This window comes from Schistocerca piceifrons, chromosome 8 (assembly GCF_021461385.2).
Source record: "Schistocerca piceifrons isolate TAMUIC-IGC-003096 chromosome 8, iqSchPice1.1, whole genome shotgun sequence".
NCBI classification, from domain to species: domain Eukaryota; kingdom Metazoa; phylum Arthropoda; class Insecta; order Orthoptera; family Acrididae; genus Schistocerca; species Schistocerca piceifrons.
Window position 1 is genome coordinate 387,151,392 of NC_060145.1, and position 72,089 is coordinate 387,223,480.

General features: G+C 41.0%; 2 non-coding genes across 2 annotated transcripts; one reads left to right on the forward strand and one right to left on the reverse strand.

Annotated features, from left to right (window-relative positions):
• Positions 1 to 8,311: 8,311 nt before the first annotated feature.
• Positions 8,312 to 8,384, reverse strand: Trnav-cac. The gene has a single exon. It is a non-coding gene; the product is annotated as a tRNA-Val (tRNA).
• Positions 8,385 to 29,491: 21,107 nt separating this feature from the next.
• On the forward strand, positions 29,492 to 29,564 carry Trnak-cuu. The gene has a single exon. It is a non-coding gene; the product is annotated as a tRNA-Lys (tRNA).
• Positions 29,565 to 72,089: the final 42,525 nt, after the last annotated feature.

Genomic DNA, 72,089 nt, shown 5'->3' on the forward strand with positions numbered 1-72,089 from the left:
TGTAACACTTTCAACTCTTAGTTATACTTTCTAGCTAATCCTTCATACTTTTCAAATCGCTATTTCATTAAAATGTTGTCTGTTCAGTGAGCTATTTTATTAATGTGGGTGAATATGTACCATTCTGTTCCAATAAAGTGCACTCACTGACATATGTTTCTCTTCGGCAGTAGTAATCTGTCTGAAAATTAGATTTCGTTTCTGTAATCTACTTGAAACAGGGAACACTACATAATTAGATGTCTCTGTACTTATTCTGACGTAATGCTAAAATGTATCTCTCTTTTTCTCACGTCACTGCGGTCATAATGGAATTCTCTTACAGTCATTCCTCTACTTCTGACTTTATTCAAATTCACGACTGGCTTGAGTTCTGAAAGCTCGTTTTCTACTAAGCACGAATTTACTGGGTCAAGAAAAAACTACAGCGTTTCAAGACTGCTCAACAACTACCATTCCCGGTTATCCAGATCGCACTGTATCGAGTGCAGTATAACACTCGATCACACTACATCTCTTTGCGAAATATGCTTCGCACCGTGGCGTTGTAAATTCTGGCTAAGAACCCAAAAACTGGTTTGTGGCATCAAGAGAAATGTTGTCATTTCCAGCTATGATTTGCTCGCTGTGTAGTAAGTATTTGTGCTCTTCTACATTGTGATGGACGGTGTCAGTAATAATTTTAAATCGGATGATTGTTATACTTCCTTTATAATCTATGAGAACCGTTTACGCTGTCTTTCTTTGCCTAGAATACAGAAATACGGGTGTTGAAATGTGTGTGCAAAAAATCGATACTCAGAAAGGTCCAGAAAAATCCCGAACTTGTCTGGCTGCCTGTTTATGGACCGCTGTCAGAAATATCATTGTTCTATAAAGAAATATCGCGTATCATACTGGACAAACAAAACAAAAATCATGCCACGAAAGCTAATCTTTATTACCTGGTGTGCACAGAAAGAGTATCTTCAACGGGTACGTTTCGTTCTGTGAGTCTATGGCCGAATTCCGTCGTCATCCGTCCCCTAGCTGAGCATTAAATGAAGACTATTCCATATAAATAGGAAACAGATTGTTGAACTTTATAATAAATCCATCAGCTGTTGCAGAACCACCAGTTGAATTGAAAGTTTAAGGGAAGGTTTTATTACTCAGTGAACTGTTAATAGATTCCCCTTGGTCGTATCGAAATGCCGACACCTTCAGCCAATTACGAGAGAAACAGTCAAAATAATCTGAATTCCGAATTTCTATATTCGTGAGGGACGTTCCGGAAATAAGTTCGTCATTATTGATATAAAAGGAGATGGTGGACTATAGCTCGCGTCACGTAAGACGGCGCTTCGGCGCAAAGAGGCGGAGCAGTGAAGGGATGCTGGGCAGCAGAGAGCGGGCAAACGAAGTGCACGTTGTCGAACTGCGTTGCAGCAGACAACAGTCACGCTCATTTGCCTACGGTACATCGTATTATACGTTCAAATCTGTGAGGGGAACAGTAAGTATTAAAAACAATTTCGATCGGTTGCCATGAGAGAAATGTTTATTCACGTCTTGTGTCCACTGCCCCACAGAAGTAACTCTGCATAAAGTCGGAAGGCGAGAACAGCTGACAGCTTTGTAGAGACTTGAAATACAATTTTTCTCAAAATGACAATTGCCTTACGACAAGATCACTGAAACTGCTTGCAATAATTATCGTTTATTGCAATTTGAGCTGAATTATAAGTAAAAATTTAATACACAACAAAATTAACTTCAAGCACAAACCGTAATCATTATATTTGCTTGACAACTGCTTCTACTCAATAGGATTTTTAAAATGTGTATAAGGTGTGTGGGTTGATGTGTTTGACTAGTTAAGTGTAATCACTCTGCATAAAAAAGAATTAGCGGTAGAAAAGACTAATGAAAAGACGATCGTAAAAATGGTCAGTAAGTTGTCATATTTTTCGCTGTTAATAGGCATTGTGAGTGTAAACTCTCTCTTTCAACAGTACAGTGAGAGACCATATTAATAATCCATTGAACAGGTAAACAATTAACTATCATCTGCGAACAACTCCAGGGAATGATTACCGATAACATCGAAAACCACCTATATCTCGACAAGTAACAGTTACATGTGGAAATATCGGACTTGACGAATTTATCCAGCTGCATCCTTGCGTGTTATTAGAACATACAACATGGTGGGAGAAGCTTAACTTCTCCTTGGGCAATATGTTGAACATTACAGTATGCATAATTAAAAGCATACAAAGTCCTAATCAAAAAGCCTAGGAAGTTCTCATTATTGTGTACGCAACTGATATGTTGACTAACACATTTTTTAAACCACAAGTCTTTAAAAATATGCAATATTATTACTTTGTTCCAAAGTCTACTTCGCAATACCACCGTCACTTCTATCTGAATGTGTTTCCGAACAATCTGATTGTAAATTTACGATGATAGGTTCAAGGCTTATATCCATCATCACGTCCCTGTCAAATTATTCTTTTGGTTTGGTTTGGTTTGGTTGTTTGGGGAAGGAGACCAGACAGCATGGTCAAGGGTCTCATCGGATTAGGGAAGGATGGCGAAGGAAGTCGGCCGTGCCCTTTCAGAGGAACCATCCCGGCATTTGCCTGGAGTGATTTAGAGAAATCACGGAAAACCTAAATCAGGATGGCCGGACGCGGGATTGAACCGTCGTCCTCCCGAATGCGAGTCCAGTGTCTAATCACTACGCCACCTCGCTCGGTCAAATTATTCTTTCTGAAGCTTTTCAGCATGCTGCACAGACTGTGCCCACGCTACTGGTGGGATGTTGCCTATTGCCTCATGCACAAGCGATTCATTGAATGTTACCTTGAATGTTTTCTTTCTTCCACTTAGTATTACCCTTTGCCCAAAATAATTCACTGACAATGACACGTGGGTAAACACAAAACTGTGTGACCCCATTCAAGTGCAAGGAAGTCAAGTTTGTACATTCTGGCATGTGACTTATATAAATTAACGATCTGCAGGAGATCGGGACGAATCTGGTTTATACGGTGCTTAATACACTCCTGGAAATGGAAAAAAGAACACATTGACACCGGTGTGTCAGACCCACCATACTTGCTCCGGACACTGCGAGAGGGCTGTACAAGCAATGATCACACGCACGGCACAGCGGACACACCAGGAACCGCGGTGTTGGCCGTCGAATGGCGCTAGCTGCGCAGCATTTGTGCACCGCCGCCGTCAGTGTCAGCCAGTTTGCCGTGGCATACGGAGCTCCATCGCAGTCTTTAACACTGGTAGCATGCCGCGACAGCGTGGACGTGAACAGTAAGTGCAGTTGACGGACTTTGAGCGAGGGCGTATAGTGGGCATGCGGGAGGCCGGGTGGACGTACCGCCGAATTGCTCAACACGTGGGGCGTGAGGTCTCCACAGTACATCGATGTTGTCGCCAGTGGTCGGCGGAAGGTGCACGTGCCCGTCGACCTGGGACCGGACCGCAGCGACGCAAGGATGCACGCCAAGACCGTAGGATCCTACGCAGTGCCGTAGGGGACCGCACCGCCACTTCCCAACAAATTAGGGACACTGTTGCTCCTGGGGTATCGGCGAGGACCATTCGCAACCGTCTCCATGAAGCTGGGCTACGGTCCCGCACACCGTTAGGCCGTCTTCCGCTCACGCCCCGACATCGTGCAGCCCGCCTCCAGTGGTGTCGCGACAGGCGTGAATGGAGGGACGAATGGAGACGTGTCGTCTTCAGCGATGAGAGTCGCTTCTGCCTTGGTGCCAATGATGGCAGTATGCGTGTTTGGCGCCGTGCAGGTGAGCGCCACAATCAGGACTGCATACGACCGAGGCACACAGGGCCAACACCCGGCATCATGGTGTGGGGAGCGATCTCCTACACTGGCCGTACACCACTGGTGATCGTCGAGGGGACACTGAATAGTGCACGGTACATCCAAACCGTCATCAAACCCATCGTTCTACCATTCCTAGACCGGCAAGGGAACTTGCTGTTCCAACAGGACAATGCACGTCCGCATGTATCCCGTGCCACCCAACGTGCTCTAGAAGGTGTAAGTCAACTACCCTGGCCAGCAAGATCTCCGGATCTGTCCCCCATTGAGCATGTTTGGGACTGGATGAAGCGTCGTCTCACGCGGTCTGCACGTCCAGCACGAACGCTGGTCCAACTGAGGCGCCAGGTGGAAATGGCATGGCAAGCCGTTCCACAGGACTACATCCAGCATCTCTACGATCGTCTCCATGGGAGAATAGCAGCCTGCATTGCTGCGAAAGGTGGATATACACTGTACTAGTGCCGACATTGTGCATGCTCTGTTGCCTGTGTCTATGTGCCTGTGGTTCTGTCAGTGTGATCATGTGATGTATCTGACCCCAGGAATGTGTCAATAAAGTTTCCCCTTCCTGGGACAATGAATTCACGGTGTTCTTATTTCAATTTCCAGGAGTGTATTTTTATTTTTAAGCCAGATAAAAATATCCGCTTTTCTGGTGTTTGTAGTTGGTGTTTTCTCTGTAACAGTTGAATTATACAGTAACTGGCTAGGACCGACTTCGAAGCAAGGTATGACAAGAATTATGAATCACGTCCTGAAACTGACAGCATTTATTTGCCGAATGGTAGTCACTGCTGTTTTTCTTACACGTAAATAGAAGTTCACTCTCAGAAACAAAACTAGAAGAAGGGACAACATGCAGAATAATTAGCCGTGAACCTATTCCTATGAAAACCTCAAAACCACCTGTACCATCACTCATTTTCCAGCAGATCTTCCTGGAATGATTCTAATTGACGCATGTTTCATCAAGGTAATACACTGTTGAACTACTCCTTTCTCTTATATTGTGAATCTTTATATGGAATGTAGTTCGTGCTGCATCTATGTCACTTCTTTCAACTAAAAACTGTCTTTTTAACATATCAGGAACCAACGTCTTTTAAAATTCTTTACATTGACGAAGCGCTTACCACTGAAGCTAATTTTCTCCTGCATATCTGTAACACGTTTTTGTGATGTCTGGCATTTATCATTCACATGGAACACTTTAAAACATCATTGTTAAAACTATCCATTTGTGTTACAGGAAAGCAGGATGCGATTTGGATGCTTTTCAGGAGACACGAAACCAACTTTTTCTACTGTTCCTAAAGCTCTGACACTTTCGTTTACAATTCTCTTTACAGTTCTCTTGTCGACACCTCATGGTTCTGGAGTCCATTCTTGTATCTTCAAATGCCAACAGTAGAAGACCTGCTTTCAAATTCATGTTTGAAGAAGTTATAAATGCGGTAACATAATCCCTCTCGCCTGCTTGTGAAGCACTTCTCATTTATTGCCTTCACCTGGATTTTTTTTAAAAAATTGGACTTAAACTTTCACAGATACACATTCACACTTATACTGCTACAAGAAAAAAAATTAAAAAGAAAGTTGAATGAATAATTCGGTTGTCACAAAGTATGGCAACAGTGCAGCATGTAGGAGCAAGATTCTCGCTGTCTAGCTATAACTCGCTGCTAGCCGCTCGGAAAGAGAATGAATATTACACAGCTCTACAAAATAAATTTTTTTTTCGTTGCCAGGGAAGTTTGAACGAAAATGGGATATTGTTATGATACTCATTCCGAGTATATTTGTACTTTTTCCAAATTGGCTCTGGTTTTTGAGATATAGGTTGTTTGTGGAAATGAGAGTTTCATGCGGATAATATCGACTGCAGGATCCATATATGGTGTAATGTATTTGCTACCTGTTTTTTAATTAGTGATATTGTACTATCTTTATTAAACAATTGTGCTCAGGGAGTGCATCTGTGTGGTTGAGGATTACATCATGCAAACATCACACTGTCAGCATGTGTTCAGTCCTGTTGTGCGGTGCGTGTGTTGAAGATATTGAGGGTTGTGCAGATTTGAATTCGGCGGTACTCGACATTCATTTGTTGGCTGAGGTAATCCCCGCAACAGCCGATAGGTAGCGTTCAGTGTAAACAAGAAAAATGGCGATGGTCGAAAGTCACACACATGTGCAGTGCAGCTTCAAGGAGATAGAACCTTTTCATCGTGACGTAGCAAATAAGAGGTGAGTATTCATTTCACACAAAACAATTATTGATGTTTGTTGGATGTGATTGACATGCAAATACAAGAAAGTTCTGCATAATATGTAGTATTTGTGCAATTTTGTTTTAGGAAAACATGAGTTCTTCACGCCGTCTTTGCGTGAACCATCCAGATGAGTTCTGCTACATTTGTGGTGAATACGTTCTTCAAAAGAACAGGAAGAATATCACTCCTTTTGTGAAGGAAGCGTATCTGGCATATTTCGGAATTAAACTTGGAGATCAAGACAAGGCGTGGGCACCCCATAAAGTTTGTAAATGCTGTGTGGAGTGCTTATGGCAGTGGACAAAACGAAAAAGGAAAAGCTTAAACTTCGGAGTGCCAATGGTATGGCGAGAGCAGAAGAACCATACAGATGATTGCTATTTTTGCATTGTTAATGTGAAAGGTTTTAATAGGTTCAAAAAACGAAAGTGGGAATATCCCGATTTGGAGTCAGCAAGAAGACCGGTGGTGCACAGCAACGATGTTCCTGTACCAACCTTCACAACATTACCCACGCTAACATCATCAGATGACGATGTGCACGGCGAGGAATGTACAAGTAGTGGTTCGGAATACGAAGGACGTGAGACACAACCCCAGCAGTTCGACCAGAAGGAGCTCAGTGACTTGATACGAGAACTCAATCTTTCAAAGCAAGCATCAGAACTCTTAGCATCCAGGCTTAAGGAAAAGAACTGTCTTCATCCAAGTGTTAAAATAACAGCTTACCGGACGAGAGAAGAAAACCTTCTTCCATACTTCAACCAAGAAGAGGTTATAGTGTATTGCAGCAATATACCTGGACTTTTACTTGAATTGGGGCTGCCGGAATATAGACCAGAGGACTGGCGTCTCTTCATAGACAGTTCCACTAGAAGTTTAAAATGTGTTCTCCTACACAATGGCAATCGTTACGCATCTATTCCAATTGCCCACTCAACAAAACTTTGTGAAGCATATGCTAACATCAAGATGGTTCTGCAGAAAATTCAGTATATGCAGCACCAGTGGTTGATTTGTGTTGATTTGAAAATGGTGAACTTCTTGCTTGGACAACAAAGTGGATACACAAAGCACCCATGTTTTATCTGCATGTGGGATAGTAGGGCAAAGCACGAACATTGGAAGCAGAAAACATGGCCTCCAAGGGAACATATGGCTGTTGGTGAAGCAAACATCATTAATGAACCTCTGGTTAGTAGGGACAAGATTGTTCTTCCACCATTACGTATTAAGTTAGGACTAATGAAGCAATTCACCAAAGCTTTAGACAGAAATGGTAATTGCTTCACATACATCTGCAATACGTTCCCTGGACTCAGTAGTGAAAAACTTAAGGCAGGAATATTTGATGGTCCTCAAATTCGCAGGCTCATCAACGATACCAATTTTACAAGTGTCATGACTGTCACTGAAGCATCGGCCTGGAACAGTTTTGTGGCTGTTGTAAAATGTTTTTTGGGCAATCATAAAGCTCCCAATTACGAGGAACTGGTCAAAAACATGCTCACTAACTTTCAAAACTTAGGAGCTAACATGAGCATAAAATTGCACTTCCTTCACAGCCACTTCGATCGATTTCCTCGTAATCTAGGTGATTTCAGTGAGGAACAAGGAGAGCGGTTCCATCAAGATATGAAAGGAATAGAGGAAAGACATAAAGGAAGATGGGACAGGCATATGATGGCAGATTATTGCTGGAATCTGCAACGTGACTGTTCTGAAGAGACCTATAAAAGGAAAGCGTGCAGGAAGCGGTTCGTCATGGACGGAAAATGATATACTTATAGAGAAACTTTTCAATTATGTTTTATACGTGGACAAATGCCTATCAGGTTTTCATAGAAGCTATTTATAAAGATTATTTTCTTTTTTCATTGTAGTTTGTAGCGCTCGAGTTCAGTATTAGCAATTTTTTCTAATTTTTTGAATAAATCATGCATTATCTCAAAAACTAGAGCCAAACTGCATAAATGGTTGCTATATTCGTCCTCAGCACCACTAACCCATCCTAAAGCCACTCAAATATCCTTGGCATGAAAAGAGTGTTGACCAGTGTTATTGGCTGCCAGTGGCTAATGAAGGGGGATCTGCAGAACAGTTAAAAAGTGGGCCGCCTTCCTACGTGACGCGGACTTCAGGTAACACAGTTTGTAAACTGGAATATGGCTTTAAAAATAATTGTTTCCGCCCGGGATCGAACCGGGGACCTTGCGCGTGTGAAGCGCACGTGATAACCACTACACTACGGAAACCAGTTAGTAACCGTCTGTTACTTTTACCAATTAATTGTTTTCAAAAGAAAGAATATCGTTGATATCGCTTAACTAGGGGTAGGGCTTTTTTACGTTCAAAGAGAAAACATATGCATGCAGTGATTGCGGACGAGCAGTGGCGGCGCAAACGGAGCCACCTACTGGGACCAGAATTGGGGACTTCTGCGCATGCGCTGGGTCCCAGGCACTGTTACCGAGCTTCTCTGTGGCCGGGACCAAAACTGAAGCTACGAAGGTTGTGCTATTCTGCGGCGCAGCTGTCGTCGGAAATTGTTCTTTTCTTCTAATGACAGTACCCGCTATATTGTAGGCCGTAATTACAATGGAAAGCTCCAACGTCTAAAAGGGAACAGAAATGGTTTTAGAACACTGGGGTGTTTTCTTCTGTCACTCATCAAGGTCAAACTCTACATTTGTATAAGATAAACGAATCGAAATACTACAAAACCACAATTCTGTAGCAAGAATACCGGGTAGCAGACAATGATAACCAGCAGATTCGCGGCCACCTGCGAGTCGAGGAAATATCGCTTTCCGGGAATTTTTTATTTCCTTGCTTTGAGCGAAACATCTTTATGTCCTTGAAGTAAAGTTTAGTAGCTGATAAATTCAGTGGCCAGTATCCTTACCTGCTTTGTCATTATTGAAGGTGTTTTAAATTCTTCTGCACAACTACAAAAGCTGCGTATTTTCGTCACCAAACGCGTTTCGTTTTATTTATATAAAACATCAGTAGTTTGGAACGAAATATATTTACATTTCTAGATCTAAAAATAGTTGTATCTGTAGCGAAGTAGCAGCAAAAACTCTATTGTTGAATATGAACCAGTTGTGGAGGCGGTGTCCGGAGACATACGGACATGCAGAATTGCGGACACGTTACGGAACAGTATGCAGCGCGCGTTAGCGGGTGCAAGTAGTATTGTTTAAGCTTGGGTTGTTTTGAAAATCAGCCTTGTGTAAACACAATTTATTTCATTATTTAAAAAATAAATTAATTGTATTTGCGTAACGCTGATTTGCAAAACAGCCCAATTTTTAAATCGCAAACACGGAAAAACATCAAGAGGGTCTTCAAACCTTAAGTAAACTCGTTGTTTAAGCTAAACACAGCTGTGACTTGGGAGTTGGCTTCCGAGTGATTAACCGTTTCACTCCTGAATTTTTTTCTCGAGGAAGGAAATTTTTTATTTATGTGGTAATGCTCTTAGGTGATTTTTTAAATACTGCATGATTTATACAAAAATATATACCCGTTTTCAAAACATGCTGTGTACACTTGGCTTCATTTTATGGACTAAAATAACAAATTACGAAATATTCTGTATTGTAATAAATAGTTAAGTGGTCATTCAATAATCACCATGCAAAATAACAAAAACAGTATTCATATATACAGTAGAATACAGCGAACCAACCATATGCGTGTATTTTGGTGGTAACGAGGGCTGCGCACTGCTGCATTGTCTTGTTCATAGTTTAATAGTGATGCCCAACGGTTGGCAGCACTTGCGCGTAACGAAAGGTTGAGCGTTCACAGATGTGTAGCTCAAGTTTCCATTGTGAAAAATACCTGTGTTGCAGCTAAGACACTGTTGTAGCCAGAGGGACTTCAAATGGTTCAAATGGCTCTGAGCACTATGAGACTTAGCTTCTGAGGTCATCAGTCCCCTAGAACTTAGAACTACTTAAACCTAACTAACCTAAGGACATCACACACATCCGCAGCGGTCGCGCGGTTCCAGACTGTAGCGCCTAGAACCGCTCGGCCACCCTGGCCGGCCCAGAGGGTCTGAAAGGGTTAATACAGATACACACATGTATGATAAAATTTACTGCAATTCTAGCATAAAAATTTTGAGGCCTAATTAAAAATAATACGAATGTTTCATCGTTAATACCAGTAATTTCCCAAAGTGAGGAAAGAATTTTAGAAATAAAGATGATATACGACTTCCAAAAATTATTTTTGGTCCCTGTTTAATTTAAACATATGCTTGAAGTGGTCTATCCTTTTACCCACTTTTCATATTTTTCGATGCCCATAATAATTATTATTTACATCGCTGGGCGCACTTTGTTGACCACTGTTCAATTTGATTTTTACTTGTACTTACTTCTCAAGGGCAGTTTTCCGTATCTGTACTCTTATCTGCCATGTTAGATAAGCACAGAGAGGTATTATCACCACGAAATTGCTAACGTATATGATAAGACGGAGTTTAACATGAAAAACGCAAACCGATCAAAAAACTAATTCACGTTTTCTTATCTTTAAAGAAATAGAGAGAATTGTTTGGGCTCAGAATACGCCTGACATAGCAGTATATTCTTGCATGTCTTCGAATTACACATTTAAAACAAAACGAAAACCTAATTCCTCAGACTGAATTTTTTAAATAGCTTTTTAATACAAAAGTCCTAGGTAGCGTAGGTAGTATGTGCTATTCATTTCATAATTATTGATCCCTGTCTACTTTTAGCTCATCATATTGTATTACGAACATTAATGTTATACCTTCAGCAATCGAGAAAATGTCTACTTTTATTAAGTTTATGAAGTAATATTTAAGAGGAACCATGCTTTTTCTAGCTTTTTTCGGCGAGTGTCAATTTTAAGGACAAAAAAATCTGATGTAATTAGAAGAAAAATTTCCCATGTTCAGTTTAAAGATACAACCTCTTTCTATTTGATGGCGTATTTTCGTTACTTTCTCATTATTCGTTTCATCGATATGTCAAACGCAAGACGCTGCGACTGAGCTTACCGTTGTAGCTATCGCGACGGAGGATGCACTGGTGTTAGGCTTAAACTTCGCTGGTTACACCATACGCCTTTGCTAATGAATACTCCTCGTGTTTGTGAAGCAGTTGTATTAGTAGCTGCAATATATGCGAGGCTCTGTGGTGGAGAGTAGTCACACAAGCGCGCCGCCGCTGTTGTAATGCGCCATTAAGCGCCTGTTCATCAGCGAACGGCGTCTTCGTAGTCGCATACTAGTATATCATTGCCGCGTTCAGTGTTTGTTGCGAGTAGAGGGGAAACAACATGGGAAAATGCAAATAAATACTCGATATGCGCACAATAAATGAACATTTGTATAGCACGTTTCAATATTAAATGGTAAACGAATAAATTTTGCAGTAAATAATGACGATTTAAATAAAAGCTACCTAAATCGCTTTAGCTGCTGGCTGAGCTCTCGCTGCTGTTAGCATTTGGATCAGCAACGGTTCCATTGCTGTGACAAGACAGTGGAGTCTTTGTGCATAACTGTTTTCAATTTTCTGTTCACGACTCACTGAATTCCTCCAGACACTTTGAGGAACACGTTCCAGAGCGGAACGACACAACTGTAAAGTCTCAATTATTTTAAAATTCTTGTTCTCCTTTGCTCCTTGTACTTGACAAATGCACGAATAAGTTCATCGGTGTTTCATTCGCAGTACGCTGCAGGCAACCACAGAAGTTTAATTTCATTGTTCACTGATCGCAGTATACTTTCCAAAAGATACTCCTGCGCCGTGAAGTGCGGTAGCGCGTGTTCCACTAGGCCAGCTTAGCAAACTCCTCACATGATGTCGTAGTAGATGGAAGCTCTACATTATTGCTTTCCATCCATTCCATAATAGAATCGATTCTCCGTTTCGTAGATAGATCTCGTGATACGTGATTTATCATCGTGTGATAAGGAGCCTGACCTAAAACAATCGCAGATCTGTTTGGTAATTTTTCGAGAACGCTCTTAAACCCCTTCTCGTAGTGACTGGCATTCATTTCATTATAGCAATCTGCACCTCCATTCTTCTCAATAAAACGTAAGCCAGCATTTTACACGAATCCATCTGCGTTCCCTATGTGGCACATTATAATCGTTTTTCTGGAACCAGACGGTGTTAGAATTCTTCCTTCCCAGTCATTCCACTATTGAACACTTCCTATGCGATAATCGTATACATTTTTTGATGCATAAGCCAAGTTGTTCGTGCCAGCCACACTTTCTGGAATGATTTGCATTACACCAATTCTCATCAGCGTAGTAAATAGTCTATCCATTGTTGCACAAGTGTCTTACTTCCCGCACGAACTCGTCTCTTTTCCCTCCTACTCGCTGGTTTTCCATCGCTTTGGCTTTTTGTTGAACTTTTTGTACCTGAAGCACAATTTTCGAAATCTTCGCTTCTGTCCTCAACTTTTCCAACACGGCTGCCACTGTTGGAAATTGCTTTTCCACAGAGAAGTCGTGGATTTTTCCTCTTATGACTCCCTGTGCAAACTCCTCCAATACAAACTTCTGTTGCCTGCCACAACTCATTTTCGGTGATACAAGACATTAAGTTTCTCTGTATTCTCTCGAAATTTGCTTCACTGAACTTTCACTAATAGTGAGACACTCAGAAGTTCCCGTTACTGGCTATGATACGGAACTGCTCGTGCTGTTTTCTTTTTCGGTCTCAAAGTAAACACCTGTACTGATCACCATAGACTTCTCACAAGACCGTGAGTAGTGGGACAAAGTATGTGTCACCCCACTCTCCATTGTTGCCAGATGTATCGAAGATGGCGGCGATGGTGTCATCAAAAATGACGGTCTGTAGAGTTGGCAACAGCGCATGACGTCATCCAAGATGGCGGTCATGACTTCATCCAATTGGGCTACCTCCGCTAACCTAACCCTCCAGAAAAAAATTGGCGGGAAATTGAAATTCCATCAGGATAATGCATCACACCACGAAAATGGCGGGAAAATAGACCAATTGGGCTCCATCCACTAACCTAACCCCCAATCCCCTAGAAAATGGCGGCAAGGGCACATTCCAGCACGATAATGGCGGGAAAACCGGACTTGTCTTTATTATTACTTAAACAATGTCATGAGGTGTGTTCACCACGAAGTTCGCACTCCAACTGGTTTAGTTCATATTCTCATCAGCAGAGGGTGCCACCCTTACGTCAGATCATCACACAATTACTGTTATTCAAGAAGACTGCACCCAGTCTGTGTTCTCCACTGGGTCTGGACTCCAACTGACTTAGTTCATATCGCTGCCACCAGAGAGAACCACCGTGACATGATGCATGTACCGTTATTCAAGATGGCTGTACCCACTGTGTCCACCACCAAGAGGTCCAGAGTCTACTTCATATCGCCGGCACCAGAAGACGCCACTGCGTCGTCGGGTGATGACGCAAGATCGTCTGCTCTCTCTCGTGTGCACACGCGTTATAACCGGACACACGCCATCCCACCAGCCCGCGGGCATCCAACGCTTACGTCACACACCCTCAGCCACTACCTCCATACACGCGCTGGACATAGTCTTCTACACTCCTGGAAATTGAAATAAGAACACTGTGAATTCATTGTCCCAGGTAGGGGAAACTTTATTGACACATTCCAGGGGTCAGATACATCACATGATCACACTGACAGAACCACAGGCACATAGACACAGGCAACAGAGCATGCACAATGTCGGCACTAGTACAGTGTATATCCACCTTTCGCAGCAATGCAGGCTGCTATTCTCCCATGGAGACGATCGTAGAGATGCTGGATGTAGTCCTGTGGAACGGCTTGCCATGCCATTTCCACCTGGCGCCTCAGTTGGACCAGCGTTCGTGCTGGACGTGCAGACCGCGTGAGACGACGCTTCATCCAGTCCCAAACATGCTCAATGGGGGACAGATCCGGAGATCTTGCTGGCCAGGGTAGTTGACTTACACCTTCTAGAGCACGTTGGATGGCACGGGATACATGCGGACGTGCATTGTCCTGTTGGAACAGCAAGTTCCCTTGCCGGTCTAGGAATGGTACAACGATGGGTTCGATGACGGTTTGGATGTACCGTGCAGTATTCAGTGTCCCCTCGACGATCACCAGTGGTGTACGGCCAGTGTAGGAGATCGCTCCCCACACCATGATGCCGGGTGTTGGCCCTGTGTGCCTCGGTCGTATGCAGTCCTGATTGTGGCGCTCACCTGCACGGCGCCAAACACGCATACGACCATCATTGGCAGCAAGGCAGAAGCGACTCTCATCGCTGAAGACGACACGTCTCCATTCGTCCCTCCATTCACGCCTGTCGCGACACCACTGGAGGCGGGCTGCACGATGTTGAGGCGTGAGCAGAAGACGGCCTAACGGTGTGCGGGACCGTAGCCCAGCTTCATGGAAACGGTTCCGAATGGTCCTCGCCGATACCCCAGGAGCAACAGTGTCCCTAATTTGCTGGGAAGTGGCGGTGCAGTCCCCTACGGCACTGCGTAGGATCCTACGGTCTTGGCGTGCATCCGTGCGTCGCTGCGGTCCGGTCCCAGGTCGACGGGCACGTGCACCTTCCGCCGACCACTGGCGACAACATCGATGTACTGTGGAGACCTCACGCCCCACGTGTTGAGCAATTCGGCGGTACGTCCACCCGGCCTCCCGCATGCCCACTATACGCCCTCGCTCAAAGTCCGTCAACTGCACATACGGTTCACGTCCACGCTGTCGCGGCATGCTACCAGTGTTAAAGACTGCGATGGAGCTGCGTATGCCACGGCAAACTGGCTGACACTGACGGCGGCGGTGCACAAATGCTGCGCAGCTAGCGCCATTCGACGGCCAACACCGCGGTTCCTGGTGTGTCCGCTGTGCCGTGCGTGTGATCATTGCTTGTACAGCCCTCTCGCAGTGTCCGGAGCAAGTATGGTGGGTCTGACACACCGGTGTCAATGTGTTCTTTTTTCCATTTCCAGGAGTGTATAAATATGCTAACATCCACATCGTGCATCTAACCTATCAGTTACCTAAGTACTTAATTAGATTTCAATTTTAATTATATACAATAATTAAATTTACAATTTCAATATTCAATGATCGAATGAGCAGTTCCGTATTTTCCCACTATCAGGGCGGTGTTCATTCATGACCTAGGACCCCCACCCCCACCCTTAGAATGCGGCACTCCCATTGGCCACATGATTCGACTTCATATAGGTATGAAAAGGTGTTCAACTATCTAGTATCAACTGCTTTTCAAGGTCCAGACCACCACCTCTTCCTAGGAACGGGCGCCAAGTTTGAATGCTGACAGTAAAGAAAGGTCACTTGCGCTTTATCCACGAACCTAAAACAATTGTGCGAAAGAAAGGACACTTGTACTAACCTCAGCCACCCGACTGCCACTTCCTTGTGGGAACTGGCGTCAAGTTTGAATTCTGCCAGTAAACAAAGTTCACTTGCGTTTTCGCTACCAATGTAAGAAAATTGCTGCAAACGAAGCTCACCACCACCACCACCACCACCACCACCACCACCACCACTAACCTGAGTCGTCAGACAGCCACCTCTTCCTAGGAGCGGGTGGTAAAAGGACTCAGCACGCACTACGCTGATGGAGAGAGTGTACTTTATTTATTTGGGAGCAATTTATTTATGGATGGAGTATATGTATGACAGAACACACGCTCAGACATGCCCCACAGCATTCAGACCGGCAAACTACTACTACATAACTCATGTATAAAGCTCTACACACACTCTTGCTAATTGTAAACCGTCAAAAATAACACACTGCACAACCTACAGACATGCGAACCACTCACAAACATTGCAGAGCATTTACGTCCAGATAGCCAAACAACTCCTAAATTCTCAAAATAATAATCCATCTAAAACACTCTACTTGCTAATCATCAACTGTCGTAATTATACACCAGCCTTTATTTAAACAATTAGAGGCAGCACCACCACCAAATGTATTCGCCACTGAGTCCATAGCCCAACTGACTTAGTTCATATCGATGCCAGTAGAGGACGCTGTAGTGACGTCAGGTGATGACACAAGTACCGTAATGTAAGATGGTGCCACCTAGTGGGTTCACCACGAGCTCCAGACCCAACTGGCTTAGTACATTTCGTTGCCCCCAGAGGACGCCACAGCGACACCAACTGATGACACAAGTACAATTATCCATGATGGCGGCAAACCGTGTGTTCTTCGCGAGGTCTAGTACCCAGTACCACCAGCAGAGGACGCTATCACCCCTTTCGTGACGTAAACCAAGATGGTAAGGGAAAACGACTCAGCCTGCTCTGGGCTGCAGGGGAGAGTAAGGATTGACAGCACACTATTTATTTTGACCAACTTATTTAACGATAGAGTATATCTACCACACTATCACAAAACACCCACTCAGATGTGCCAGGGGCCATGTTGCACAGCCCACAGACACGCAACCAACTCGTAATTTCAGTACACAATAGTAAACTACTCCTAAACAATACAGCACATTGATGTGTAGACACGTTAAGTACTCGTAAACTGTCCAAATAGCGCATATCACAGCCTACAGACCTGCTCGCAAAATAATGCAATCAACGCGTGAAAGCACAGTCCACCGCCCCCTGCCCAGTAGAGTACACAGTAGGTAGCGATAACTTTATGCATCAGTCAACTGTCAAACCACGCACAGGGCCCGGCCCACGTCCTGAAAGCGGCGCCATCTCATTGCTACTTCGCTTCTCATATATTCGTATACCAATACGTATTCACCTAGACGCCTATCGGAAGGGAGCGAAGACATATTTACAGAGCGCAAACGCTACAATCTCTTTCGCGCCCAACGCGGTCAACGCGCCCGTCAGCTGTCAAAGCACACACAGACGTCCGTCCAGGACCGCGGTCCGTCACAGCCCCAAACCGCGGCCGCCGATCGCAGGTGAAAGTCTGGTTTATGCAGTCACTGTTATACAGGGTGCATTCAAGTTCTACGGCCTCCGATTTTTTTTCTAATTAACTACTCACCCGAAATCGATGAAACTGGCGTTACTTCTCGACGTAATCGCCCTGCAGACGTACACATTTTTCACAACGCTGACGCCATGATTCCATGGCAGCGGCGAAGGCTTCTTTAGGAGTCTGTTTTGACCACTGGAAAATCGCTGAGGCAATAAGCAGCACGGCTGGTGAATGTGCGGCCACGGAGAGTGTCTTTCATTGTTGGAAAAAGCCAAAAGTCACTAGGAGCCAGGTCAGGTGAGTAGGGAGCATGAGGAATCACTTCAAAGCTGTTATCACGAAGAAACTGTTGCGTAACGTTAGCTCGATGTGCGGGTGCGTTGTCTTGGTGAAACAGCACATGCGCAGCCCTTCCCGGACGTTTTTGTTGCAGTGCAGGAAGGAATTTGTTCTTCAAAACATTTTCGTAGGATGCACATGTTATCGTAGTGCCCTTTGGGATGCAATGGGTAAGGATTACGACCTCGCTGTCCCAGAACATGGACACCATTTTTTCAGCACTGGCGGTTACCCGAATTTTTTTTGGTGGTGGTGAATCTGTGTACTTCCATTGAGCTGACCGGCGCTTTGTTTCTGGATTGAAAAATGGCATCCACGTCTCATCCATTGCCACAACCGACGAAAAGAAAGTCCCATTCATACTGTCGTTGCATGTCAACATTGCTTGGCAATATGCCACATGGGCAGCCATGTGGTCATCCATCAGCATTCGTGGCACCCACCTGGATGACGCTTTTCGCATTTTCAGGTCATCATGCAGGATTGTGTGCACAGAACCCACAGAAATGCCAACTCTGGAGGCGATCTGTTCAACAGTCATTCGGCGATCCCCCAAAACAATTGTCTCCACTTTCTCGATCATGTCGTCAGACCGGCTTGTGCGAGCCCGAGGTTGTTTCGGTCTGTTGTCACACGATGTTCTGCCTTCATTAAACTGTCACACCCACGAACGCACTTTCGACACATCCATAACTCCATCACCACATGTCTCCTTCAACTGTCGATGAATTTCAATTGGTTTCACACCACGCAAATTCAGAAAACGAATGATTGCACACTGTTCAAGTAAGGAAAACGTCGCCATTTTAAGTATTTAAAACAGTTCTCCTTCTCGCCGCTGGCGGTAAAATTCCATCTGCCGGACGGTGCAGCCATCTCTGGGACGTATTGACAATGAACGCGGCCTCATTTTAAAACAATGCGCATGTTGCTATCTCTTTCCAGTCCGGAGAAAAAAAATCGGAGGCCTTAGAACTTGAATGCACCTCGTACTTTCATAGTATTCCAAAGCGCGCTCACGCCAGTCTCATATCGAGCCATCTCCAGGCGCCACTGGTCTTTACCATTGAAGGCAGAATGGCACAGAGTGTGTTGACACACGCGTTCAATCGCACCTACACGCTCCAGACTGACTGACACATCGCCATCTAAAACATACTCAATGTTATTCTTACGTCACATAGCTTTATGAAAAAAAAATCATGCCAGTCCAGCTCTCCATAACTTTTATAGTGCCCCAGAAATACTTAACGCTCGCTTTCTTGTTGTCTCAGCTTGTATGCGCCAAAATTCCTGTCCTAACAGAACCTGTTATATCGCCAAATCCAGTCTCCCTCCCGGACACAACGTGATAGCCTTTCTGCTCGCAACATACACAAATGTTCTCACCGATCCTATATCCCACCACAATCAATAGAGCATTCTCATTAGGTCTTATCGAATTTACCAGTCAAATTACTAACACCGTCGGTATGGAAGCACCATCCACCTTTTCTTTCTGAGGCTTTCTGCCGTTATTTTGCAAAGATTGACAAATTGCACCGACATTTCCCTCAATCTATACACCCCAACCTGTTTTTTTTCTTTCTACAGACGCTACACTCAGTGGTAATAAACTATTTTACATTGATCACCGTTTTGGACAGACAACTAAACATCGCAAAGTTGTGTACGGGTCATCAAATAACGATACTCTCAAGAATATTGGAGTGTCAAACCAATCACCAATCAGGGAATATATCACCGAGTACCGTCAATTTTCGCTGTACTTCTCGATATCAAGAACACCGCACTAGCTTCCCAATCGCTAACGCAATATAATAAACAACATATACACTGTAAATTATTTATCCACAAACATCAAACTTTAGCAAGGTGCAGCGTGCTGTAAACCATTGACTGACTAGAAACTAGTAGAGTAAACTGATATTCGCACTCTCCAGTACCGAAGTCAGTCGTCTAACATGTTGGAGATGATCAATATTATTTACAAACTATGGTCTTTCACACGTCTAGAGAACAGGCAAACGTGTGTCCAACACACGCCACAATCGATCTTCCCTCAGCTAAATAAAGGGACCAAATGTACAGAAGCACTCGGCCGAACAATTTACATGGGAGGGAATAACTCTCCACCGCAAACGCACCATCTTCTCAAAGTTACACCTGATCACGAAAGCCGCCGAGCACATACCAAGTATTAGTTCACTATTGGGTCGTCTAGGAGATGGTAAAGTTAACTGTGATACATTCCTACACCCCAAAAGGCCTCTGCATTCGGAAGTCTGCCACCATTAACATGGGAACGCGAATCAATACCAACACAGACTTTGCATACACGGACACATTCCGGAAAACCGGTTGCATATATCTTTAGCATTATCTGCGCCAGCAGATCTTATCTTGGTTTTGCTCGGCATTGAAACAACTGTTTTCAGACAACTACGTTATGATACTGTAGGTAGCTTCATTAATATGATGTGTAGACGTAAATCATTACTCAGTAAGATCATTTGAAACTTTCATTTTATGGCTAATTCTTTTGAACAGCATTTATAATTGAATTAAGTTTCAATAAGATTTTCTTGGTTGTTGCATTTTTTTTGTTAAATTTCAGTTGTCTAAGAAATATGTGTGCCTGACAAAAAACTGAAACACCCAGAAGACATAGTCAGATGTCACGTACACACTATCAGCGGTTATCTAAATTACTGCAACTGCAATTCTCTGTGACAGATAGAACGACTATCACAGCGCGTTGGTGGTCCTCCTGTTTAGTGTTGATAGTCGGTCTAATATGGCACGGTATGTGAGGGTCGTGAACAAAGTCAGATATTACTGAATGACCGCTTTGAAGCACACGGAGATGCCATATGCTCGTCTGAGACACCGTTATCAGTATCTGACAAGAGTTTGAAAGGGATTTCATTGTGGGTCTCCATTTGACTGGCTGATCGAACAGTGCAACATCCACATTTGTGGGGTATTCGGCTGTGACAGTAGTCCGATGTTAGACTGCAAGGGTTTGTGAGGGCAAGCATACCCGTAGTCAAGATTCTGGACGATCACGTCTGACCACCAGAAGGGAAGATTGCCATATTGTGCACCAAACACATATCCGCGCCTTCCATCTGAGTATAAGAAATGCACGCCTTACAACATTCTGCGTCATCCTGCAACATTGGCGGAGATAAGCACCGGCCGAATTAGAGAATTACCGTCCCATGCGGAGGGAGTCGTTAACACCACGACAGCATTTGGTGTGGTACCATGACCAGGAAGTGCGGTTCGCTGATGAGTGGCGTCGCATTGTGTTAAGCATAAAACCGCGGTACTTCACTGTGAAACGTCCCCTTTGGAAAATTTATAAATGACAGTGCTGGTAAACTTCTACATTATTTGATACAAAGACAGCTGAGTAAAACTGAAAGTACTCAGACATTTTTCTCTTTACTTATTCTGATCATCACTACACTGACACACAATATTTTTAGCGCAACGCAGTCTAACTTTCAATAATCCTCACAAAAGAATGGCCCTCACTAACAATAACCTATACCTTTCATGAATCACTTACCTCACAAAAATCTTAGTTACTCGAACTACTGCAATACAGCGAGCACATATACTGCCAGCTAAATAAAAGATTCTAACTACTGATAGGCATAGTTAGCAAATGAAAAAACAATGTATTTACCTTAATAGTGTTCAAATTCATAATATATCAGTTCATGACTCCAGTCTTACAAATTTCCTTTTTCTGACGGACACACGCCCAGATCGTCCGCTCTCAAAACTCTGCCATCTCATCCCCACATACACCACTGCTCGCGGCTCACCTCCAACTGCGCAACGCTACGCGCTGTTCACATCCAACTGCCCAACACTACAATAGCCAATATTCCAACTATGCAAACCAGCCACAGACTGCACCAAGCCCCTACCACGCCGTAGCGGAGAAGCGAGGCAACTGTCCCCCAATTGAAGCAGCTGATCGCCACCATTTGCAGGGATGAATCCTTAGTACTGGGGTTGTGGTTTGAAGTACATGAGACGCAAAAAGAGCAAATTGAAGCACAAATTAAACCCATGTTTGTTTAAAAAAGTACTGAGTATTCGAGTCTATTTTAAAAGTATACTTAAATGAATGAAGTTTCCTAATTTCCGAAATACGTCTGCATAGAGACGCGAAATTTAAGAATGTAAGGACCTTTCCTGACAAGGTGGAGCGAGTTTACATCGAGCTATTTGCATTAGATAATTACATGAAACTTTTAAAGTAGCAGACAGTACGATTATTATTCAATTCACGTAATTTTCCTGTCAGATCCCGTTTGCTTTTTGCCGATTACTGTGTACATTTTGCACGCTTACTTTTGTTTAGCACAGTATTGTCTACCCTCGAATTTTGGTATGATTAATTGTAATAACCCATATCACTTTAAGTACCGCAGGAATTTCATTCGCATATTAGTTTTTAATACTGATAGCACCTCTGAAAGTGGTTGAGTTTGCAACATTTGATCAAATATTTGACCATTTACGAAGTATAATCACCACCTGACAACACATGTTAAGTATCTAAACGCAGTTATTCGACCTACCTCTGATTCATACTTAATATATATTTGATTGCCTTGGTAACCTGGAAAACAAAAGTTCAAAATTATACATACTGACAGTATTTCCACACTATTTAACCTCGGCCTATATTGCAAGATTTCCAGGACGCTATACCCTTTTCAAATGAGTTGGAAATCCAAATACTGTCGGTATAGCATCATCCTTCAGTTGACATCTATTTACATAATTTTCCATGTAACAATTCTCTTCAAAATGAAGAGAGAACAGGAAATAATTTGCTGTCGGTTGGAAGTTCTCTCTCCGAGTAGCAACTATCCATTTCCGATTTAGAAAATCATTTGTAAGGGGAAACCTAAACAAAAACAAACGCTCATGATGTATTATTTCTCCATGAAAATACTATATACAAGTAATAGAAAGTAACAAACAACCAGAAATGACTGACCTGTGAAATGTAACATTGTTTCCGTTTTCGTCTTTGCTTCCATTAATCTGTTACAATTAAAAGCAGCACACGAACGAACCATGTTTACGCACTGTTTCCCTGCAAATGGCGGCTTCTATCACGTTCAATGTGAGGACGCGACACTAGCGCCAATGCGCGGTCTAGTTTTTATTTAGTAAGTCTATGGAATGCACCCAGCACAGTCAGGTATTTTCATACAGAGCGCTGCGTGGCGTTGCCAACATAAAAACCTACACAGCCTACTTACAACTGCCCCGAATGACTATCGCCAGTGAGTATGGCGGCGACCTAGGGAGAGGTTCTGTCTCAGCATTTTGGGGAGGCACATCAGTGCTACTCTGGTGTCATAATGTGGGCAGCCACTGGGTATGACTTCAGGTCGCAACTGGTAGTGATTGAGGGAACTGTGACAGTACAACGGTACATCATCAACGTCCTGCGTCCTCATGTGTTGCCTTTCATGTGACGTATCGTGGTCCCATTTCTCATTTGGACAACAGTCGTTCACACACGGCACGCATCTCTATGAAGTGTCTACGTGATGTTGAGGTTGTCCTTTGGTGGCTATTATCCCCATATCTGTGCCCTATAGAACGTGTGTAGGACCAGTGCCAGTATTCATGATATTAAAGACCAGTTATATATAACAGTTGTGGGCCAGCGTGCCTCAGGAAACGTCACAGTGGCTTTATGACACTTTTCCCATCCCAGTCTAGGCTTAACTGGTGCAACTTCATACTTATAAGCAGTCTCTATTGCTAAGGTCTTTGATTATTTGACTCGATTTTGTAATCACCGAAATAACATCACATACCCTCTCACACAGTGAAGTTTCATTTCGTTTCCTCATCTCCTTCCTGGATGCTTCACTTTTTTGTCAGTCTGTGTAATTATAGTATATTATTCTTAAAATTGTCGATTTTATTTTTCGAACATTTTAAAACAGTCACAATTTTATCTCTATAATCTATCATTTCGAGCTTTTTAAAAATAATGCATAATACTGCGCGCAAAGCCTAAACAATGTTATTTTTTCAATAGGGAATTGCAAACAGTTTATTCTCCCCTATGAAAGAGGCAGTTCGGTACTAGATTCCTGACAATGCGGGGAGGGAAGCATGTGCTTAGTGTGCTAAGTGAAAAACCTCGTCTACTTTTACAACTCATTTCATGTCATTCTGCTTCGTGTTGAAAAGTTTGGCTCTTTTTTTTTTTTACTGGGCATCATGTGTTCGTATTACTCTTCGCTATATAAAAGGTTTTTCCCACAGGTGGTTTCACAGGGCGACCGCTTCATCAACTCACGACGTCTGTATGGTTACCATATACACGCCGGATTCCTCCCTGCTGACAACGTCCACTGTGGAATTGGTCTCCGTCTGGTGTAGCTGTAACAGGCACGTATCGATGTAATTCTGCGCCTATAGCAAATCAGTCAAACCTGTGCCTCCACCGCCCCTCTTCTTCCCGGCCCGCCGAAAAACTGACGACCGATCAATGAAATTTAATACAAGAACTGCATGTATTATTCGTCTGCGCAGTCATTAGCGAAGAAACTTCAGACTTTCGATGCTTTAGTGTATGTCAGTTTAATTCGAGCCAGAATTCCAACAGTACCTAACATGTACTTCCAGTGTTCTTCAGGCAGAAGTAATTGAGCATTATAGCCGATGAGCAGTGGCGGAGCATACGTCTTACATGGAGGCTCAATTTGTCAAAGAGACAGAGGTTATTTGTCTACCGGTACGACGACTAAAGATATGCGCAACATTATTATTCAGCCACCAAAGGTTTATTATTGAATTATTTTTTACTTACACAACAAATCGTATGTAAGTCTGCCGACTTCCGTGGCCGTTGTCAATAAAGTTGACATCTTCAGGATTGTTAGGCCGCGTCATATTTACTCTAAAATAATCTTTGTGCTAGCAGTAGTGGACACCGGAAGATCCTCAGGAAGATACCAGCAGACGGGTCGAAACGTTATTTTAGAGGAAATAATGACGCGGCCTAACAACCCGGAAGATTTTAACTTTAACAAGAGATCGTATCAACCAAAACCTGGGAGCAGCAAATGTGGCTAGTGGGACATGCAAATAACATATCCCCTCATCCTTTTCTGCTTGCTTCCTCCACCGTCACGTCTCGTTCCAGGTCTCAGTCACAAAAAATTGTCAAAAAAATGGAAGTCTTCGGTCAAATAGAATATTTACTTCAGGACACGCTAATCTTTGAAATTCTACAATACTGTAGCAAAGTAGCAGCAACAATTCCCGTTGTTGAACATGAGCGAGCTGTTTGGACGGCAGCTGTGTGAACCGTTGTACTTTTCCACATAAACCATGTTAGCGACAGGCATTTGTCTGGCAGTAGTGTTCATTTATGAAGCTACTGAGACGAAGTAACACTGTTTTCGTGCAGCGGCTACAATGTATGTTAAGTCGCGGGCCTAGGGAAACGTTTCGTCTCGCAGGCAGAGACACAAGGGGTAAGGAACTCCCATATCTCTCCCAGTTAATTCTTAAACCACCATTTGTTTCGGTCAGTTTTTGCCTACCTCTGTGTGCCTACGCACTTGGCGTATTTGCCACCCCGTCGATACGGCCCTGGGCTGGAATTCTCGTAGTATTAAGATGCATTTCGGCTTATTTCTTGGACTTGCAGTATTTCACAGTTCCTTGGTGTAACCACCGGCTGCCATAAGTGAATGCTGTGCTGCGAACTACTTACTTGTACAAAACTTGTAACCACATTTTGGCCGGCCAGTGTGGGTTTAAGTAAAAAATTACAATGGCTCTGAGCACTATGCGACTCAACTTCTGAGGTCATAAGTCGCCTAGAACTTAGAACTAATTAAACCTAACTAACCTAAGGACATCACACACAACCATGCCCGAGGCAGGATTCGAACCTGCGACCGTAGCGGTCGCCCGGCTCCAGACTGTAGCGCCCAGAACCGCAAGGTAGGTTTAAGTAGTTCTACGAGGTGCATTCAAGTTCTAAGGCTTCCGATTTTTTTTCTCCGGACTGGAAAGAGATAGAAACATGTGCATTGTTTTAAAATGAGGCCGCGTTCATTGTCAATACGTCCCAGAGATGGCAGCACCGTACAGCAGATGGAATTTTACCGCCAATGGCGACAATGAGAACTGTTTTAAATACTTAAAATGGCGACGTTTTCCTTACTTGAACAGCGTGCAATCTTTCGTTTTCTGAATTTGCGTGGTGTGAAACCAATTGAAATTCATCAACAGTTGAAGGAGACATGTGGTGATGGAGTTATGGATGTGTCGAAAGTGCGTTCGTGGGTGCGACACTTTAATGAAGGCAGAACATCGTGTGACAACAAACCGAAACAACCTTGGGCTCGCACAAGCCGGTCTGACGACATGATCGAAAAAGTGGAGAGATTTGTTTTGGGGGATCGCCGAATGACTGTTGAACAGATCGCCTCCAGAGTTGGCATTTCTGTGGGTTCTGTGCACACAATCCTGCATGACGACCTGAAAATGCGAAAATTGTCATCCAGGTGGGTGCCATGAATGCTGATGGACGACCACATGGCTGCCCGTGTGGCATGTTGCCATGCAATGTTGACACGCAACGACAGCATGAATGGGACTTTCGTCGGTTGTGACAATGGATGAGACGTGGATGCCATTTTTCAATCCAGAAACAAAGCGCCAGTCAGCTCAATGGAAGGACACAGATTCACCGCCACCAAAAAAATTTCGGGTAACCGCCAGTGCTGAAAAAATGATGGTGTCCATGTTCTGGGACAGTGAGGGCGTAATCCTTACCCATTGCGTCCCAAAGGGCACTACGGTAACAGGTGCATCCTACAAAAATGTTTTGAAGAACAAATTCCTTCCTGCACTGCAACAAAAACGTCCGGGAAGGGCTGCGCGTGTGCTGCTTCACCAAGACAACGCACCCGCACATCGAGCTAACGTTACGCAACAATTTCTTCGTGATAACAACTTTGAAGTGATTCCTCATGCTCCCTACTCACCTGACCTGGCTCCTAGTGACTTTTGGCTTTTTCCAACAATGAAAGACACTCTCCATGGCCGCACATTCACCAGCCGTGCTGCTATTGCCTCAGCGATTTTCCAGTGGTCAAAACAGACTCCTAAAGAAGCCTTCGCCGCTGCCATGGAATCATGGCGTCAGCGTTGTGAAAAATGTGTACGTCTGCAGGGCGATTACATCGAGAAGTAACGCCAGTTTCATCGATTTCGAGTGAGTAGTTAATTAGATAAAAAATCGGAGGCCTTAGAACTTAAATGCACCTCGTAAGTTCTTGGGGACTGATGGCTCTAAGCACTGTGTGACTTAACTTCTAAGGTCATCAGTCCCCTAGAACTTAGAACTACTTAAACCTAACTAACCGAAGGACATCACACACATCCATGCCCGAGGCAGGATTCGAACCTGCGACCGTAGCAGTCCCGCAGTTCCGGACTGCAGCGCCTAGAACCGCACGGCCACCGCGGCCGGTAGGGGACTGATGACCTCAGATGTTAAGTCCCATAGCGCTCAGAGCCATTTGAACCATTTTTTAACCACATTTTGTGTTCAAAGGTAACGTCAACACCTTTCCTACAGCAAGTCTTGCTTCAGAATCGCTTGTGAGATGAGATTGGATTCTCAGTTCCTAAAAATGGCATTAAATTTTTTAGTGGATTTTATGTCGGCCTAAACACAGGGATACAACATCGTTGTATTCGTCAAGTAGTTAAGGGGAGGAAGATTAGAAGAATTCTACAAAAAACAGCAGACAGGCAGTTGACACTCCCACGAATGGATTAACATTTATTAAGTTTCTGCAGATAAATGAACACGTCAGTACAGTGTGAAAATATTTATGTGAAAATGTTATTTTATCGTAACAGCCTTTGAATCATATGAATAGATGATATGGACAATCTTTCGCATATTTTTGGAGCTTGTGAACAGCGCCGTACCAGTCGAAGAATATGAAAGAAAATCGACACTTAAGTAGGGTGACCCGACGTCCGGATTAATTCGGATATGTCCTCATTTTTAGCTCTTTGTCCGGGGTCCGGGCGGATTTTTACAGTGTCCGGCTTTTTCGCAAAGTTGAGTGTAATACAGTTAAATTAACAATTCGTCCCGTTCTATTGCTCTTTTCATAAATACTTTAAGTATTGGCACAGCCGTCGTGATAAACGCACACGAAGGCGGTGTTAGTAGGTGGCACCAGGATCGTCGATGTTACCGTTGATCGACTATAAGCGAATGCAAATATGGATTATTTAAAATTTTCGTTTCGTATCTTCCCTTTGCATTGGCTAGGCTTCATTGGCTAGGCTTCCTGTAGTGCACGTGTGATTTGTGTCATTTTTAAACGAGTGAGTTACGTAAAATATTTCGCTATGCCTAAACGAAAGTGTACATTTTCTGATGTCCTTTCCTGCAAATATCCGGCTTTCAGGAAAGGGAGAAATGAATTTGAAGTGGAATGTAAGATACGTGGAGCTGGAAGGTACGTCTCAGTGGCCAATAAAGGTAAGAAATAACTCGACAGATTAACTGTCATGGTTTTATTTCATTGTTTCATAGTCATTCAATTTATTTGTATTCGGAAGGTTGAAGTGCAGTTTACATGTCGTCAGCTGCAGCTTGAATTGTAGCTGTTGGTAGCGGTGCGTCGAATGAAGGGAGGTGAACGACCTTACGTTTTCCGCTTTGTAAACAATTCCATGTTGTTGACATAACAGGAGAAAAGCAGTAGAAATGTAAAGCCTTTGAAATTGAAAATGCAAAATGTTTTGATCAGATCTGCAATTTCAGGCAATTTCTAAAAAGGAATAATGGCGATCCAGAATTTAGGACTTTATCTTGTAGTAAAAAATGGGCAAAGTTTCTTTGTGACAGTAAGTCAGTTGACTGTCACTCAGAGTTGCTGAAGCTTGATGAATACTTTTTCAGTATTTCAGGGCATAATGCTAATGCCGAAAGAATATTTACTCTAATTACCACACAGTGGACGTATGAGAGGAATAGATTAAATCTTGAATCAGTGAAAGGTCTGTTGATGGTGGAATATAATTTAAAAGAATTTCCATGTGTGTCATTTTAAAATTATCTGTTAAGTAAGCCTAAACTTCTGCAAAAAATTGGTTCCTCCGAGAAGTATCAATAATTGTTAAGGAATGTATGATTGTTATGTCTATAAAAAATAAACTCATTTATTAAAATTGAACGTATGTTTGATGGGGAATACTGCAGATGATGATACCACCCGTCAACTTTGGACAAGTCACATGAAAGTAGCCAATCAGGAGTGGCGTTTAGGTAGCCGTCTTTGTTAAATCTTAAAACTACGCGCAAATATAAAACCAACTGATCCCACACTGTCACCACAATCAATGTTTTTAATTTAAAATAAAAAAATATTGCTCTGGGAATCACCACCTGACCACCAGTAACAATTAACTACCAGTTTTACCGGTAATTCCCGACAGTCACGTGACTTGTCCAAAGCTGACGGGTGGTATCCTCATCTGCAGTTGACCCGTTTGATCTGTCCTCTTTTTTTCTTCCTTTGTCCTCCTTTTTAAACAATTGCATCTGGTCACCCTACACTTAAGCTTAATCATCTCGGTAATAATGTGATGGTAGCTGTTATTTAGTCACGACTTCGACATGTGCCAATTTGACAGTACAGAATAAAAGGTAATAGAACTATTGGGTCACTAGAAAGAGACGTTGAAACACTTTCCCTGGTTACTGCCGCTTCAGCGTACAGAATACGATTGCCGTCTCAAAGTTGGCTCTCTCAGTTAGTTCTCTATCTTGACGTGTAAAGGGCAATGAGATAACAAGGAGATAAGGTGGAGCAGTTGATAAGTAGTGAGATAAGAGATACTGAGTCACTTTCTGTCCAATAAGCCCTGATTCCCTAGTAACATAATGTATTATAGAATCACTAGACGTGCAAGCCCGGCTAGCTCAGTCGGTAGAGCATGAGACTCTTAATCTCAGGGTCGTGGGTTCGAGCCCCACGTTGGGCGCTATTTTTTTTCCTTGTGCTACAGTGGCAAACCATGCTCGCTCTAGCACGAATTTGCAAGTCTCGGGAGAGAGCAATCGAGAACAACTTAGAAAAACACTGAGTATGCGCTTAATGACGACCTCGTCCACGTGGTAGGTTGATTGAGCGGTCCACCTAGGATGTCACGTGCGACAATTGACAGTAGCTGTGCCCAATGCAAACACATGATGCGCCGTTAAAAAAATTAAAGCCGAGCTTTTCAAGAAATAAAATGACATGAAAAAAGATGTGAAAGCAGAGGTGGTTTATCCACGTAGCACACGCTAGGAACCCTGGCTGTCAGAGACCACGCACTGTACTGCATATTTTATCGGGGAAAATCAATCGTTAGCACTTCAATATTGAAAATAATAACGCTGCTTCGGATTATAGGGGCAGTATTGTGCCCTATTTTTAAAATTCTTGACGTAAAAGATTACTGACATAAAATTGTGTCTATTTTCAAATGTTTGAAGAATGTATTCGACGTAATTCTATTTTATTTAACTACATTTCACTTACCAGCACCAAGAGTTTTATTTCATGCCCTGTACCGTACCACTAAGCTCTCCTCTGAGTTGTTATAGCTATGAGATATATAGGGTGGACCTAAAGTCTTAGTACAATTATCGATTTTTATTTCACAAAAACTACAGAGCTTACAAATTTGTGGTTTGTGACAAATGAAATAATAAACTTCAAGACATGCGCCGTTCGTTGCTCGAAGAATGTCTAATCGACATTCGACTTCACGCCATATAAAACTTTCATGGCAGATTAAAACTGTGTGCCGGACCGAGACTTGCAGAAGAGCTTCTGTGAAGTTTGTAAGGTAGAGACGAGGTGCAGGCGGAAATAAAGCTGTGAGGACAGGGCGTGAGTCGTGCTTGAGTTGCTCAGATGGTAGAGCACTTTCCCGCGAAAGGCAAAGGTCCAGAGTTCGAGTCTCGGTCCGGCACACAGTTTTAATCGGCCAGGGAAGTTTCATATCAGCGCACACTCCCCTGCAGAGTGAAAATCACATTCTGGTTCACGCCGTATGTCTGACAACATTCCTTGTGTAATATCAGCAACAGCATCTCTTAGTCTTCTTCTTAATGTATCCGGACCAGACACTTGGGCGACGTAAACCTTTTCCTTTACGTTGCCCCACCAAAGGAAATCTAAAGGCGTTATGTCTGGTGAGCTTGCAGGTCAGGCAGCGAGAACATGCGCATTCCACCTGTCGGGGAACATTTCACAAATAAAATTTCTTACATGCAATCCCCAAAGTGGTCAGAGCCGTTTCTGCCATTAGACAAGTCCAGGCGGCTGCCTAGGGCGACAAAATTTTGGGGTGTCGCAAAGAGCGGAAAAAAATTTTCAAATCAAACAGTGAAAAATTGAGGAAATGAGGAAAAAAAATTTAGAACAATAATAGGAAAAGTATAATAGATTTGCAATATTGTGCCGCTGGATATTGACGGTGATGGTGGGTGGGATGGGAGGGGGAGAGGTGGGGAGGTCGGAGAGACCAATGATAGTAAAATGGTGATGGTGCACCATCTTTTGAAATATCACATCAGGCTACAAGTCTCTCAGTTGCGGTTCCACAAATTTATGTACCACATCCAGACATTTGATTTTTTTGACACAAAAGAAAGGGCCGATGACACTCTTGTGCATTATGCTGCGCCACACATTCAGTTTAGGAAAATTTCTAAAGCGATCCAAGGCAACGTGTGGAATTTCTCACATTGTGCTTGTTAACTTTACCTGATATGTGGAATGTGGCCTCATATGAAAAACAAATTCGTTGAAGATACTTATTTCTGGTCTCGATTCCTGCCAACATCTCAGTCGGAAAAGCTGCTCAACAAGTTCCACCATCCGGTTGCAACGTGTGTCTCGTCTGGATCTTATATGCATGTAGGTGCAATCTGTTGCTGAAATTCTTCGCACTGTGACCCTAGAAATTCCTGATTCACGAGATGTGCGTTCAGCAGATTTGGAAGGGCTTCGTTAGAACGCCTGTTGCAAAGCTCCTACACTTTGGGCACTGACCGAAGACCGCGTTGTTCGCAAGAGATATAACACACTGCCGGTCTGTTTTAATTTCATGTACCACGCAACAATACTCCTGGTGCTTCTCTTCCATATCGTCTTCGAAAATTTCGTTGCACGGTAAATGGAGATTTTGTCTCGTGGTACCACAGGATCTACATCTACATCGATACTCTGCAAATCACATTTAAGTGTCTGGCAGAGGGTTCATCGAACCACTTTCACAATTCTCTATTATTCCAATCTCGTATAGCGCGCGGAAAGAATGAACATCTATATCTTTCCGTGCGAGCTCTGGTATCCCTTATTTTATCGTGGTGATCGTTTCTCCCTATGCAGGTCGATGTCAACAAAGAATTTTCGCATTCGGAGGAGAAAGTTGGTGACTGGAATTTCGTGAGAAGATTTCGTCGCAACGAAAAACGACTTTCTTTTAATTATGTCCAGCCCAAATCTTATATCATTTCTGTGACACTCTCTCCCATATTTCGTGATAATACAAAACGTGCTGCCCTTCTTTGAACTTTTTCGATGTACTCCGTCAGTCCTATCTGGTAAAGATCCCACACCGCGTAGCAGTATTCTAAAAGAGGACTGACAAGCGTAGTGTAGGCAGTCTCCTTAGTAGATCTGGTACATTTTCTAAGCGTCCTGCCACTAAAACGCAGTCTTTGGTTAGGCTTCCCCACAACATTTTCTGTGTTCCTTCCAATTTACGTTTTTTTGTAATTGTAATACCTCGGTATTTAGTTGAATTTACAGCTTTTAGATTAGACAGATTTATCGTGTAACCGAAGTTTAACGAATTTCTCCTAGCATTGAGGTGGATCATCTCACACTTTTCGTTATTAAGGTCAACTGCCAATTTTCGCACCATTCAGATATCTTTTCTAAATCGTTTTGCAGTTTGTTTTGATCTTCTGATGACTTTATTAGTCGATAAACGACAGCGCCATCTGCAAACAAACTAAGACGGCTGCTCAGATTGTCCCCCAAACGTATATAGGTAAGGAACAGCAAAGGGCCTATAAGACTACCTTGAGGAACGTCAGAAATCACTTCTGTTTTAATCGATGACTTTCCGTCAATTACTACGAACTGTGACCTCTGTCAGGAAATCACATATCCAGACACATAACTGAGACGATATTCGATAAGCACGCAGTTTCACTACAAGTCGCTTGTGTTGTACAGTGTCAAAAGCCTTCTGGAAATCCAGAAATACGGAATCGATCTGAAATCCCTTGTCGATAGCACTCAACACATGACGAGAGTAAAGAGCTAGTTGTGTTTCACAGGAACGATGTTTTCTAAACACATGTTGACTGTGTGTCAATAGACAGTTTTCGTCGAGGTAATTCATAATGTCTGACGCAATATATGTTCTAACATCCTGCTGCATATCGACGTTAACGACATGGGCCTGTAATTTAGTGGATTACTCCTACTACCTTTCTTGAATATTGGTGTGACGTGTGCAACCTTCCAGTCTTTGGGTACGGATCTTTCGTCGAGCGAAAGATTGTATATGATTGTTAACTATGGAGCTAATGCGTCAGCATACTGCGAAAGGAACCTAATTGGTATACAGTCTGGACCAGAAGAATGGACTGAGCCATATCCTCGCGTGACGCCAGTTTACAACAACACCGATTGCAGTGCTCTCTACGCAAGTTCTGTCTGCAACAGATTTCGCCGCCCTCCCCCCCCCCCCCCCCCCCCCCCTAAAAAAAAAAGAAATCAACGAACGAACCAACCAACCAACCAAAAACCTGCGACAAAAATATGCAAACTAACTTTGCGATTTATTCCTTCATATGTCACAAACCACAAATCTGTAAGTTCTGTAGCTTTTGTAAAATAAATACTGATAATTGTACAAAGACTTTACGGTCACCCTGTATATGTGTTTCACATGTCGCAATTTGATGTTGGTTTCTTGGATAATGCATCTGTATGTGTGGGATTTCGATCAGTTTTCTGTCATATCCTGCCGTGAACTTTAGGAGTATATTACTGTTTTGTTTTTTTTCCTCACTAATTGGCGTGGTTTGGCGCCCCTATGGAGCCCAGACGTATCCAGCGAATGTGGATAGTAGGGTAAGATCCTGTTGCTAACGTACTGGCTGATAGGGAGCTAGTTCACAAATTCTAATTGGTGGCAGGACATTATTCCAGGCTCAGGAAAGGTCTGTGACGATGGAAGGTTAAAACAGATCAGTCGTTAAATACAGAAGAAAGAATACGTTTATTTAATAGGTTCCGTCTCATTTCCACGCAACGTCCATCGTGCCTGTTGTCAATGTCTTTAAAGCCCACGCGCCAATAACATTTTATCAATCTAAATGTCATACAAATCACTTGACCTAGTGCGAGCCCAGTGCGACCTGCTACCAAAAGCGTCCACACAGCGATTCTCTCTCACGCACACAGAATACTCGCTGCACGCCACACCAAGCCCATTGTTGAGATCAGAAACGCATGGTATCTACTCTTGTACATTGACACGGCCATAGAAATTGCATGTTCCCAATAATATAGCCCATCAATGTTTTCCGATAACATTGCCGGCCACACTCATTACAACCACATGTCGGAGACATTAGTGGTCACTACAGACCTGCAATTTTTGTGACAACACATTTCCGGGCCTGAAGTGTTCACACGCGCCACGGTATTACCGCGGAAACAGTTGGCAGTCGCGACCGATGGTCTAGTTGAAGCTCGTTCTACGCACCTGACGTCACTCATTCTACGACAGCCAATGAGCGTTCAGTAGAGATCCGAGCGTTCTGCTGTGAACGTCATAGCCACTGCGAGTATTAAACGTGTTTGTATCGAATTATTTAGTGAATGTTTGTTTATTTGTTGCGAGCTATCATGGCTGATGACAGTGGCACGAGCCAAATTCTACATAAGCAACCGAGAGACATAATTTGCAGGATACATACAGTTAATGTAACTGTCAGTTGGAACCGACAACACTGCAATCCTGCCAGTCTCTCGCCGTCCACGGATTGCCATCGTTCCTGAATCGGACTATAGTGGGAGTTAGTATGGCCCTCCTGCTTTGCCAGCAAGGAGGAGATGTGGGCATTGTGGATGAGATTTTATTTATTTATTTTTTTTTTTTTTGCAAGTAAGCAAACTGCTTCCGAAACTTTCACTCACGAACTGATGCAGGTTCACCAGCACAGAGAATTATGAATATCATAAATGTGAAACAACTACAACCAGAGTTACAGGATGTGGTAAGTAAAGTTGAAACGTCCCCTTAGAAAAATTGTACATGATTGTGCTTAAACTGACACACAATATTATTTAGCGCAACGCAATCTGACTTTCAATAATCCCTACAAAAGAATGGCCCTGACTAACATTAACCTATACCTTTCACAAATCACTTACCTCACAAAAATCTTCGTTACTCGAACTACTGCAGCCGGCCGCGGTGATCTCGCGGTTCTAGGCGCGCAGTCCGGAACCGTGCGACTGCTACGGTCGCAGGTTCGAATCCTGCCTCGGGCATGGATGTGTGTGTTGTCCTTAGGTTAGTTAGGTTTAAGTAGTTCTAAGTTCTAGGGGACTGATGACCACAGCAGTTGAGTCCCATAGTACTCAGAGCCATTTGAACCATTTTTTTTTTTTGAACTACTGCAATACAGCGAGCGCCACTACTGCCAGCTACATAAAAGATTCAAACTACTGAAGGCACTAACTACTGATAGGCATTGTTAGCAAATGAAAGATTTTGATAGAGAACAAACAATGTATTTACCTTAATAGTGTTCAAAAGTCATAATATATATGCAGTTCATGACATCCAGTCTTACAAATGTATTGTCTCTGATGGACACACGTCCAGATCATCGGCTCTCAGATTTCCGCCATCTCTCTCCCCACATCCACCACTGCTGGTGGCTCACCTCCAACTGCGCAATGCTACGCGCTGTTAACATCCAGCTGACCAACACTACAATGGCAGACAACAATGCAAACTAGCCACAGACTGCACACAGCACAGCCAGTGATTTTCATACAGAGCGCTACGTGGCGTTACCAATAAGAAAACCTAGACACCCTACTTACATAGCCCCCATGCTACCCACAAAAAATTTTACAAAGTGTTTTGGGCACTGGCCAATACATATTTGTTAAAATTTTTTCACAATTACAATAACAAAGAAATCAAATGCACACACTTATTGATGCAATGTTGGTCAAAAGATAAAATTTTCTCACAGCCCATAAAGACAGTCCTGATCGTTCATCACAGTAAAATATCAGTGTTTTTCTAAAAGTCTGAGCAGTAAAAGAAAATGAACATGGAAGTAGTGGATTTCCATGCAGTCTTGAAGAAGTAGTGTTGTCCTTCCAACGGAAAGACAGTGCTGACTCTTGACATGCAGACAGGTAATGGGCCACAACAGAGCAAACCCACAGCAGAGTCAGTCGAAGTTTTGAAGAATACTGGTAGGTAGGTCATCACAGAGCCGACCCACTGTAGTCCTGGTAGAGATTGTGGTATTGGTGGGTCACCAGAGGTGCAGACCCAGTGCAGTCATTGTAGAAATAATAGTGTTGGTGGGCCATCAAAGATGCGGACCCACTGCAGTCCTTGTAGAAATAATGGTACTGGTGAGTCATCAAAGGTGTAGACCCACTGTAGTCCTTGTAGAGAGTATGGTATTGGCGGGCCACCAGAGGTGATCGAGTTGTGATGAATTGGAAGAAATGCATTGAGAAGCTGTAAGAAAATTGTTTGGCCAAAAAAGTAGTGTACAGTGGAGAAAAACTATTTTTGAAAGAGGATGTGAACAGAATACGGAAAGCATGCTTGGATAGGATTTTTTTTTGGTGGAAACAAATGTTGAAATAAGAGGAAAGATCTACAGAATGAAGTTTTGGTTTGGACTGCAGTACCAAATGTCACACTGAAAACAAACCCTGTCCTGTATTTTTGTGTTATTACACTGTGTGAATTTGTGTTTTTCCTGTCATTGTGTTTTTAGCTGATGAGAGTTATGTTGTAGAATTTTTCTAATACTATGTTATTTACTTTGTAAAGATGTTCAGACATTATTTATTCTGTTTTGTTTTAATGCTCATGTGTGAAGTTGATGTTTCAAAAGTTATTCTGATATTTTATATATTTACTTATGTCATAATTCCTGTAACACTGATGTATATGTTTATTTCTATTCTTTTGTAAAGCCTGTATTACTACAAATGTTATCTGTATTGTTATGTTCTTTAATGATGTATTTTGTACCTTTGTTGTTGTATTCCCATGTTATAAAATTGTAATAGACACCAGTTCATCAAATTAAGTAACTTGTAAGCATTCATTTCACTGCACATAATTCTGTGGGTCATAGTACATGCGCAATATGTGAAAAAAGAGGACTGTTAGTGTTTGGACGTGTGTTAGTAATTCAGCAAGGGACTGATTAACAGCATTGCTGGTTTTAAGGACAATTCCAAAAACTTTGTGAGTGCACAAGTGGTGGTTTATGGACTTGCTATATTGTCTACAAGACTTCTAAGGACAATTCCAAAAAAATTGTGCGTGCACAAGTAGTCGTTTATGGACTTGCTATATTCTCCCCAAGACTCTTCGATGGTCTTCGTGCACCTGCACAGTCGCAACAGATGGCTGCTGACCGTCTCTACAAGCACTGAAGTGGGTCTGCATCTTTGATGGCCCACCAATACCATTATTTCTACACGGACTGCAGTGGGTCTGCACCTCTGGTGGCCCACCAATACCAATATTCTTCAAAACTTCGACTGACTCTGCTGTGGGTTTGCTCTGTTGTGGCCCATAACCTGTCTGCACGTCAAGAGTCAGCACAGTCTTTCCGTTGGAAGGACAACACTACTTCTTCAAGATTGCATGGGAATCCACTACTTCCGTGTGCATTCTCTTTTACTGCTCAGACTTTGAGGGAAAAAAAACGCTGTAATTTTACTGTGATGAGTGATCGGGACTGTCTTTATGGGACTGTTAGAAAATTTTATCTTTTGACCAACATTGTATCAATAAGTGTGTGCATTTGATTTCTTTGTTATTCTAATTGTGAAAAAATTTTAACAAATGTATTGGCCTGTGCCCAAAACAATTTGTAAAATTTTTTGTGGGGAACATGGGGGCTATGTAAGTACGCTGTCTAGGTTTTCTTATTGGTAACGCCACGTAGCGCTCTGTATGAAAATCACTGGCTGTGCTGTGTGCAGTCTGTGGCTAGTTTGCATTGTTGTCTGCCATTGTAGTGTTGGTCAGCTGGATGTTAACAGCCCATAGCATTGCGCAGTTGGAGGTGAGCCGCCAGCAGTGGTGGATGTGGGGAGAGAGATGGCGGAAATTTGAGAGCCGATGATCTGGACGTGTGTCCATCAGAGACAATACATTTGTAAGACTGGATGTCATGAACTGCTATATATATTATGACTTTTGAACACTATTAAGGTAAATACATTGTTCTCTATCAAAATCTTTCATTTGCTAACAATGCCTATCAGTAGTTAGTGCCTTCAGTAGTTTGAATCTTTTATGTAGCTGGCAGTAGTGGCGGTCGCTGTATTGCAGTAGTTCGAGTAACGAAGATTTTTGTGGGGTAAGTGATTTGTGAAAGGTATAGGTTAATGTTAGTCAGGGCCATTCTTTTGTAGGGATTATTGAAAGTCAGATTGCGTTGCGCTATAAAATATTGTGTGTCAGTTTAAGCACAGTCATGTATAATTTTTCTAAGGGGACGTTTCATAAAGTATACAAAAACAGTAATTAAGAAAGGACAGTTGCCCAGTTGCTGCTCATGAACACGGAACCACACTTGATGAAGCTTAAAAAGTCTGTAACATATCTACATTAATTGGACAAAAATATGGAAACGCCGCGAGAAATGTATGGTTGAACATAAATGCAGAAGGTAGCCAAGCCTGCAGGCTGCACCGTTGTATTGTACCACGAATGGCACCTGTACAGTATTCAAAAATGGTTCAAATGGCCCTGAGAACTATGGGACTTAACTTCTGAGGTCATCAGTCCCCTAGAACTTAGAACTACTTAAACCTGACTAACCTAAGGACGTCCCACACATCCATGCCCGAGGGAGGAATCGAACCTGCGTCCGTAGCGGTCGCGCGGTTCCAGACTGTAGCGCCTAGAACCGCTTCGCCACCCCGGCCTGCCCCGTACAGTGTCCCGAAAATATTGCAAGTATCAGTTGTGGTCACAACAGAGTTGTCTTATGTAGGAGCTAAGTGAATTCGAATGTTGGCAAATTGTTGGTGCTCGTATGGTAGGTGGTTCTGTAATCAAAGTAGTCGAAATGTTTGGTGTTTCAAGAGGCACCGTATCTAAGATTTAAAGCGCATACTGGGAATTGCGGAAAAACATTATCCACTAAGTCCGAACGCAGACGGAAGTGCCTATTGAAAGATCGTCACGGACGGTCATACAAAAGCATTGTGACGAAAAGTAAGCGAATGATTTCTGCGACAATCATTTTAGAACTAATTGTCTTATTCACGAATCGCGCCAGCACAAAAACTACACTAAGGGAGCTCCATATGTTGGGGATTGCATGGCGAACTTGAATTCCTAAACCACTCACCACTGATGGACAACATTTGGAAATTTATGGTAAGTTCCGAAGGGACCAAACTGCTGAGATCATCAGTCCCTAGCCTTACACACTACTTAATGTAACTTAAACTAACTTACGCACACACCCATGCCCGAGGAGGGACTCGAACCTCCGATGTGGGCTAAGCCGAGCGAACCGTGGCAAGGCGCCTGAGACCACGCAGCTATGCCCGCGCGTCTGTCCCGTGCGGCTCACTGATGGAAATGCCTGTGACAGTAAAACGTGGTGCCGAAGCCATAAAACGAGGACTATGAAGCAATGGAAGAAAGACGTTTGGTCGAATGAACCTTGCATGGGGGCTTAATTAAATATGATTGAAAATATTTTTAGTTTTTAGTAGCTGTATGTCCGATTACGCTGTCTCGTAATCGGTTGGCCCTGACTAGTATTATTACGCAATCTGACTGCATAGAATAACAACAAACAATGAAAGAAAATTTTCGTAAACACAGTTAATTAATTAATTCCCCAGCAACTATAAAACCTACAAAACCCAAGCACAAATGTAATTGTTCTGTGTGTGGGAGTGTGACTCAACGTACACATCTGGCACGGTTCTTCTTCAACAAGATAAAAATTTTTAAATACCAATTATACTGACGTGATAGAAGAAAATTAGAAATACGATAATCGCGTAAGGAAAGCAGAATTACACTCTAATACAAGAACACACGCCAGATGCTTTGTTGACTGAACCTGTAATGACGCATTATTTAGGACACTGAAATAAAAATAAACGGAGTTAGTTACCTCATTTATATTGATGAAAATCATTCTAATCCTTACATTGTATCTCAACCAGAACTCTCCAATATCACATCTCAGCAAGCACTGCCTAATAGCACATCTCAACAAACACACTCTGCTACAACATCTCAGCACAGACTACCACGAGCTCTCTCCAAGCACTGACTGCTACGAGCTCTGGACAAGCACTGACTTCTACGAGTTCTCTCCAAGCACTGTGGAGGCGGCTTAATAATACTCTTTGGCGCAATCTCTGGCGCAGTGGCTCAGTGTAGCCACCTTTCAACCTTTTTGAGACCATTTACAACTCCTGGGCTAATTTACATCTCAAGCGTTAAACATAGCGGAGGTTGGGTGATGATTTGGGCAGCCATATCTTTCCATTCCATGGTCCCATGGGTACTCTGCAAGATCGCACTACTGTCAAAGATTATGTGACCACTTTGGCTGATGGGATCCATCCTATGGTACAGTGTTACCCAATGCTGATTCTATGTTCCAAGAAGATAACGCCTCTGTTTACAGAGCTCTCATGGTCCAGAATTTGCTCCGTGAGCACGAGTATGAACTGTCGCATCTTCCCGGGCCACCACACTTAACAGGTCGCGAGATTATTGAGCCTTTGTGGTCTACTTTAGAGAGAAGGATGCATAATCGTTGTACAGCTCCATCACGGTTACTCGAGCTTGTCACTATTTTACAGGAAGAACAGTAAAAGATTCGCTTGAAAACTATCCCGATCCCGAGATGACTCGAAGCTCTTTGTATGCCAACGAATTTCCGCATTAAGCATGGTAACGTGTTGTGTTTTTTTGCTTTTACACATTTTTGCCCACCTCTTGTAGAATCCAGTTACGGCTGACTACTGCAGATCTACAACGAAGGGTAGTAGCGAGAATGCCCTTTTCAGGCTGCGTTCACACTACTGGCCGGGCCGGGCCGGGATGACGCGTACTGGCTCGGCTCGTGCCTAGCCAGCTCAGGCCGACGTGTAGTGCATTCACATTGCGCGCCGCGCCGAGCCGGGACGGCGAAATGGGGGAAAATCCACTTCTCCGATTTTCATGTTTTAAAAATTCTTAGCGGTATATAAGACTTTGCCACATCGTTTTATGAACTTATTTTTTCCTTAAAAGCGTTACTTACGTCGTGAAAAAAGAAAAAGTCTACTTTTCGTTTCGCGTGATTTCTTAGTTTCGTAACGCGTCCCAACCGATTTTGAAGACAGTATGCGGCTAAAAAAATCTGATTTTTGTACACGTGGTACTGTTAACATCTTAGCTTAGTATTGAATGATTTATCTTTCCATATTTCTTAACAGTCATTGTGAAATGATGCTATTTGTCAACGTTGTGTACTTGATTTACAAATCTTGTAGTGAAAAAGTTATGTAGCGGGTAGCTTACTGTTAGATCCGTTTTAGACCATACATTGTTGGGAATGAAATGTAGCTAAAAGTACCAAAAAGTTTTTGAAATGATAATAATACTGATATCTGTCTCTGGTCACAAGTAATGCGAACTATTCAGTGGCGTCGGTGCCGCGTCCATAAGCCACGGAGTTCGCGCGGTTACAGCTTGGTTTAGTGTAGTCATATAATGCAGGACAGAACTAATTGCTAGTGATAAGCGCAGACCTAGTGTCGGACCCTCGTATTATTTTAATGGTCTCGTTGTCTAGATAAATCCAAATGAATAAAAGATAAGAGTATATTAATCTAAGATGAGATCCTGCCCCTGATGCATTGTAATAAAAGCTTGCAACATTCTACATGGTTTCTTTCTAGTTGCATATAATAAACAGCAGATGTTAAAAAATATAAATACATTTACAGATGTTTCTATGTCTAAGTTTGACTAAGGCGCAAAAGGTTCATTTTTTTGTATTATCGCTTTTGCAGTTCACGCAAGTGTAGTACCGAAAGCTGTAAATAATTACATTCTTTAGATCGACCCTATCTCCACTTAGAAAGATCTGTGGATAGCTCTTACAAATAGCCTATTTTAGGAAATGAATGCAATGAAACCAAGGCTGAGTGGGACAGCGTTTCAATCAACACTTTGCTGGATCATTTGACGACGTAATGATTGTTATCGTTTTCTGTAAGGTGCTGCCATTTCGATTTTTCTACTGTAACTGAAAGAAAATGCGCGGATTCAGCATAGCCTCAAGCACAGCAGGACAGGTAAATGAATTATTGTCGATTGATGTGTTGGATTCTCGTCTAGTTCAAAGCAGTGTAAAGGATGAGATATGTGTGTCACTGTTTGCTTCTGTGTATTTTTTCCCCCTTGGTGGTCTTGTCACCAGCGGCAAAGGGATCTTAATTCATTAGCAGCTGAAGGTCGAAGATAACACAGGTGCAGCCAGAAGTTTTTCACCACTATCCAATTAGAACCGTCTTATGTAACAATGATTTCATTGTTATCTTAGTTATGTTTTCACATTATGGTGACTCGTCGAATTTTGAGCACATTGTAATAGGGTGGACATTGACTCTCCCTAAGAATATCGACTGGCATTTAGTAAAGGTTGTTAATTACAATAATAAAGAACGGCCGGACGGAGTGGCCGAGCGGTTCTAGGCGCTACAGTCTGGAACCGCGCGACCGCTACGGTCGCAGGTTCAAATCCTGCCTCGGGCATGGATGTGGGTGATGTCCTTAGGTTAGTTAGGTTTAAGTAGTTCTAAGTTCTGGGGGACTGATGACCGCAGGAGTTAAGTCCCATAGTGCTCAGATTCATTTGAACCATTTTTGAATAAAGAACGTTCCTGAAAAACTTTTATATTGAGTAATAGCATGTATCACTATCAAAGAACATTTCATGCAACAGTTACAAAACGGAATACAGTTTCACATTAATATAACACAAAAAGCAAAGTTGTCTGTAATGAAGAAGTAAGTTGAATTAGCGCACACTTGTGATGAAAGCAGAAGGGAGACGTGTGATGCGTGTACTGCAGAAGCTGTAGTGCTGCTCCACAAGCTCGCGGCTGCGGTCGGCTCGCGCCGGCAATATTAAACACTCGGGATGTCGCCGGCTCGGCTCCGGGAGGCTCACGCCGTGTCGGCGCGGCACGGCCGCCGGTGTGAACACCTCAATTCAAAACCATGTGTTGATATCAAAGCGGGCGGCGGCCCGACCAGGCTCGGCTCGGCCCGGCCGGCAGTGTGAACGCAGCCTTTTAAGGTTGGAGTCTTTTTATACACCACGTTCTGTGTTCCGTAACTCTGTCCACATATGTATGTAAGTCTTTCGCGTGACCACTGTTATATTATTGTAGAAAACAAATAAATCGCATGCCTCTACGTACGTGGGCTATCTTTCGAACTGAAGCGAAATAATATCGTTTCATCGCTCTGATCATCTGACTAGGTACTGCAGCGAAAGAAAGATCACTCAAGGCGGAGAATAAAAGGGGTAGCATCTACAGACAAGGACAGAGGCAGATATGGCCCGGCCATACGAAGTCCGTCAACGCCTCAGCCATACGTCGGCAATTGTCTGCAACAACCTGCCCCATGAGCATTGCTGTATATTTCATCAACAATGTTGACGACTATATTATTGCGGCCACACATTACCGTAAAATATGGCCCGCTTAAACGCACCGTGAAGTTAAACAACATTCTGTGATTTAGAAAATTGACCGAAATCCCCCATATATTGGTACTTATCCAATAGATCTGTGTGAAGTTGGTAAGCGTGAAATTCGTTATGTACCCTGTGGCCACAATACTGGCGACTACATTGTTATGCTGTGTTCTTCATAAGAGTAAACCTGCAAGCAGTTTGCTATGAACTCCCTTCTTTGCTTGAGAGCTTCTGTTGCGTTTATTGTGCTGCAAAGGCCACAGAAAAGGAAAACAAAGGGACTGTAGGTAAAGAAGTATCTAAATAACGGAAGTGCAAGAAACACGGAGTGGTGACAACGTTTTGCCTGCGAATTTCTAAGTAGGCTACAGCGAAATTTTAGATTTTTTGCTTTGAAAACTGCAGCGATAAGGCTGTCAATAAAATTTCATTAGGTAGTAAACGGCGACTTATATACCAGTTTGAACTACGTATTCCTCATTTCAAAACAAAGCATTTCAGAGATTATTCCACAAACTGCGAAATGGAGAAGGGAGGTTCTTAGTCGTTATGTGAAAGTTAATTAAATTTCAATGCATCAATTGTATTTCATTTATTTACAGAACTTCAATCACGGAAGATGATATGTAGATTCATTTCCTCATACTCGACAAATATGGGAATTTCATAGACGCCAGAATCAACTATAGGATTTTATTTTTCGATTTTGTATTTTTTTTGCACCATCAATATACTTCGTTTCAAGTTTTAGTAGTTTTTTGAGGAGCTAAACATCTCATCACTTTTTTGTTCAAATGTCAGGCTCCTCAGTTGTGCATTTCAGTCGTCATAGCATGAGTATTCGTCGACAGTTTTCATAAATTTTCGGCTTATTTTTCTTAGTTTTTCTACTGTTTGTACACGGTAAGTTGACGATTGGCGCGGTGGCTGTCTGGAACGGCTGGGCTCCCACATTAAGGCTCCCTGGTGGGGGAGGTGCGGTGAGGGAAAGCATGGTCTGTCCTATGCCGCCAATGTTAAATTATCGAATTTTGTGACCCATTACTTGGAATCTTTTTAAGACACCAACTTACAAATTTCCATAATTATTGAATGCATCTTTCTATATACACAGAACTAGAATTATTACTAAAATTTTATTTTGGTGTGTGATTTTTTTTCAAACACTCAATTTTTTGACAGAATTTTGTAAATAAATGAACATAAAAACAAAACAACTCTGGATATTTGAATTATTCTAGTGCAATATGTGTTGAATCTCACACTTGGCAGGCTGTGACAATTTCATGGAAATTTTTAGAAAACGGGTCATTTATTGCAAAAAATGTAGTTCAGAGATATCAAGGTTTAAAATTTTTTATGCAAATTCTGTGTCTTTCATGCACTAGAATTGCCCTGGCTCATAGTCTGTGTCTACTTCAGTGTCACAACAGCCCAGTGCTTGCCCGCCTCCTTTTGTTTCTTGCTTCTTTTGTCATTTGCTGAGCAGCTAAATCTGCTTCACGTACATCCAGTTCCCGCAGTCCTTTAGCTGTGTTCTGTCCAAATCTTACCCCTAACTTCTCCAGAACCTTAAGTCTTTCATAGTTTCTACCATTAAAAGTTATTACAGCATCAGAAACTGCTAACTTCTGAGTCGTAAGGCCAACAAATACATTTTTAGGTATATAACATTATTGAATGACTCATTCAAATTCTGGGTCTTCCCATGTAAACACTTCTTTAGTAGCTCAAGATTTGCCAAATCTCTGTAAATAGGTTTGATTGCCACCATTACTGCAAAAGGAAGAGAATGTTAATATGTAAATTCATGCAGGGTACCAAAACACTCAACTTGTCTATACTTACACAGGTGTTTGGTGTAGGTGAACACAAAACTCGACATGGCTGTTCATCCGTATTTTCAAGTACTTCAGAAGAAAATACGGGTCTCACGTATTTGTTACCCGCAAATTTGTGTTTCTTGAAGTTATTTTTACACTTAGTCATTTTATTTACGTTTAAAAAAGCAATAGAAGTTAGCTTACTACAAAAATAGCCAATAATCACACTACTTTCAACGAAATCTAGTATCACAAACAAAGAACTGATTTGTTTATTCGTAATGCCAACTTTTGAGACGTAGCAGTAGGCACAAAACAAAGCAATTCACAGCCTTCTAGACTGAGTAGTTCACAAGATATGACTGCTCAACTGTGGCAGTATATGCATAGCCGCAAAAATTTGACAGTCACACGTCAACATTCTAAATATTATTTGAAGGTCTCACTATTGTCTGATTTTAATGTATTATATATCAAAACGTTCAGGAAAGTCCTAAGTACATTATCGAGTGGAATACAGAAAATGTCGAATTTCAACGAATTTCACATACAATGTCCCCTTACATGACACTTTCGTTGGATCGGAAGTCACCTGATTTGTTGACTTTCATGCTCGAGAGTTTTAGCTACAACTGCTGTATTTATTATTTATGTGCCGAAAACAAAGAAAAATGAGTGCAGATGAATGTACGACTTAGAACACTACTAACAGAAAGTAAAAAAAACTGATTTCTGGAATCTGTTTGCACATTGCATCTGTCGTCGTCACCACCACCACCACCACCACCACCACCACCACCATCGCCGCCGTTGAGGGCATGGTATAGATGATAATTTCATCGATGGCTATTTCCATCATTCCATCTCGTGACCAGTTCTCTTGCTCCAGCTGCCGTTGATTCCTGCAGTAACGTTGCCAGTCCTGTGTGCGACAACAGAAAGGAAATAACAGTAACAAGATTCTGCAATCTTTCTTTCAACATGTCACAAGCGACATTGTTCTCCCTGAAATTGTGTTTTATTTTGTACCCTTGGAACCCCAAACACACATAATTGACACCATCAATAAAGGAACTGCGAAATGAGTTTACCAATCAATTTGTTTCACCAAGGCAAAGTAGAATGGCAGTACAGACGTTTTTAAATTTTATTTTTAACTGAGTTTTTTAATGTCGCCGCCAACATACGAAAATGCATTACTTTTCTGATAAAAGTATTAAATATTGCTTGCAGAAATGTAAGGGTAATTAAAAGTCAGTCTCTTGATGAGATATCGCACCGCCATTTTTGTTTCCTCTTATCGAATACTTGATTATAGAACAGACATGTTCGAAATTTGCATCCTCAAAGTTTGTAAGCTAAGTGAAGTCCTCTGATTTCAATTAATTGAATAGTGTTCCTTGGTAAAATCAACATGTACTCCTCAAATATTTTTTTGTTATTTTTGTGTTTCGTTACAACAATGGCGACTGCTCTGGTTTTTTAGAATAACTGAACTTCTGTAACAAGTATTTGCGGCGAGTTCCTGAAGCAAACTCGCCCCAGTGACGGGAAGAAGTAAACACGGGTAAGTTTTTGTTCAAATGTAAACACCTCAGCTAATGCTTACAGAAGTGCACGCAAGCCTCTCGTAATACTTCGCATCTAGGGGCAGCTTGACGCTGGCAGCGCTCGGACACAAATGAATATACAGGGTGTCCACAATGAGACTCGAACATCTGAACTCATAAAATCTGAGAGCAAACAATTTATTGACGAACAAATACAGGGAAAACATACAGCAGCTCATCAAGTTTTCATACGCAGATGGACGGTTCAGTACACTTGAACATGGGCGCCACGGGTAGCGCGAAGAATATCTAGTCTATAATCGATTTCGTGCCATGAGTTGCGGAGCATCTGTTCTGTGACAGAGTTGATGACAATTCTTATGCGCTGTTTCAAGTCTTGTAGGTCCTTTACTGGTGTAGCGTATACCCGGTCTTTCACATAGCGCCACAACAAGAAATCGAGGGGGGTTAAGTCGGGCGAACGTGGCGGCCAAGGAATAGGACCTCCACGGCCAATCCACCGTTGCGGGAATGTGTCATTTAAAAATTTTCGGACATCAAGGCTCCAATGGGGCTGTGCACCGTCCTGTTGAAACATCACATCTGGCTGCAGGTCTGTTATCTGTGGCACGGCAAATTGTTCCAACATGTCCAGCTAGATGGCTCCATCCACAGTCGGTTCCTGAAAGAAAAACGGCCCAACAATGCGATTTATCATCAAACCACACCACACATTAACTTTCGGACTGTCGCGAATGTGTTCCCTAGGTGAATGTGGATTTTCGGACCCCCAGATGCGCACATTGTGACGATTGACAGCTCTTGACACGTGAAGGGTTGCTTCGTCAGTAAACATCACGCGTTATAAAAATGTCTCGTCCGCGGCAATGCGATCTAACATGAAGCATGCAAATTCTTCTCGCTTTGGTCGATCATCAGGCTTGATTTCTTGCACAACCTGCACTTTATATGCGTACAAACGTAATAGCTGATGAAGCACTTTGTGCACTGTTGAACGTTTCATACGAAGTTCTCGTGCTGCCTGTCGCACTGACTTCTGTGGACTTTGTTCGAATGACCGCCGCACTTGTGCCACACGATGTTCGCTGATCCCAGGCTTACCACCACCATGCCCTCTCGCAACACTCCCAGTAGCCAAAAACTGGTCACAGCACTTCTTTGTTGTCTTGAACGACGGGGGCGCTTTGTTGTAAACTCGACGAAAGTTTCTTTGCACTTGGGTCGCCGATTTTGTCTCTGCATACCACCAGACCACTTGTGCACGCTCCTTTATATCCTCCATTTTGCTAAAACAATTGATTGCAGATCCACTACGACCACTTGGCGTATGAAATTTGCACACCACAAACTTGTTGAGTTGCTCTGTCTGCCCCTTCAGGATTCACAGGTCCACCATCTAAAATGAGAAAGATATAGGATATTAAAATGTTGGAGTCTCATTGTGGACACCCTGTATTTCAGATTTACCTATCTTCTCCGCTTCCAGCAGCACTCGCGAAATCGTCGAGTTATCGGTGCCAAACAGTTCTTCTAAACTTATGGTATCTTATTCTTTACAAAAATATAATCAAAAGCTTATATAAGAAGAGCACTCCGTACGATTTCCTTCTTTGTCTTAGGCGTGCTTTCTTTGGAGTCAAGAAACATTTTGCGCATAATTTGCTTGACAGCGTAACCTCAGTACATTGTACAAACACGCAGGAGTCTCAGCTACCTGTCGTCTTCTGAAAAGTGCAAATATTCTCACCGAAAGCGGGAAGCAAAGCGCTTTACGCACGGCCTCCATCTCCAGGAAATAACGTACGTACAAAAATAATGCGCATCCGCAGTTGCGCTGCTGGAAATTTACGCGCACGCGCAAAGTTGGACACAAAAAAGGCATCATGTGGACGCACGTTGAGGTTACTTTTCGCTGCGCGTTAAAGGAAGTTGGACGCCCTATCCCGACAATGTTAAATTTAATCATTTGGCTTCCCTGTATTTCAGGAACCACTGTAGCCACTGACATGGAACTTTTACAGGACATTAAACCATGTTCTGAGACTACTGAACTACAATAATTTCCCTGCTTTCGGAAATACAATTATTAATTACACAGTTAAAAATTTGTGTAATTCTTTTGTACGTTATCCTAAATAATTTTAATTATACATAACATTATGTTCTTCTCTTAGTACAGTAGACTCGGGATATGTATGTTGTTACTCCCTGAACATTTGAATACTCTACTCGAAGTGGTTTCTGAGATTTAGGGAAAAATGCACCAGAAAATGTAAATTTTCAGGAACGGCTTCTCAAGTTTCAAAAGACTGTAACTCAATATATGCTTAATTTTTTTTATTTTTAGTCACTCAAAAGCACCCTGCACCATACTGTGTATCATGCTCTTGATCTTTTTCCAAGTTTTTTCTTCTTTCTGGACTCCGCAATGGCCAGCCGTTCTGCAAACGCTGCATCATCAATGCGAACCTTGTCCATCCGTTCAAGTTTACTGATACAGTTTGCTCCAGGATTAATTCTCATATGCTGTAGCCCTTTCACCCTGCCAACGTTGCCATCATTAAAAGCAATAACAGCATCACTGACCCCCCCACTTTAGCGTCTTCATTCCAACAAAACACTTTTTGGTAAGCGAGTCCATATAAAATTACTGAACGACTCATTGGGATTTTGAGTCTGACCATTCAGGCACTTCTTCATTAGTTCAAGATTTGCCAGGTCTCTGTATATAGGCTTTATGATATCCGTGGGTGCTGCTCGAATGGAATGTTTACAGCTGTCTGAACTGTTTGAGTACTGGGCATTGCAGTAATTGAACCATGAATCAGTTCCAGGAGGACGAAGATAGTGTACTGGTTTGTCATCCGTTGACAGTCTGGAAGAAGGTAGCCCACACTGCCTGCTTCATTTTCAACAAATCCTCAGTATTATTTCTAATGGCCATCCCATAATACTGCTGTAGTTCATCAATCATTTTGTCTGTCAGCCCGCCTCTTACTGTTTTAACATCAGAAAGTTCCTTGTCTCTCGAACTTTGTTTCAACTTCCTCAATCTGGTGCCCATCCTCTTCTGGACATGACCAACACATTCCAGTTTTGTGATAATCGTTTCACCATAAGGCTGAGCGGCTACTACACTGTTATATGCTTTTGAGTCTCCATCACCTACGAACTTAGTGTAACACTCTCCCCTTTCGTTTCCAGATCGACTAAAAATTTCAGTAGCTGCAGAGGCCTCTATACCACCACTTGTTCCTTCATGCTTTCTGTCACGGATATGCCCTTCTTCATTCCCTGATTTACACTTATAACAATGTTTGGTTAAAATCTGGAAATTGTTACCTTTCCAGTACCCACACTGGTCACCATAGCAACAGAATTCTTACAACTGTAGCTGCGCTTCTGCCAAGTGCCATGAAAAGCTACTGATATGTCAGTCATTTCCTCATTTATTTCAACAGCTTCGTTTGCAGCACCCTTCATTGACCCACATGCAACAGATTCCACAGCAACTTCAATAAATCCTGCATACTTGTCGATTTTACAATGTGGGACTGGCATATTCATCACGGCACACTTTGTTTGTGCTGCAGTGTGTCCTTCGCCAATACCTCTCAATGCATAAAACCACCTAACATTTCCTTCAAAATAATTATCTTTACACCTATCAGAATTCGAAAATGAATGAGTATCTTTACAACTGGCAAAGTGATAAGTTTCCTGGGTAGTCCGTTTGATACCTCATTGTCTTCATGTAAACTGACTGACCCTCCACGTATTTTACAACACACACATTCACCTGACACCCTTGTTAGGATGTGTAAATCTATCAGAATATAAACTAACCTACCATTTACATCACTTTCGTTTTAAGAAAAAAGTGTATCCCAACGTTTTATTTTAATATTCGAAGCAATAATAGTTGTGTCTCTAGATACTGACGAGTTTCATTGCCTGTAACTTCACACGCCACATGTTGAACACAATGTTTCCCTTTATTCGAAAATCTTTTAGCATGAAACCAAGTTTCTTAAAAAAATTTCTTTTTGGCGCCACACCTTACTTTTTGAGAGATTTGCCAATCTATTCGTCACTTTTCCTCGGAAAAACGTTAGCACTTTGACATAAAACTCGTGTTTGTACTATGAAACGATACGACACTGTTTTTGACAGTGCTAATATACAAACGCGTAATTTAACTTTTATAACACAGCTTTCTATGTAAAAAATTACCGATTTTATTAGATCTTGAAGTAATGCACGCAAAAACTAACATTTTCAATCAGTGTAGATTATATTTAAAAAATGAAATAAAATACATCCTATGTGAGTGATATACATATCATTTTATACGGAAAATTGCAGAGTTTATAATGAGATAAAAATCCGAAAAAGTGAAAAAACTTTTCCATTCTAACTCCCCTTAAGAGCGCATCGGCAGGGCAATAATACGAGACAACAGTTGTATTGGCGCATTTCGCTTCCGACAGTACAGGCCAGCCACCTGGTCCAACCAATGTGCAGTGATGTAAGCAGTTGCAGTTACGAGCATAGAAACAATACAGCTTCGAATGTCATTTAATTTTGAAAGAGAAGGTAATAATATTCAGCAGAACAACAATACCGTACGCTTCTTAGACGACAAGATGGGAAGCTCAAAGTGGTTCAAATGGCTCTGAGCACTATGGGACTTAGAACTACTTAAACCTAACTAACCTAAGGACATCACGCACATCCATGCCCGAGGCAGGACTCGAACCTGCGACCGTAGCAGTCGCGCGGTTCCGGACTGAAGCGCCTAGAGCCGGTCGGCCACCGTGGCCAGCAAAACGGGAAGCATAACATTCTCTCGTTCTTAGCTATCAGAGTAATGTAATTAAAAGGAAGAGTGTTGAAGATTCCTAACTTACGGACAGGGTAATTTTTCTGTATGAGGTATGTGTTGAGAGGCACCCACATGCCTTGCTCATACTGTGGCATCAAGCAGTCAGGCCTGCAAGATGAGTGGTCTGCCAAGCGAGTGGATTCATTCTTAATTTGTCGAGTAACACGAACTCTAGTACTCACAACTAAGTTACAAGTTATCCTCCTATATGATTAATACGCAACGGAAACACGCATCTGACTAACAGTAATTTACAGAACTCTGACTGTACACTACGCACTGGCAATACCACATTTTCCTTCCCCTTTTATTTAACGGCTTTTGTCAACACGTGGCCACCGCACTGAATATGAATGGCGCACACATTATAAATTCGGGACATTCAGACAACATACAATTCGAAGGAAGAGTCCATCAATCTTTTTCTTTTCACTATCTTATTTATTCCGATAAATTCTCTAACCTAAACACACAAATTCTACAACCTACAACAATAACACATGAGAAATTCCGCCCAGTGGGCATGGCTTTACAATGGTGAATCTCTATATTATGGTCTCGTAATTACTTTTAACGCTACAGTGCACTTTCTGGATAGGATGGTGGATCTTTTATTATACCTCACGCTTCGACTCTCACAATCATCATCATTAAACTTTCCTCCAGACCGAGCGGTACCGAAGGAACAAGCATAACCCACTAATCTTTTGAAACTACCTCGCTACTCTCCCATGCAAACCACACATACCCAAATTACATGACATACACCACACTACAACATGAAATACTACACAGAGAATGGTCACAACATTATCACTTTCAGCTTTCCCACTTCAATTAATACTTATCCCAGTTTCACACGACACTGCCCCACTTTGTAATTCTACTTTCCTACTATGAACTCTGGAGATATTTGCACGTCTTCCTGTGCAATGCAAGCCAAGTGGCGTTGCTGGATAGACGGCCGACTCACCTTGCTTCTCTCTCAGAGTTTGAATCAAGCGTCACACGGAATCATATCACGCAAAGTAATATTAAGAACATCACACACGCGAGTCCTCAACTGATACCATGGACGAGTACTTCTCTTTATCCTTTGTCTCATACACAGATTGAGACTCACACAGTACTCACCACGTGGAAGTACTCGTCTCTAATTTAAAGTCCTGCACACGCCATTTCTTAAATATTTCAACTTATGGTACATACGCTATTTCTTAAATATTTCAACTTATTGTACACACGCTAGTAATTCAGCTTAACTTAAGCACACGGAAGTATTTCAGCTTATTGCTACACGTGGTTTCATTGTGAGCGTTGGTCACTTCCGAAGATTACTACAATCCCTTTAATATTACCTGCCTGACATTTAATTCTCCCCACAAAAGTTCCTGAAATAGAGAAATTATTATTTCAAACTACTCTTAAATATTCCACATGCATACCATGCCTCCACTCTTTCGTCATTACGGAGCACAACTAAAACAGGTCTTAACAGCACAAGATCCAGCGGCAGAGTGCTGAAACATGGCCGTTCCTGAGGTTCTCTCCCATCTCTGTCGAGGTGGGGGAAGCACCTTACTGTCGTATTGGTCAGCCACATTTCAGGCGCTCAAAGCTCTGGTAAATTTCATCTCTTTGGTCCCACCAAAGGTGGCCAAAGGATCGACTCAAAGATGATCATATATTCACATTCACTATCTGCGGTTAGCAGACGACCATACATTCATTCATTTCACAGATCTCACCAAACTGGATGTAGGGATTTACTTTGTGGGAGTGCACATGTGATCAATTAAATAAATAAATTGTCCTTCTTTCCCACACTGGTATCCGGCTTCGCTGTATTAATTGAAATTGAGTTATTTTACAAAAAAATGTGTTGTTCTGACAAAAATAATGAAGTATTTCGTACCTATTTTCACTGTCGGGCGGTACTGTACCCTTTCAGTGTGATTCAAAAGGGATTTCCAGGGATTACACCAAATAGTTTAATACTGAAGCCACTGAAGGTATTACTTACAATCAATCGTCTGGTAAGACCTCAATTCCTTTCATATCCGAATCCGAGAAATATTTCAGCACTGGATCTGTTATCTGCTACTCTGGTAATGAGCCAACCAACAACAGAACCCAAAGCCAACCTAGCGCCGCATTTTCTCCTCCTCCTTTCTGGCGTAGCACTCTGTATCCCGCCAGTGTTCGATGGTAACGTGTGACGAAGCTTTGGTCCACTGCGTCTGACAGCTTAAATGTGTTGTTATTTCTCACGATAACTCTCATAATTTAGTGCTGTGAGAATTATTATTGTCCATGTTTCCACGACGCTTATCACTCTTGCTCGCGTGTGACCACAACACCTGTGGTATAAAACACTGGGAATAGTCCAAATAAGGAGTACATAATTTTTTCCATTTTTGTTATGTTTTTCTTACTTTAAATAAAAAAAAACCGATGATTAAGAATTTATATTTGAAATGAAAACTGTAATTCTGCATGTAGTATGTAATTAGATACAAGAAGACGTTCACCTTTAATTAAGATGATTAGATATGTGTGAATTAGCATACATTTCATGAATTTCACAAGATGTAGGTATTCCAAACTGAACGAAAAAAAGAATAATCAATGCGAGATTTTGACCCTCGATCAATGTTATCACAACTGGTTTACCTCTCTTCAACGCTACTGAATGAACTATGCATACCGTATTCAATTTTTTTTAATGTCAGTGGATACAGTGCCACGGAAAAATTCAAAGTTGAATTTTCTATAAATTTTTGAAAAACATGAAGAACAATCTGTCTTTGGCAACTCTTTAATGGTCTCTCACGCGCAGCAGGTAGCAAGCGTCAGACATTTTCACAGCACATAGAAACAGACGGCAATCAGAACACGAGAGTACACAATTTTTAAAACCAAAATTACATACCTAAAATATGATTTAAAAAAAGAAACGTTGATCGCTGTTATACATTAGAATATCTTAAAGTTTCTTTTAGCGTGACATAATAATAAGGTAATACGTAAGTAGGACCTACTGTACTTCCAAGGGCGTAACAACACCAGTGTACGTGTGCCACCGCCGCTAACCAGTCACTGCCTATGTGTTTGTTTACAGCAAGTTTAATCTTATGACGACATTAGTATAATAAAGCTCGACTAACAACCATGTCTTGATGTTGCCTCACACAATGGCGTAGGTCGCTAAGCAAAACAGTCAGATGACAATAATAACCTCTAAGTCTGAGAGCAGTTCGTTTCAGTTCAGGTTAGCGATGATCTAGTACACTTGGCGCCTTTTCCAATATCCAGTCTCATTTTTCTTTGACTATTATGGATTCCTTTGAATAATTTTGTGGTTCTCTTTATCGCGTTACGTGTTTGAATGCAGTCCTGAAGTGTTTCCTTGCATGGTCTAGTGTTAAACCAATTCAGATACACAAGTGTGGTCGTTGTCTCCCGCGAAATGTGCTGGCCGCACATGAGAGGCTTTCTGCGACGGGACAGCTCCACCGGCCAGTCCCGCGGATATTTTTGACCGACCGATCTGGGCTGTCAGATTCAGATCCGTCGTACTCAATAAACGTGAACACCCCCGTCCGCCTGATCTATTTGAAGAGTCCAGGGGAAAAACCTGGTAATTCCAAAATTTGTTTTTTTTCATAATTTACTACACCAGTCAGTGTAGTTTTAGCTTGGTTTTACAGAACTGATGAGTCAAGAGATATTCTGATATCTTGTAAGCATGCGCGGGCGAAAAACATTATAAGTCCACGCAGAACAGGGGCATATCCTGACAAGTCCAGAGAATTCAACGATAAAATTTTACGACTTAATGATTCCCAGCTCGCACAGGTCTGTTTTCACTAATGTTATCGTTGTTTTATCATTGTTGCCACAGTCATTGTTGCTGACCATCGTTGTCAGCTCTGTGGAATTTGTGAAGGAAGTTAGATCTAGCATTGTATTCTGTCAGTGTAAAATGAATAAAGAAGACAGTGACTCGTCTACTAGCGAAGGAAACTATAGAATGTCATCAAAGAAGCTGACAATGAGAAGACAGACGTATGGTCGCGTTAGAGATGCCTCCAAACGTTTAAGATTGCAGTCACATGAAACAGGAGAACCATGTGTGCAAAAATTTGACTTGATATTGTCAGTGATGAAAATAAAAGGAATATTATTAATAACATGAACCACTTTCAAATTCACTATGAAATAAACCTCTGTTTAAGTGGTTTAACCACAGTGGTCGCTGTACAGCGCAGGCGTCCTAGAAGAGAAGAGCAGGAAGCAAAGTTTCGTGATGCATCATATAAATTCAGTGCTTGTATTACCATTAATGGAAGTGTCCAAGAAGTACATGTGTGCAATCAAGCATTTACGTCGTTACATGGAATAAAGAAGGGCAAGGTAGATCATTTACTGAAGAAACTTAAATCTGAAGACCAACCTCTACGAGACGGCCGAGGGAAACACAGATCCCGCCCACAGGCTTTGAAAGATGAAACACGTGCAATAATAAGAGGGCACATTAAATCATTTAAAGGTCGCAACAACCACTACTGTTTGACGAAGTCAGAAAAAATTTACCTACCAGAGCAGTTTAATATTAAAAAAATGTTCCATATGTTCATGGAGAAGTTTCAGGATCAGAACGTGTCGTACGAAGCATAACGCACTATATTCAATTCAGATTTCAATGTAAGTTTTGGCTATCCACGATCTGATACTTATGGCTCCTGCGACGAGACTCTAGCCAAGAAGAAAAATATGGAGAAGGAATTGACTTTGTCATCATCTGTTCAAAATAAAGTAAGGCTTCATTCCGAACTTTGATCCAATGAAATAGTCCATGAATTGCATCTCAGAAAACAAAAAGTGTTCTATGACAGGAAAAAGAATGGCAAAGATGGAATGTCAAAAAAAAATCCATCAAAGGTTGCAGTTACGATGGACAACAGCAAAAACTTTCCTTGTCCAAATATAAAGACAAATGAATGTATTATAAACTAGTTTTCTGTATTTATATTCAATGTTCATGTTTTGGCAACAGGGGACAGCTATTTTTACATGTATCCAGAGAGCACAGGCCGCAAAGGAGCAGACGAAGTTTCATCGTTCCTTCATCATTTTGTGCACAATTTTCTGAATCCAGAAGTCAGACATCTGAAGATCTTCAGTGACTCCTGCCACTGTGTTCAGATTCTTGCACCATCTAGTGCGTATAGAAAAACGATTGGTCTATGTAAAGATGATATTCCCCATAATAGGTCATTCGTATCACGAATGTGATAAAAATATTGGTGTGATAGACCAAACTAAGGAATGTCAAATTGCAAAGGATTAGTGTCAGATTTTTCAGAATTCACGCACGCACCCTTCGCCTTTTGCCATCATTGATGTTGAGGACCAACTAGAGATAATCAAATGCTGGACAGAGCATCTAGATAATACAATATACAAGAAGAAACTCCGTTTCCAGTCCAGGCCAATAAGAGAATTGGAAATCACACGACACCATGCAGCACTGGTTCGGTATAGAGGTAGCTACAATGGAGCATATGAGCAAGCTTCATTACTTCTCCGTGGAAAGAAAGGGCAAGGTTCCAGCCTGAAAGAAGGCGAGTTCAGCATAACCTCTGCTAAATATGAAGATATAGTAATTCTTTTACAGCAATACGATTTGGAAGTTTTTTATTCATTGAAATAAGTATTTTTTAGTATTAGGCATATAGCTATTTAAATTAAGGGATTCTGATTTTTTGCAGGTGATGTTAAAATATCTGCTGAGAAATACAGAGATTTACAAAACTTGAAAAGACTTTGCTGTAATGAAGTACAAGTGTATTTTGATCGTCTTTTGCGTTAAATATGAGAATTTGTTGTAACATGAATCTGAAATCTTGTAGTTGCCTGCAGTATGTTATGGACATGTCATATTTTTCCTCTGTACGACCTGCCTTCGTAATAAAAACGCATCATATTATTGTAAATCGTATTCAGATGTGTATAATTTCAGCAGTACTCTTCCTCTAAAAGATATATTAAGGTCTAAAACAAAAATGAAGAATATAACTTGAAAAACTAAAATTTTATGGGTCTTGAAACTTTAAATTTCGTTTCCTGAAAAAAGTTAGAATTGTCACGTACCAGGTTTTTCCCCTGGACTCATTTGTTCTTTTCTTTTATTTATTGCTTATGTCGCCAGACCACATTAGGACTTTAAACCTTCAGTGCCCTCTCTTACATCTGACCAGGTGCAATACATTCAAAAAATTTCATAACGATTACAATATATAATAATAATTTGCGTTATTAATAAAAATAATAATCGGCAATAATAGTAACACTAACAATGATGATAAAATAATGGAGGAATCAGACGAGTTAGTGTCGCACACTGACTGGGAGTCCTGATCCCTTCGTGTGTGGAGTAAAATAGGCGGATTTTCGTTATTTATCCAAGGACCCAGGACTGCAATGCATACTTGACAGGCCACGGGCCACAGGAGACTGATTTCAGTATTTGTGACCGTGTCTTGCCGAAAGAACGCTATACAGTGCGGCGCTTTTAGACACAATTCTATCCTGCCTCGGGCATGGATGCGTGTGATGCCCTTAGGTTAGTTAAACCTAAGTAGTTCTAAGTTCTAGGGGACTGATGACCTCAGATGTTAAGTCCCATAGTGCTCAGAGCCATTTGAACCATTTTGTTAGTCGGTGGATCGAAGAGGATGTCAGTGATATCAGTGAAGACATGGACGAGAAAGACGACGGTTTTAAAATACCCAGTGATGACAATTCTGCTAGCAAAACAGCGGGTCTTTCAGGGGAAAAATGTCAGGACAATTGTGATGGAGACCTTCGTGTTTCTGCAATAAAATACTTAGAGTGTCAGTTAAAATAAAATGTGTTACGAGTGATGGTACAGAAAAATGTAGATCCCAGCACTGTATCTGTTCTCCAGATTTTCTTTCTCTGTCCATAACGACTGCAGTTTTTACGTGCAAGTTTAAACCCTGGTATTTAGTTTCACGTGAAAATTCGCTTCCTACAGAGATACAATAAAATTCACAATGTAAAATTAACTTCACTATCAGTTTGCTGATGTGTGCTATTTAAAAAAACCTCACAAAAGTAAGTGATTTTGTGTGATTTACCAGATAAATCTCTGTTTAACCGTAGGAGTACCAGAGACCATACCCCGTAGTATACGTTAAGGAAAGGTCACCTCGTGAGTTAAGGGATATCATATAAAATGGATCAAAAACTAGACATTCCGGACATATGGAACTAATTCAAAATCGTTGGCATTCATCTGAGATTCGTACAGACTTGATATGCAAGGAAGAGGGCGTTCTTAATCCTTTGTAGTGAATACAGCACCAGTTACTATTTATTGACGCTCGCCATAGTGTTGTTTTATACAATTCATCCCCTCCTTTCCGTTTCTCTCAAGAGGCCTACACCTTTCTCAACTTGCTTCTGAAATTATTGAAGGTATTATAAATCCGTCTTCGCAACTACAAGAAAATGCATATTTTTGACAACAAACGTGGTTCGTTTTCTTGAAATAAAACGTCAATGGTCTGTAATGAAACATTCCAATTTGACTAGCTTTCTAGATCCAAACTATGCTCTTTGTAGAAGCTCTTGATTTCATTTACCGTATTTTACTTGCGATTTTCGCTCGCATCAGAAAACGTCGCCCGTCTGCACTTTGAAACACGTATGTAACGCAGCAGCGATGGCGAGGCATTGTAGCATCTGTGACCAGAGAGTATGCGCTTGACCGCGCGAGTGTTGGGAGCGGTTCTCAGTCTGTCAGTAGTCGTTTCTCAGTCTGTCAGTCAGTCGTTGCGAGTCTGTAGCTCTGTCTAGTTGAGAGCAGTACTCAGTCTGTAGTCGTCATGCAGAGCGGTCGGTCAGTAGTAGCAGCCCAGTGCGTTGTGTGATGTAGGCGGTCGGCAACACTGGTCAAGATGAGGAATAAGGTATACTGTTAATTAATATAATCATTAGATAATGAAAAATTTTATTTATTGTAATTATTCTCCAACAAATCTCCCAATAATAATTTTTTATTTCAAAAGCATTTTCTCAAAAATTTAATTTTTTATTGAACTCAAGATTTCGTTGCACTTCCCATTTCATTCCACTTCTTTTGAAGAAAAATTCCACTAAAATCACAAAAAAAAAGAGAATATTATTATTTGCAATGCAGTTCCTCCAAGCGGTGCGCAACAACAAGAGCAGATATGTGACATCCATTTATTCTGAGGTAAGACTTTAATTCTGATTGTTTTACACAGGGCCAAAGACCGATATTTCGGTTTAATTGAATTTTCTTGTCACTGAATGGACTTTAATTTTTTGAAGGATTTATATTTGAGTCAGATTGCGAATTTCACATTTTTGTTGCCATTGTCAGTACATTTCATTGTGCGCAGATTACGTTTAGCGCAATGTCCATTAGCATCCCTAAATAATATTGTCCTTTCTTTTTTCTTTTAAAATTACGGTGGGGAGGTTACACTCGGCTCCCATTTGTATTAAGTATTGTCCTTTCTTTTTTCTTTTAAAATTACGGTGGGGAGGTTACACTTGGCGACCCTGCCAGGATCGTATTTCGTTGAGAGTCTTTTGAACAACAGTCAGATATCTGCTCTTATTTGCTTAAGTATAATTAGGATTTGGCGCTACGCTTTTATTAATCTTGTGACTTTCTCTCTACAGGTCAACGGCAATTTGTTGCTTTGTTGTATTTGTGTGTTGCTTTTGCATTGTGTTGATTTGTTTTGTGAAAAATTTTGACTATTGTAAAAATGCCGCGAAAGACTGTGAATAGTGTATCGCGAAGTATTGTGAATGAAATTACCGACTTAAACAACGTGACCGATAGTAATTGTGATACGCAACGTAATGATGACAATCCTGCGTTCACTAACAATCAGTGCATTCCAACCACTAAAGATGACTTTCACCTTAATGATGAACAAACGAACTCAATTGTCTCGTCTGTTAACTTGACGACAATTGATGACGCAGAATGCTCTATGGTAATGAGCGCTGCCGAGTTTAACACACCCGATTTAGAAAATCCAAGTAATGTACAGACAAATTTTTCGAATGAAAATGATCAGTGTAGTGAGAGTATGACGGATCCATTTAATTCCGAAATAATGTCTGACAGTGTACATCCGACTGATAATCCTTTTTGTAAGTTGCAAAATGACCAAATGGTCACACAAAGCGCGACAACTGCAGGTACACCATTAAACAGTACTGAGAATGCAACAGCTACTTTAAGTTTGGATCAATTTATGACAATAATGCTACAGTTTAAGAACGATCTTGGTGTAGATATCAAACAAGATAATGAAAAACTCAAACAACACTTAAATGAAAAACTTGACAATAATGCCGAAGATATCAAACAACTTAGTGAACAGCTCAGACAACAAAATGAAAAATTTGACGACAATTCGAGGCAGCTTAGTGAACAAATTAAAGCTGTTGCCGCGCAGTGTCATGACACTAAGGAACAGTTGCGCGTGGAAATTGAGGCTTGTTCACAAAAAAATAGCGAAGAAATAAAGTCTGTTGCACAAGAATTAAGGGAAATGCAAACAGCCGCGACAAATACACTCAGAGACGAAATTAGCGGAGTCGCCAAACAGTGCTCTGAAAAAGCTATACAATTACGGGACGAGTTTAGAGCAATGACGGTAGAACTTTCGCGCACTATGGACGCAAAGATAGACGCGAAATTCGAACAGCAGAACACTCAGATTAACGAGCGCTTTAATCAGCACATACAGAACAGTGATACGCGTTTCCGCAGATTTATTCAGGATCAAAACAAAGTAAAACGACAAGTCATGGAAACAATCACTGCACTAAGACAAGAGGACAAACGTAAAATAATTCGCGAAAGCGAAGACGTATGTAGACAATAATATTACTACAGTGTCCGACAAAATTAATACCATAGAACAATTGAACGCGGAATTACGGGATGAAATTTCTGACCTTAAATCAAAAACAGATACACACACAGTAAATATTCAAACAGTGACAGATAGATTCGAACAGTTAGATCTAACACAGGATTGTGATGTTATCAAAGCTGATGTTAAAAAACTGAGCGAAACTACGCGCAAGTTGCAAAAACAGATTAATGCGTCTGATTCTAAAACCGATGATCAGGTTAAAATACTGACTGAAAAATGTGATGAATTGGCCAGTCGTATTGATGTTATCGAAAATACTAATGACAATAAATCAGACGATACTGCACCGGTTTCTTTTATCCAAACACCTGAATTTCAAAATTTACAGCAGACAATTAATGAAATCGATTCATCTAACAACACGTTACGTCGGAAGTTATCAAATTTACAACAAGAAGTAACAGAGATGAAAAACATTTCAGTTAATAATAACATACAACAGACGCCACTTAGCGAACATTTGTCTGACTCACGCAGCGTGTATAATGTGTGCAATTTACAGAGACTACGCGAATTAAAATCCGAAAAGCTACGCGACTTAAACTCTGAAAAGCTACGTAACTTGAAGTACGAAATGACACAGACAAACAAATTCTCACACAAACCGGAACGTATTCTCAAATTCAGTGACGAGAGCGATGATAATAAGCAGTTTGCATTTGTAAGAAAATGTAAAGAATTTAATAATGACAGCGTACAGGCACACGCTTTGCACTGTGTACGACAATTTATCTTTGTACATTCACCGCTATTGCGTGTGATGCGGAAGCTAGCTTTGAACCTGATGCGACAATTTGCTATTGCATTTTCATCAGCATTGCCTGTAATGAGGAAACTTGAATTTACATGGTTACAACTATTTACTTTTGAAATTTTACCGCTATTGCCTGTAACACAAAAGCTAAAATTTATTTGCAGTGCGTAATTGACCTCAGGGGATTCATTACGCTTTAATGAATATGTGCCGTAGCGAGCATAGGGCCCCGAGCTGTAGTAGTGCTGTTTCATCTTTAGTTTTCTGCACTGCTGCCTTTTCTTCTACTATCCTTTATATCTATCCAAACTGCTCTTTAACTATTGCTCTACCTAGTATTAAGAAACATGTAATGAATATCCGATGTGACAAACTTTTACCGAATGTGACAATTTTCAGTAGGCACTCCCGTAATGACAACTACCGCCGTAATTTTAATAACAGATAAAATCGTAATGATCAGTATGTGCAAAATTATTAGTAACAGGAACCACATTTTTGTAACAATAAACGTTTTTCACCGCAACAGCATGAAAGTCAGCCGCTTAGCATACCTAACCAACAATGCAGTCTACAAGGTCAACCAAACTTTAATGTTTCGCCGCGTGCACGTATAGTCCCAGCTCCAACAAATAGTAACGCATGGCAGCAAAGAAATAACTACGTACAGACAACACACCATTTCAATTCCTATCGCAATGCGCCGTATAGAAATTACTATCATGACAGACGTAAAAATAACGAGCACAATTTTCAGCGTACATTTAATAACAGTCGATCTTTTCAGCAGCAAGAACATCAGCAACAACGAATAATCATGAATGATCCAAACAATAGGTGTCATCTATAGCGTAATACGTCAGTAAGAAATAACAGAGCAGTTCAAATAGTCGAAATGCCACAGCATTCTCCCGTAAATAATAACACATACGATAGATTTTTAACCAGATACAGCACAGATTGCATATTACAGTAACGCAAACATTACTTTTGACACGCAGAATTTTGTTCACGAGAATGTTATTTGAAACATGCTTTGTTGAATCCTCCACTTTTATCGCACCCCGATCTTACTAGAAATTTTTCCATTGCCACCGACAGTTCTAACACCGCTTTAGGCGTACATATTTTCCAGGAAATTGAAGAAGATGGTTCAACAGTAATTAAAAATATCGCATTTGCAAGCCGCATTTTGTCACCTGCTGAGCGAAATTATTCCGTTACAGAACTTGAAACATTATGTGTTGTATGGACTTTCACGAGATTTAGGCACTTTCTTTACGGCAGACATACCACCGTCTACACAGACCACAGAGCGATACAATTTTTACTTTCGGCTAAATTTACTCACGACAGATTAAGTAGATGGAAACTATATTTACAGGAATTTAATTTTACAATAGTTCACATTCCCGGCACACAAAATGTTATAGCAGACGCACTATCGCGTTCTCTCGGCAACAATCAGCAAGACGTAGCAACCCACTTCTGCAAAGCAAATTTCAGTGTCATGTACATTCAGCAAGTTGCATTTGAAAACTTTATTTCATCGTCATTACAGGACATAGCACAAGAACAAAACAAAGACAATGTCTGGAAAGAAATTAAACACCTTTGGCAAGATAGGAATAATGTTACGATTAGAAACCACTACACTGTACGCAATGACATTCTGTTTCGCCGCTCTCATCCTGACAGCAACAACTGGTTATTATGCATTCCTGACGAACTGGTTAACAAATTAATTTGGTACACTCATTTAAGTTACGCACATTACGGAGCACGAAAATGTTTTCTTATACTGAGACAGAACTGTTATTTTACCAACATGGAGAAACGTATACGACGAGTTTTAGCGTCTTGTAAAATTTGCCAGAAAGCTAAATCAGACACCACTTCACATATTCCTCCGTTATATCCCATTATACCTGTTAAATTAAGACACATGGCCGCAGTAGATATTTTTGGTCCGATTCCGAGAACTAACAGAGGTTTTTGCTACATTTTTGTCGCTGTTGAGCTCACTTCAAAATTTGTTACTTTCACTCCGTTACGCAAAGCTACTGCTAAAACTGTTTCGAAAGCATTTGTAAAACATTTTCTATCTCATGTAGGGCATGTAATGAAAGTAATTTCTGACAATGGATCTCAATTTCGTAGTAGCGTATGGACACGCATGTTACGAGCCAGAAACATTTCTCCGATTTATATATCCAAGTACCACGCTTCTTCGAACCCTTGTGAAAGATTAATGAAGGAAATTGGTAAACTGTGTAGAATATACTGCCACAAAAGACATATTGATTGGGATACACACATACTCTCATTCCAAGATGTAATTAATTCCATTCCAAATGAATCCACTATGCTATCTCCGACTGTTATACTGAAAAACGTTGAACCACCGAACAAAATTAAAGAATTAATAGAATTTCCCAAAAGTCGTCGCCTACGACACCACGAAATAATTGACATTGCGCTGAACAACATCAAACGTGCCGCAGAGCGCCGGAGAAGACAGCAAAAACAGGTTTGTAAACGCCGAGACTTTCACGTTGGACAGAAAATATTAGTGCGTACACACTATTTATCCAGCAAATTAAAAGGTAAGTGCAGTAAATTTGAACTTCTATACGCAGGTCCATATCGGATTCGCAGCATCCCTCACCCCAATGTTGTACACGTCGAAACTTTGAGAACCAGAAAATCGAAAGGCAATCACCATATCTCAAACATTAAACCGTTTATTGAGTGAAACCACTGTATGATTCAACACACTATGATGCCATTTACTAATGCAATTATTTCACGTGACTAATTACTGATGATTATCGTATTTTTTCTTGGCAAGTGCCCGGCAAGGTAAGGTTAGCAGGTCGCTCTTCTTGTCGTTACACATCAGACCGTGCATATTTTTCCAGATGAATTTACACATTTATGACTATTTCTGCAATTGTATTTATGTGACTACTTATTGATGATTATCGTATTTTTTCTTGGCAAGTGCCCGGCAAGGTAAGGTTAGCAGGTCGCTTTTCTTGTCGTTACACATCAGACCGTGCACATTTTCCACTTTTTGTGTGTATGATTGTACTCCAGTTTTGTTTGTATGCACTATGAAATAGTTAAGATATAACACACACCAGTCGACTTTGACATTTTTTTTGCCTTATGACATCTCAACATCGTGACTGTTTCACATTTTTTTTTGCTGCTGCATTGTATTATTCTGCGTACATTTTTGCATCTGAACACTGTCAATGTCTTTGACATATTACGTTTTCTGTCATGTTATGCTGTAGGGTTAATTATGTTACCATAAACCAGTCATTATCTAGTGGGTATATGATTTAAATGCAGGACATTAATCTTTGTTCATCAATTTCAGAAAGGAATGATGATTCTAAGAAATAAATTTAACATAAATGGGAATTTCACCTACGGAATAAACGAAAGGAGATGCAATAACTTTATGAGGAAGAGTAAATGGATCAGGATTAACAAACATTAACAAGAATATACTATACTCATCACAGAATAGCAGTCTTAACTAATTTTTTCTTTCAGATTACAAGGTGATTGATGCAGGCTGTCAGAGAGAACTACACATCTTAGTTTTAGTGATGAAATATGCTAGAGATAAGGAATAGTTGTATAATGAGTAATGAAGTGATTTTTTTGCAGATGATAATGAATACTGATGAATAATGATGAAGGATATGGTATTATGAATAATGAAGTTTTTCTTTACAGGTGATGATAATGGTGAAGTTATGATGATATGGATAATGAAGTTTTTTTTCTTTACAGATGAGGATAATGTTGAAGTTATGTATTTATGCTACGTAGTTATTTAAGTATTTGTTGCAGTTTGCTTTGACAGCAGGTGTTACATTGCATAGTAGGATGACTGAAAGTTTTGGAAAGGACAGCTATGGAACACATTTTTATACACACTTCACTGCCTGTTAATTCGAAGTTCACTACTTTTCAGCATAGTGTGCGTTTCTTCTTTCAGGTCAATAATCCGTTTTTGTATTTTTTTCCAGGAGAAGTTTTTCATGACACTTACTAAACCTGTTACTTATTATACCTGTTCTAGTACTTGCATTTTTATATTTTTTACCCATTTGTGTCTATCGTTTATAAATGTGATCACATATACTGCCTTGTTACATAACCTTGCTACAGCTGACTCATGACGAATGACGTTACCTATCCTCATTTGCTGCAATAGGTCAAAAGCAAATAGTGTTATGTTTCAGCAATTAATTATCGATCCCAACGCAATGCATTGCTAACAAAAAAAAAAAAAAAAAAGAAAAAAAAAATATAAAATGTATTAACAGTCCCAAATAGTGATACCAGTTTGAGAAAATTCTGAATAATACTGATCAACTCTGAATAGCATGTCACTTGAGTAATGACCTCTTAATGAGACTATATTCAAAATGATGCTTTGTCACTAGCTAATAACTGCCACTGTTTATTGTAATGATACCACTTATAATGCCTGTGATTATTAATGATTTGACTGTAATTAACTGATTTTAATAATGCCTTTGTAATGATCTGAATACTACTGAATGAGGAACACTGTTTATTGTAATGAGTACTTGTAATGCCCATGATTATTAATGCTATGACTGTAATTAACTGATTTTTAATAATGACTTCGTAATAATCTGAATAATACTGAATGATGATTTTATTCAATACTTGCTGGCCACTGAGTGCCAATAATTAATGTCACTCCACGAATTGTTATTAATTATGCCATTGATTAGCTCTTGTTTCCAATGTTGATACCTTGTAATTTGAAATGAATGTGACTGTTTAATAATGCTTTGTAATTAGGAGAAGGCTAATAATTCTTAATATATTGGAATTTCAAATGATTAATTAACGATGCCATACTTTGTTGTTGGAAATGAATGTGACTGTTTCATAATGCTTTGTAATTAGGAAAAGACTAATGATTCTTAATAGATTGGAATGACACATAATTAATTAACTATGGTACTGTTTAATAATGCTTTGTAATTAATTAAGGGTAATAATTCTTACTATATTGAAATGACAAATGATTAATTAATTAACTGTAATTAGACAAATGATTAATTAACGACAAATGATTAATTAACTGTAATTATACAAATGATTAATTAACTGTAATTAGACAAATGATTAATTAATGACAAATGATTAATTAACTGTAATTAGGAAAAGGCTAATGATTCTTAATTATACTCTGTAACTGGAAAAGAATGCGATTATTTAATAATGCTTTGTAACTAGGAAAAGAAGATTACTGATTCTATGTAAAACAATTAATGAACATTTTTCTGTAATACTACATACATGGTACAGAAATGTTCAATAACTGGGCTATGAATGCCGCACACTACTACTGTAATTGACAATATAATGTGACTTGATGTCCTTCACCTCATAAGCTGACTACCCTAAATTACTGCAATGTCCATTTGTCCTGTTTATCCTAGTGATCATGGAGCACAATATTTGGTTTTGCACTAATTCTACGTTGGTGTGCCTTGTAAGAGTGTGGTGTTGACACGACATGCTGTCCACCACCATGAGCGATGAAGACATTATTATGGTCCCACTGTTTGGTGTACCTAATGTACTGCCAAAATGAAAACATGGAACATTACTACGACAGTTCAGTGTCTTGGCTACACTGATAAATTCTGATGGGAAAAGAACTTCAAGTTGTGTCACTTGGTGTTGTACTTCTGTGGAAAGATATGGACTTTCAGAGCAGCTGTGTGCAATCTAAAGTGCTACAACCATGATGCAATCCTTCCCTTCCCTATCCTGATTCTTGTCACATAAAGAAAAAATTTTTTGGTAACATCATTTATGTTCATAGGTTATACATTTTTCGATTCGCTAAACTCCAGTGTGAGTACACTTATGTCACTGGTCGACATGATGTTTGCCATTATGTTTATTTGTTGTGAAAATACTAAAGACATTTTTCAGTGCATGTGCACTTTGGACATGATTTTTTTTTTTTTGCCATTATGTTTATTTGTTGTGAAAATGCTAAAGACATTTTTCAGTGCATGTACACTTGTCAACATAATATTTTTTGCCAGTCTGTTTATTTGTTCTGAATATGCTAAAGAATTTTTTTCAGTGCCTGTGCACTTTATCTGTCAAAAAAATTTGTATATACTTTTTTCTGATTTGCTACTATGTTTAGTATTCACATTTTGTCTTTGTCTGGTAATATTTTGTACTTAGTGCGTGTGCACAACATTTAAATATTCTGTAAGTTGTAGGATTTTGTTAATTAAAGAAAAATTTTGCCGCGATTGGCAAGTCCAAATGACTCACCATCGCTGCCAAATTTTTGCCCCCCCAGTGGAGGGTTATGAAACACGTATGTAACGCAGCAGCGATGGCGAGGCATTGTAGCATCTGTGACCAGAGAGTATGCGCTTGACCGCGCGAGTGTTGGGAGCGGTTCTCAGTCTGTCAGTAGTCGTTTCTCAGTCTGTCAGTCAGTCGTTGCGAGTCTGTAGCTCTGTCTAGTTGAGAGCAGTACTCAGTCTGTAGTCGTCATGCAGAGCGGTCGGTCAGTAGTAGCAGCCCAGTGCGTTGTGTGATGTAGGCGGTCGGCAACACTGGTCAAGATGAGGAATAAGGTATACTGTTAATTAATATAATCATTAGATAATGAAAAATTTTATTTATTGTAATTATTCTCCAACAAATCTCCCAATAATAATTTTTTATTTCAAAAGCATTTTCTCAAAAATTTAATTTTTTATTGAACTCAAGATTTCGTTGCACTTCCCATTTCATTCCACTTCTTTTGAAGAAAAATTCCACTAAAATCACAAAAAAAAAGAGAATATTATTATTTGCAATGCAGTTCCTCCAAGCGGTGCGCAACAACAAGAGCAGATATGTGACATCCATTTATTCTGAGGTAAGACTTTAATTCTGATTGTTTTACACAGGGCCAAAGACCGATATTTCGGTTTAATTGAATTTTCTTGTCACTGAATGGACTTTAATTTTTTGAAGGATTTATATTTGAGTCAGATTGCGAATTTCACATTTTTGTTGCCATTGTCAGTACATTTCATTGTGCGCAGATTACGTTTAGCGCAATGTCCATTAGCATCCCTAAATAATATTGTCCTTTCTTTTTTCTTTTAAAATTACGGTGGGGAGGTTACACTCGGCTCCCATTTGTATTAAGTATTGTCCTTTCTTTTTTCTTTTAAAATTACGGTGGGGAGGTTACAACTTTTTGAGGCAGCCCCCGTTTGGCACTGTTGTTCCCGCCAAATCCCATACTGCTTTGCAGAACTATACATTTCTTGACGTCCCAAACTATACAATACATCAAAAACTTGCAAGCACAGTGCGTTGCCTGATGTGAGCGGAAATCGAACATAAAGAACCGTAATTAAAATCAACATATTTTGTAATTAACTATTTTTAAATATAGAAATCAATCCAAATTGTAAATATGTTTCGTGACAGAGTACTGATGATGTTTTATTTCAGTAAAAGGAAATGCGCTAGATGACAAAAATACGCATTTTGGTGTGGTTGCAAAGCATTTGAACACTATTGCCACACAATTGCAGAATTTATTTTTTGAAACGTTATTTCAAATTTTGTAGCTTAAATTTTATTGTACTTCGGTCTACAGCCAGGCTACGGTTTAGAAATTTTTCAGCCACCCACCTGTATGCCCTACTTTTTAAATTATTCTGCTTGTAATGTTGATACGACAGATTCCACAAACAAGGTATTTCGCGGTACAACTGTATAAGTTGTTGGGAGTGGTGACTGATCCTTTCCTACACTATACTTGCAGCGACTAAAACTTGCTGTCATATGAAAATCACAGTCAATTTCGTGGAGTTCCTGAACGTCATCCGTCACATTAAATATGCACGTCGTGGCCAGCTAATAAATAGAATAAAGAGCGAGGGAAGTAACGTAGCTAAAGGAACCTCAGGGCTTCTCTACTCCAGGAAAGACGTGGAAAGGAAGAAGAAAATATATACCATTTAGATAATTTTGATGCACAGATTGTCATGAGACTAATACATAACTTCCCCGTGACTCACAGTGACCGACATTAATGTGACTAGTTCAGTTAATCGAAGAACATACGTTATTTAAAGGAGGCATTTCATCCTTATCAGCGTTACACCATAAGCTAGGCTGCGATGGGTTCGTTTCAATTTTTTTTTTCTATTTCACTTATATTTTTAAATATTCGATAGATATACGAAGTAAATACATTGACTTTCTGGATAACCACTGTAAAAGAGGATGTATCGATCACATGTGTCGATGACAGAGATATGCATAATTCTCACATTAGAATACATGGTTCCCACATCAGACGCAACGAGGGGTCGGGTGGATTAACGAGAAAAATGCAAGCGGCACTGTCAAAGGAGAACTCCTCCCTGTAGTACAGACAGGTAACAATGGTACTTATTGTAATGTGAATGTATAATTGTTCAGAATACAAGAAATTAATTCGTGTCTTGAAAATGAGAAAATGATTCTTCTAGAGGAGAAAAGTTTGCTTTTAATCTAAATGCACTTTTAATGCTCAAGTCAGGGAGCACAACGACACATTAGTATGAAGAGATGACTACTGTATTTGAGCAATTACTATTCACTTCAAACGCATGCCTAAGTCCATATTGCAGTTCCACTGAATTACTGCCTTTTTTTTGTACCATGTGATTTGTGTAGAAATCAATATCCAAATTTCCCAGCACTGTGCTTGATAATGCTACTTATAAAATCTTTGTCGAATTATTGGTCGTAACCTTTAATACGTTCATTTGCAGGCCGACTAGCTGTAGCTTACAAGTTATGCGGGATGTGCTTTGTGCTCAAGCTTAAGCTGTCATGACAGCACGTCCCCCACCAGTGACCATTCACAAGGGAAAAAACCGATCGGTTAAAACTGTTACTGGTATTTTAGTTCAGGATAAGCGGTACTTTTCGGTATTTATTTGGTCTCGATTACAAGAGATTTTTATTATTTTTTAGTAATACACGGGTAAAAAAACTGAAATATAAGTTAGTCATAGCATCAGTGCTAAAATATCTTTTTTTTTTAAACCAGTTATTTTTGTTCGTAAAATCTCCATTGTTTTGCAATATTGCGTTATTATTGAAAATGGGAGAAGTGATCAGTGCTATTTTAATAACAATGCCGACAGAGATAGGGAGCAAACACATGGCATAAGAATTGATACAGTATCGCTGAGGCAATAATGTACATGCCATCATTTGGCGTAGCCTATAGGATGACATGCGACTACACGCAGTGAGTACTAGACCCCATCAGATCTTTACTGCAGTTTCTCGGTGTTGTCGTCGGATATTAGCTGTATTAGA